The 72,089-nt window shown below is 36.2% G+C and overlaps 1 protein-coding gene across 1 annotated transcript; it reads left to right on the forward strand.

Moving 5' to 3' along the window:
- Nucleotides 1–7,927: 7,927 nt before the first annotated feature.
- Nucleotides 7,928–57,577, forward strand: LOC121868796 (ankyrin repeat domain-containing protein 13C-like). The gene is made up of 11 exons (XM_042369733.1): nt 7,928–8,055; nt 10,823–10,864; nt 14,233–14,337; nt 16,619–16,750; nt 17,300–17,511; nt 18,339–18,470; nt 34,125–34,283; nt 35,682–35,831; nt 36,037–36,166; nt 46,360–46,477; nt 55,190–57,577. Exons 1-11 carry the CDS (start codon nt 7,944–7,946, stop codon nt 55,203–55,205), a joined length of 1,308 nt encoding a protein of 435 aa, XP_042225667.1. The 5' UTR covers nt 7,928–7,943; the 3' UTR covers nt 55,206–57,577.
- Nucleotides 57,578–72,089: the final 14,512 nt, after the last annotated feature.

Below are 72,089 nucleotides of genomic sequence, written 5' to 3' on the forward strand. Positions count from 1 at the left end.
CCCTACTCTCTCTCCTCTGGCCCTTATCCTCAATCTTCACGCCAATAACCCCCCCCCCCTTTATGCCCATACCCCCATTTTCGCTCCTACCCTCACCCTTTACACGCTTTCGTCTTCAACGTCTCACTTCCCTCTTGTTTGTTGAACCTCCTTCCCCCTTCCTCCCTCATTCATTTTGTCTAAGTTCTCCTTATCTATCTTCTTTCAACTCTCTCTATCTCCCCTTTCACTCTTCCCTTTAATATTCAGAGAAGATTATTTTTCATCTTTATTTTTTCTGTTTGTTCAACGTATGTTATGTACCGGTATCTTTTCACTGTCTCTGTCTCTCTCTTTCCAGTGTCTCTGTATCTCTCTCAGGATCTCTGTCTCTCTCTCCAGTGGCTCTATCTCTCTTCCAAGTGTCTCTGTCTCTCTCCAATGTCTGTCTCTCCTATTGTCTCCATCACAGTCATAGTCTCTTTTTTCTGTCACTAATGTGTTCAATATTCCTTAGTACCCCTCTCATCTTCATGGTTCTCTCTCAGCCGTATCTCTGTCTCCCTCCCAGTGTGTCTATCTCTCCCCCAGTGCCTCTGTAATTATCCCAGTGTCTTTGTCTCTCCCCAAAATTCTCTTTGTCTCTATCCTAGTGTCTTTATCTGTCTCCCCAGTGACTTTTTCTCTCTCCACAGTGTTTATGTATTTATCCATTTGTTTTGTCTCTCCCCAGTGTATTTGTCTCCACTCAGAGCCTGTCTATCTCCCAGTGTCTCTACTTCACTCCTCTGGGCCTCTGTCTCCCCAGTGCCTGTCTCTCCCTGTGTCTCTGTCTTTCCGGAGGTGCCTCTGCCCAGGGCCGGCGCTACCCACTAGGCGAACTAGGCGATCGCCTAGGGCGCCAACATCTGGGGGCGCCACAAATTCAGGGCAAACTTGGATAAAATTAAAAGTGAAGGGAAAACTGTGGTGGACACTGTGGTGGAGCCGTGGAGGGTCGGAGCAGGATGTTAGAAGGGGGGGGGGTCGGAGGGAGGCGAGGGTAGTTAGACGGTAGCCGACTGTGTTTTCTTTTTTAATATTATTCGTTAACCCCACGGAGGGACTAACCCGGGTCATTATCTTTCGCGGCCTGGAGAACTGTCGAGCAGTGACCTGAAGGCTGACATCTGAGGAACCCTTCTCCCAACCCCACCATCCCCTCCCCTCCTTTACTACCAGGGCGGCTGAGTCGCCCCTTCCCTGTCTTTGTCGGGATGAGGCAAGGTTACCTGACCTCTAAAGTTTACGTCAAGGATTTATTGACTTAATGTAATAACAATAATTGGTTATTTGCATGGGTGAAGTAATAAAGCCACAAGATGAAAACAATGTAGTAATGGGCTACTGTACCTACATTAGCTTATCAAAACTTTCAAGGGGGCGCACATCTAAAGCCTTGCCTTGGGCGCTAAATCATCTTGCACCGGCCCTGTGCTTACCCCCAACAAATCGTGGATCCTCCCAAAAATTTATTCCTCTTCCTCTTACTGTTTCACCAATGTTTGTATAATTGAACTGTCTATGTACACTGTTTATAAACACCTACAGTATCTGTATGTTTTTTTTTGTTTTTTTACCTAAATTGACAAAACACATTTTTTTTATACATGTGCTGTCTATTGACATTCTTGTACACTCGCCACAAGAAGTTCTCGAGCGCTCACGGCTAACACACTAAGACAAGACGAACGAGAAATCTCAACATTGCTCTCTGGGGAGAGTTTAGTGCAAATTAAATTACTTTTTTCCACCTGTAAATATTATAAAGACGAGCAACATATAATAGAACGAAATATTGAGAGTACCTTCAGAAGCAGACATACCAACTATAGACAAACAGACAGACACACCGACAGACAGACAGACAGACAGACAGACAGTAGGAAGATCACGAAATACAGACAGACAGACAGGAGTAAGATCACGGAAGCCTGTAGGAAGATCACTATAAAACACTGTACATGAACACTATAATACCCACAGTACACTATATCTTCACTATAAAGCACTGTACATGAACACTATAATACCCACAGTACACTATAGCTTCACTATAAAGCACTGTACATTAACACTATAATACCCACAGTACACTATATCTTCACTATAAAGCACTGTACATGAACACTATAATACCCACAGTACACTATATCTTCACTATAAAACACTGTACATGAACACTATAATACCCACAGTACACTATATCTTCACTATAAAGCACTGTACATGAACACTATAATACCCACAGTACACTATATCTTCACTATAAAACACTGTACATGAACACTATAATACCCACAGTACACTATATCTTCACCATAAAGCACTGTACATTAACACTATAATACCCACAGTACACTATAGCTTCACCATAAAGCACTGTACATTAACACTATAATACCCACAGTACACTATATCTTCACTATAAAACACTGTACATTAACACTATAATACCCACAGTACACTATATCTTCACTATAAAGCACTGTACATTAACACTATAATACCCACAGTACACTATATCACTTCACTATAAAACACTGTACATTAACACTATAATACCACGTACACTATATCTTCACTATAAAACTTTACATTACTTATAACCCACAGTACACTATATCTTCACTATAAAGCACTGTACATTAACACTATAATACCCACAGTACACTATATCTTCACTATAAAGCACTGTACATAACACTATAATACACAGTGCACTATATCTTACTATAAAGCCTGTACATTAACACTATATTACCCACGGTACACTATATCTTCACTATAAAACACTGTACATGACACTATGCCACAAGTACTATATATCTTCACTACCATACTGTACATGAACACTATAATACCCGCGGTACACTATAGCTTCACTATAAACTGCGTATAACACTATAATACCCACAGTACACTATATCTTCACTATAAAGCACTGTACATGAACACTATAATACCCACAGTACACTATATCTTCACTATAAAGCACTGTACATGAACACTATAATACCCACAGTGCACTATATCTTCACTATAAAGCACTGTACATGAACACTATAATACCCACAGTGCACTATATCTTCACTATAAAGCATTGTACATGAACACTATAATACCCACAGTACACTATATCTTCACTATAAAGCATTGTACATGAACACTATAATACCCACGGTACACTATATCTTCACTATAAAGCACTGTACATTAACACTATAATACCCACAGTGCACTATATCTTCACTATAAAACACTGTACATTCACACTATAATACCCACGGTACACTATATCTTCACTATAAAGCACTGTACATTAACACTATAATACCCACAGTACACTATATCTTCACTATAAAGCACTGTACATTAACACTATAATACTCACCGTACACTATAGCACTATCACTATAAAGCACTGTACATTAACACTATAATACCCACAGTACACTATATCTTCACTATAAAGCACTGTACATTAACACTATAATACCCACAGTACACTATATCTTCACTATAAAGCACTGTACATTAACACTATAATACCCACAGTACACTATATCTTCACTATAAAACACTGTACATTAACACTATAATACCCACAGTACACTATATCTTCACTATAAAGCACTGTACATTAACACTATAATACCCACAGTACACTATATCTCCACTATAAAGCACTGTACATTAACACTATAATACCCACAGTACACTATATCTCCACTATAAAGCACTGTACATTAACACTATAATATCCACAGTACACTATATCTTCACTATAAAGCACTGTACATTAACACTATAATACCCACAGTACACTATATCTTCACTATAAAACACTGTACATTAACACTATAATACCCACAGTGCACTATATCTCCACTATAAAGCACTGTACATTAACACTATAATGCCCACAGTACACTATATCTTCACTATAAAGCACTGTACATTAACACTATAATACCCACAGTACACTATATCTTCACTATAAAACACTGTACATTAACACTATAACACCCACAGTACACTATATCTTCACTATAAAGCACTGTACATTAACACTATAATACCCACAGTACACTATATCTCCACTATAAAGCACTGTACATTAACACTATAATACCCACAGTACACTATATCTTCACTATAAAGCACTGTACATTAACACTATAATACCCACAGTGCACTATATCTCCACTATAAAGCACTGTACATTAACACTATAATACCCACAGTGCACTATATCTTCACTATAAAGCACTGTACATTAACACTATAATACCCACAGTACACTATATCTTCACTATAAAACACTGTACATTAACACTATAATACCCACAGTACACTATATCTTCACTATAAAGCACTGTACATTAACACTATAATACCCACAGTACACTATATCTTCACTATAAAGCACTGTACATTAACACTATAATACCCACAGTACACTATATCTTCACTATAAAGCACTGTACATTAACACTATAATATCCACAGTACACTATATCTTCACTATAAAGCACTGTACATTAACACTATAATACCCACAGTACACTATATCTTCACTATAAAGCACTGTACATTAACACTATAATACCCACAGTACACTATAGCTTCACTATAAAGCACTGTACATTAACACTATAATATCCACAGTACACTATATCTTCACTATAAAGCACTGTACATTAACACTATAATACCCACAGTACACTATATCTTCACTATAAAGCACTGTACATTAACACTATAATACCCACAGTACACTATACCTTCACTATAAAACACTGTACATTAACACTATAATACCCACAGTACACTATATCTTCACTATAAAACACTGTACATTAACACTATAATACCCACAGTACACTATAGCTTCACTATAAAGCACTGTACATTAACACTATAATATCCACAGTACACTATATCTTCACGATAAAGCACTGTACATTAACACTATAATACCCACAGTACACTATAGCTTCACTATAAAGCACTGTACATTAACACTATAATATCCACAGTACACTATATCTTCACTATAAAGCACTGTGCATTAACACTATAATACTCACCGTACACTATAGCTTCACTATAAAGCACTGTACATTAACACTATAATACCCACATATACTAATACTTCACTATACTGTACATTAACACTATAACTCCCACCGTACACAACAGCCCTCTGAACTCATTACCTCTTACTACAAAAAGACGTCAAGACATTGGATAGTTTGCACCGCACTGATGTGTAGTATTACCGAAGAGGAAAAAAAACAAAAATGAAAAGTAATCTAGTCGAAAAGTTTAGGAGTTGGGCCTCTGAACATGGGGTAAAACTCCTTAGTTCGCAACAGTTGAAAAAATTGAAAAAAAATAATAAAAGTCGCCGTCTTGGGTCAGGGACCTTCGGGTCCTGCATCCTTCTCTCTCGCCCAGGAAAAAAGTCTAATTTTGTTCTAAAGCAATTCAAGGACACTGAATCCCTCGTACTCGAAGTTAAGGCCTTGAAAACCAACCAGGATTCGGGGATTCAAAAACTAATATCAGTTTGTCTCAGTGAGCGAGCTGTAATCAGTGACTTTGGAGGACAGACTGTTAGAAAATACATGGAGAGTGACCAATTTTCTCTGAAAAACTCCGTTAAAATTAATCTAAATCTACTGAAAATTCTGCGTGGTACGCTTAAACGCAAACAATGTCATAATGACATAAAAAAGGACAACGTTTGCGTCCAAATAAAAGAAGAACAGCCGCGTGTTACATTAATTGACTTCGGTTGGTGCACTCCAGTCAACGAAGTAGTGTACAGTGACGACGGGCCAATGCATAACCACGAACAGTACTGGCTGGCCCCAGAGTTAGTCCGGGCAGGGAAATGCTCAGAGGCATCAGAAGTTTATAGCATGGGATCCCTAGCCAAACAAATCCTCCCTCCCGACTCAAAATACCCTTGGGAACTGCATAACTGGGTTTACGAGAGCCAGCACTATCATCCTTATCACCGACCAACACTACAAGAAGGGATCGAAGCTTGCCGTGACGCTCTTGTGGCCTTACAAGACTGAAAAGTGTAGATAGAGACTTTCCTCCTAACTTGTATATTATTTATGTAAACTAATTAATAAATGTTTTGAATCTTATGTAGTCTTTAGAAATTACCTTAAGAATAGACACACTGTTAACGTCTTCTGTACACACACACACACGCATAGAGGTATTGTAGATGATAGGCTGTGTGCTGTAAGGTAGTTCATATACCTGGATTACTGAACACTAACCTTAGGTAGACAACTTGAAGACTCCACTGCTGCCTTCATCAATCGACAGGAGAGAGTGAGGTTAGCTATCATAACTGCTAATCTATTATGTTGAATAGCAGAACAATAGAGATAATGTAAGAAATTTAGTTAGGGAGTTATATATATGTTGCATTTAATTTAGGTTATACTCAGGGCCGGCGCTACCCACTAGGCGAACTAGGCAATCGCCTAGGGCGCCAACATCTGGGGGCGCCACAAATTCAGGGCAAACTTGGATAAAATTAAAAATGAAGGGAAAACTGTGGTGGACACTGGTGGAGCCGTGGAGGGTCGGAGCAGGATGTTAGAAGGGGGGGGGGGGTCGGAGGGAGGCGAGGGTAGTTAGACGGTAGTCGACTGTGTTTTCTTTTTTAATATTATTCGTTAACCCCCCGGAGGGACTAACCCGGGTCCTTATCTTTGGCGGCCTGGAGAACTGTCGAGCAGTGACCTGAAGGCTGACATCTGAGGAACCCTTCTCCCAACCCCACCATACCCTCCCCTCCGTGAAAAATAAAATGGAGGGACTGCAAGCCTCACACAACAGTAGGATACACAAATTTGACCTACCTCAGGTATGGGTTGTAGTTGATGTCCACGAATTCCCAGGGCATGGTAGTAGTGTTGGTGGTGATGGACCAGTATTAATGGATAAAACTGGTGTAGGTCTTCCTCTTGCTTTGATTTCAGTCTTTTCATTTAATGTCAGCTGGGAAAAGTTGATGTTTTGCAAATACTTCACTCGATTTTCCATCGTCAAAGGGTAATTAAAGAAAGCACGATTTAACCACACCGTCCACACGTTGTACGAGACTGAGCTGCTTCAAGTGCGGAGGCGGCGGCGGCGCCAATTAATAACAGACATGAATCGTACAGCATTGACAGCAACTATGAAAGTAACTTAAATTTTGGTCTGATTTTAATGAAAATTCACTTAGCAACGTATTGAAAATAATTAAATAACATATAAAATGATATATTTGTTGGTAGTGTATTATTCAGCTGTCTCTCTAAAGGAATCATACGCCTGGCAGTGAGTGTCTGGGGGACTGCAGCTCTGCAGCCCTATGCACGAGCCGCCACTGATCACTACATATAACACCACCCATCATCACTACATATAACAACATCCATCATCAGTACATATAACATCATCATCACTACATATAACACCACCCATCATCAGTACATATAACACCATCCATCATCAGTACATATAACACCATCCATCATCACTACAGATCGGTAAAGTAATTTCTGAGATTCTCGTGCGGACACACAAACAAATAAAATAATAAACAAACAGACAGACAGACTTCTTTGTTATATATACAGTATAGAAGACAGCTATTGTTGTTTGCCATAGTTACCCTTCACTAACAGCCAGGGTCGTTCTCTCTTACAAGTGTCAAAAGACGTTGGTAGTATATTTAATAAATTTCCATATTTATTATCTAATGTATTAATTTAATTAACAATAGAATAATTCACTACAAAATTGTGCTATATTATCTTATATAAATTAATCATATTATTTATTTGACCATTAAAACATGTATTTCAGGTTCTCCTTTGACTCCAGTATGTGAATATGTAAACATGGCCGACGACAATAACTCTTACGAACTACATGAAAGTGTCTTTAATGGCGATATCCGAAGAGTATCTGCGCTAATACGAACTTGTGATGTTGGCAAAAAGGATAAGCATGGTAAGATATGTGATAACTCAGCTAGCGAGGAACAGATATATGAAAAGAGAACCATGCTATGAGTGCTACCATCCTCGCCTCTCACAGTTGTCATGGTGTTTATAGTGGACTAACAAGACTCAGTGTTACTTGACGGTTAATTCACGTGTTTCTGGCGTACTCATTAGCTTTTTTCTCATGTGGGATGGATGTGTGTAATAATGGCAAGGTTATGCTTAAGCACCCTCTTCACATGTATCGTTGGAGTTTGATCTTTAGATATTTTTACAGTGAAATTGTCATACAACTTTACAGTAGTTTATCTAGTCCATAACAGTGTTGGCACAAAAAAGACTTAAATCTTATTTCCATTTGTGTCATAATCACAAGGATTTGAAAAATTAGTGGCTATTGATATTTGTCTATCCAAAAAGAGATGGTGTTGGTAGTATATAAAGTAGTTAACACCTGTTGTGTGCCTGTACCAGCATCTTGAGGATATTTTAAACATCAGAAGGAGCCACTGTAGGAAAATTTTGATAATTTCTGAGAACAGCACTACCACCAGAAGAAATTGTTCGATTTCATTCATTTTTTCCACATTTGTTCTTATCACCATAGGAAGTATTTTAAAAGAGACAGCAACTTTTTATTTTAATTATTATTGATTTATTTTTTCTCTACAATCATAAATCACCTGTAGTGGGCAGGGCATGAAAGATGAGGAAAATTGCCTGGTAAAACACAGTGAAAAACTGATCATATGACACTAAAATGATGTCTCTAAACATTAAGAATTTAACTGTTTACAGTAAATGCTTCTCTGAAAAATCAGATGTCACTGCATGTTGAGTTGTTTGTTTACAATCAACCCACTCGGTCCGAGTGTACTCTTAATTCTACAAAAAAGTTAAAATTGCACCATGACACTTCAACAAATTTACTTATATTAGTACTAGATATCAAAATAAGTACAGTACTTTGTTTAATATGGTGGGGATCCGCCCCCTGGCTAGGAAGTTCGGTAAGGTTAGGTAGGTTTCTTTGGTTGACGAGGTTTAGGTTGTACAGTATTAGGTTCTAGTAAATGTCACCTCTTTTAAAATACTATGATAATAACATCTGTGGAAAAAATGTACGAAATCAAACAATTCCTTCTGGTGGTCATGCTGTTCTTAGAAATTAAAAAGAATAATTTATAGAAGAAAATTTGTTTCTAACCTCATGACTAGAAATAAATGGGTGAAGGAGTTACAGCTTTCGTACTTTTAATTTTCCCATGTTTACATCCTCAACACACTTGCCATTAGCTACATGCTAATGTGCACACCAAGAGATTGGTTGAATACAATATTCGATATATAGCAACAGTTGGATTTTTATATTAGAATAGGAGGATCTTTTCGGTTTGATGAACTGCAAATTTTTCGGTAATGTATGAGAACACCGCTACCACTCCTTACTAGTGATGTAAATGTTTTTGTTTTTTTCGGCGGAATAAAACCTTTTTTCTTCGGCAAAAAAAAATCTGAAGAGGGTTGATAAGTTCTGTAACAGTCATTCTCTCTCTCTCTCTCTCTCTCTTGAAATTGTGTAATTAAAGTACAGTACTTTTATAAATGGGTTACTTTATTCTTTTCTTGAATTTTTTTCTTAAATAATAATGATAGATTATTTTACACAAAAAGTATATTTTGAAACTAACAAAATACTTTACTGAAGAGTATATAGGGGTAGTAAATATATTGGAAAATATTGCTAATGATTGTACATGTACAATACCTCTGCAGAGTAGAGTACTTTCCAGTACTACTTTTGACAATAGTTATTGTAAATTAATGAAAATAAATGTGTAAATTATCTAAAAACACTATAATTATATCTTATATTGGAAGCAACTCAAAATGTAAATTTATGAGAGGCTACAAAAATACCGGAAAAAAACGTTTTTTTCCACCCAACATATATATATTTTATTTTTATTTATTGTATTTTTTTTTTTTTTTACATCTCTACAACTGATGTTAGACACCAAGATCATGTTGCCAAAGGATGTAATGCATATTTCAATATATTTACATAGATGTGCTAATACAGTACCTGTATAAGGGAAACAGGAAATGTTTGAGAGGAGCTGTAGGGTTACCTGACTGAATCTGGGCTTGACACCCAGACTTTTTCAAAGTTAATGGCATCTCTAACAAGAAAATAATGGGTAACACCATACATAAACAATGGACATGACACCCCCCTAGTGCCAGGAATATAATTTGAATACTGTACATAAAAAGGAAAGATATAAAAAAAAATTTTTGCATATCATCCTGGGCTTGTGTTAAGACTGTTGCACAAAAATACATGAAGCATGGGAGTTATGTGTTGCTGTTGTCAGCATTAACCATTGCACTGTATCTGTAGTAACCCCACCTGATGTCTCTTAATAAAACTTAAAATATTGTAATCTACCCACTTGTAGGTCCACTTAACCTGACTCATCTCTTGCTGATGTAAACTGATTGAACTTCAATTTTATTACTGACTTCAAGAGTTTGTTGTAAATTGGATAACATATCGTAGAATAATGTTCACTGTAAAGAAGTATACTGTACTGTAGCTACAATATTTTAGATATTACAATACAATATTTTAACTTAAAGTGACAAAAATAGAGTACGTATTATTTTTTATTTCGTTTTTATGGTAAATTAAAAAAAATACCAGTAATGGTACTGTATACCTACAGTCTATCATCATTCAGACCTTCACTTATTATTATCAACATTTCCAGGAAATACACCTCTCCACCTGGCTGTCATGTTGGGGCATAAAGGTAATGTGAAATAGCATCATAATGTATGTTTTATGATTAAGAAGATGACTTTCTCTAAGTAAACCTCCTTGATTCTGTCATCTTATATTACAGGAGCTATAGGGTACAGTATTCTTATTAGCAATGCTTCATAAAATACTGCACAAGAATGCAAAATTTAGCACAAAGGATGCATTCTGAAAGGTCTTTGGAATAAACAAACAGTTTATAATGTACTTAATGGGAATTGTTTTATGCATGTTTTGCTTCCATAGACTGTACATTACTTTTAAATTTAATGGATAAAATATGTATAAATACACCAATACAATATTATATATTGAAAATTATGTTATTCGATTATTATACAATATACAGTACTTAATATTAATTATTAGAACCAGTGTTAATAAAAAGCAACACTTACCACAATTTTTTTTTGAAGAGAGCTGGTTTGTGATGGCATTCTTATCCCAAAAAGTCCAGTTTCGTCAACTTTGAAAACAAGCTCGGTCAGGTATCCTTATTTTCAATAGCTACCGTTAATTGTCATTAGTTTGACATGAATTTTATGGCCACCTCTTCATCAGTGCTTGCTGATTAGTCAGTTATATAAACACTTCTGAACTCTGAGTATTCTTGATGCATTTACAATTTTGAAACCAACCTGAACTGCCATTAAATGCTTCAGAAGAATCACCACCCTCTTCTTGCTTTACACATTCAAATAGATAATGAACTAAATTGCAAAGGACAACTTGGCTAAGAAGCATGCATTCATCAGAACTATTAGAATCTATCCACAACACTAGCAATTTCTCAATTTTTTCTAGTAAATTGCTCCATGATGAATGTAGCAATATGCCCTAAATTTTTATAACAATACACCCTATTACCACCCATACCACAACACCCCTGCTACTCATGGGTGGCCCACAGACCAGATGGCTTCAATCTTGACTTTCTAGTTTTATACAGTAGTACTGTACTGTATTTTCAAGCAATTCCTTGCATATTTTCCTATTACTGTACTATGTTGCCTATTTCTAGAAGTACAGGTGATCCAATTACAGTAAGTAACTTTTTAAAGGATGTAACTTTCTAATATACTGTACTGCACAGTGTTTGGTTAATAGTTAAGAATTATTATTATTTTATATTTATGCATTAGTTATGTACAGTACATAATGCAACTACTATTCTGTACAGGTAGCTGCTTTATTTGAAAACATAGTGAACTTTGATAATAAGATTAAAAACAGTGAGGCCAAATGGTAATTGTTCCTTTTAATGCAGTATACTGTACAGTATAATTTTTTTTATTTAGAAATGAATAGTAAATACGTGAAGTTAATAAGCATTCATAATGTTTTAAGGATTACAACTGAAATCAGCTTTGCATTACTAATGACAGTATTTCATGGTAATGCCTAGTCCCCATTTCAAGTACAGGTTGACAATCCCTTATCCGAAATCCTTGGGGCCAGAGGCATTTCGGATTTCGGAATTTTTCGGTTTTCAGAATACAGCTAGACCCCGACTTATGACGGGGTTAGGGACCCAAATCCAGGTCGTAAGTCCGAATGGTCGTAAGTCCGACATAGATATAATTTTTTTTTTTTTTTTTAATAAAAAATCTACAATGAAATACAGTACAGTAAAAGTAATAAATAATGAGGAATGGATACAGTACAGTAAAAGTAATAAATAATGAGGAATGGATACAGTGTGACTGAGCACTTACCTTTAATGTAGTCAGCTGAATGCACATGGGGCCCCCATAATTTTCTAATTATACATGGAGACTACATTAACTGGAAACGTTTTGGCATAGAAAATGCGTGTGTCATTTGGAGAGAGAGAAAAAAAAAATGGTCACAACTGCGGCAGTCGTAAGTCGGGGTCTAGCTGTAGTTTTTTTTTTTTATGTGTGTATTAGCCCATCCGGGCACAAGTCACTGACCCACATCAGGGCCTGGGGGGCCGAAAATAGAATAAAGATTATAATAATAATAATAATAATAATAATAATTCACAGGTCTAGGTCGTGTTTCTCACTTTTGATCTTTTTTCATTCTTGTATTTCTTTATTATTATTATTTTATTATTAGAGTATTATTGTTATTATTATTTTTTTTTATTATTATTATTATTATTATTATTATTGTTATCATTATTATTTTATTTTGGTGTATTTTTTATTAACAATTTTATTTACTGTGAATAATTATTTTTATAATTATTATTACATTTTCACCCCCCAGGCCCCGATGTGGGTCAGTGATCTATGCCTGGGTGGGCTAATCCCTGGTTAAAAAAAAAAAAAAAATTGCCCCACCAAAAATTTTTATCGGTTTTCAGAGCTTTTCGGTTTTCGGAATTTCGAATAAAGGGTTGTTAACCTGTACTGTACAGTACAGTAACTGTATCATCAGAGAACCTATTAAATTTTGAATTGTTAATGAATGGTAGAGTTGGTCACAGTAGTTCTATCTCACCTTAGTAGTGGCCAAACCTCACTAGGTGAATATGCAAAGTTATTTAATTTTATATGTAGTACATTATCCAGGATATAAGTTGATGTACAGTCTCGTTCAAGATTCTTCGAAAACTGCTGAAGACAGCTGGCAACTCAAGGCCGTTTGTTTACTATAGTACGTCGTAAAAATTATGAATAAATGTAAAAGTGATTGGTGATTGGTTTCTTAGTTCTCCGTTGCTTAATTTACTGGTTGGGCTTTGTTGTTTCGTATTATATCATACTACGTACTATAGTAAACTAGCGGCCTTGAGGTGCCAGCTGCCTTCAGCAGTGTTTGAAGAATCTTGAAAGAGACTGTACATAGCTACAGTATATAAGCTTTGGGTAGAGTTCCCTTAACTTGGCTTATACTGTATATAAATAAGTTAAGGGGTTAAGTTACAAACCCAAAATCATCTTTTCTCCATTTATTGGTAAAACTATATTGGTCACAGTCTATTAGTAGATGCACCGTAATTAACACTGTAAGCTGTGTGTTAGTTAAGGACGGGGGCTCAGCTTGACTGAGTTAGTTCACCCGTCCGATTCTCGTGAAACTCAAGTGAAGACTGGTGCCTGTGAGAGGAGGCTCTGAAGGAGAGACTGGGCTAACCCTACATTCTCAAGGTCGGCTTACTGATAGAGGAATTTCCCCTCACGTGAACAGCACATGGCACCTCACAGCTTATGGAAAATTACAGTAGGGCAATTGGGTTATACTGTATAAACTAAATGTATTAACCCAAATATATATAATTGTTATTGCCATGAGACGGGGGGCTAATACAACAGTATAGTAAGATTTTGTGGCAATTTTTGCTCTTTCAGATTATGTTGGGCAGGATAATTAAAAGTGTTTTTTTAACAGAATGTATACATCTCCTTCTGGCGCATGGAGCACCAGTAAAGGTCAAAAATTGCAATGGCTGGAGTCCCTTAGCAGAAGCCATCAGTTTTGGTGACAGACAAACTAGTAAGTTTCCTCATAATTAGTAATTTAATTAATACATTGCTGCTCATCGTATGGAGGATGGTATTTAACTTTCTCAGATGGTTTTCATATCTCAAGTTTCTATACTCAGTTGATAAATTTGATGCCAATCTCTAAACTCTTGGTTGCTTAGATGTCTTTCATCTTGTGGGGATGCCATACTGCTTTGGTGTACTGTGCTCTTTAAATATGTTTGGACCAGGGCCTTCTACAGCCATCTGAAATTTTCTTTATGTGAGTGAATGGTCACTGGAATAAACCAATTGTCTTGTTCATGGTTTCTGTTGTTCATGTGATATTCAGTTGACACTATTGTCATTCACAACACCCAGGTCCTTTACTCTACTCGGTTTGCTCAATTTTTCTATTATGCATTGTGTTCTCTTTGTTCTGGCAGAAGTTATCACCTGACATTGTAAACATTTCTAGCCAGGCTTAACCCTTATGCCCCGGGTGACATTCCAGAACGCGTGCCATTTCCTGCCACTGTTTAAATGCCCAGCGCGGGTTATCAGGTTCCAGTTTGACTATTTGCCTGTCACACCACACGCTCGGCCACAGGGAAGCTTCCTGTTTGTCCATTTTATCATGTTGTATCAAAGTAATATTGCTAAAAGTAGTGTAGATGTATTGTAGTGTAGTATTACTGGAAAATAATGCTATGATTATGTTATAATTGTATTTATTTGTGGAATTATTATTCTAATAATTATATCTTCGCATTACTTGCTCTACCAAACACAAAGACAGCCGTGTGTGTCGCCGAGCAGTTTTTTTGTAAAATAATGCAATTAAAATAAATTCTAAATTAATTATTTCTAGGAAATAAGTATTATGATCAGTAAATATATGCATTTTTGGCAATCTCGGACACAAAGGCAAGCTAAAAATAGCTGCTAAGTGTGTAGTTGACCATGAGTGCTCGCTGTCAACAAGCTGTCCCTTTATCGCCTCCCTCCTCCCTCAGCACTGCCAGGGAAGTTTCTAGAGCATCAATATATAGTTTTTCTTACTTTTTTATTGTTTTATCATTTAAAAAAGGTCAAAAATTATTTTTGGGAAAGTTGATTTTTCTCGATTTACCCCCGTGTGGGGGGGGTATGCCCAGCGGCACCCTAACCCGGGGCTTAAGGGTTAATATTGTGGAACATCTTAGTGTGAGCCTAAAGATACAAATCACTAAAGTATGGCAAAACATATAATTAGGTGAATCATAATTATACACTGCTGTATATGATGAATACATTCAGGACTATTGCACTCATTTGTAGGTTTTCACTTTGCACTACACTCTAGTCAAACCTGACCATATTTACTTTAACTGTCCTTTGTTAAACAAAGAAAAAAAGAAAAAATCTAGGTGATTACTCAGATAATGCCACTGATATTAATTATATCCAAATCCCATGTTAATTTTCTCTGTGCATGTTTTCAGCACCTTAAATAGTTGAACTTCTGTGGATCTGCCACAATAAAGCTGTACAGTGCACTGCTGACTAGGTGACTCTTTACCATATGACTCATATTATGATTCCTTGCAATGCAGTCCTGAATCTAGCAGGTGAATCTTGTAAAACTCACAGGAATAATTAAATACCTCTTAAAATAAAAAGTTTTACCTGTACATTTGTATAGTAATTTCCATTGTTCTGATAGTTTGCCAATTCTGAGTGATGTGTAAAAGATCATTGCTTCAGGTTTGTTTACAATAATATGCTCTTCTTTCAGTCAGGACTCATAGATTTATCACTCTTGATCTCCATGAACTTCTTTGAACTCGTAGAAGACATTTTATTCATAAAGGACATTTCCCACTTCACCCTCTAAGACCCACATTCTGTAGTGGATACTTAGGATACCAACCTTATCAAGTAAGACTTGCTATCCTTACTGGACACATTGCCATATCACCAAGTAAGAACAAAAAGAGAGGATGTAAATTATACTATTTTCACATTCAGTTTTTAATTCCCTCCCTCTCTTCTACTTGGTCACTGTTGGTAAATTTCCATTAGTGTTTCATTTATTCTCTCACACTCCATTTTTTCTCCTCACACTTCTACAGTAACTAAGTTTACTTTTTTCTAATATTGTATGTGCTCTATTTTTTTCGCCTTCCATTTTATCTCAATTTCTGAATGATTTCACCATTCATATTATTCTCAAGATCTCCAGAAGTCATTGTTCTCGTGCCTTTGTGTCTATATGAATCCATATCATCGTATCTGATAATCAACAAATTAATATCCTTTTTTTTTTTCAGTTTCTGTGTTATTACGAAAATTAAAGCTACAGTCCAGAGAGCACATGGAGACTCGGAGACCAGACTTAGTCCGAGCTTTAGCCCAGATGGGGGATTTTTACATGGAACTCAAATGGGATTTTCAGAGTTGGGGTAGGTGGATGTGTTTAGAATACATGTTATCTTGAATACCGTGCACCTTGTCACTAGTGGGAATTGGGTGTTTGAGTGAGTTCAGGGAAATTCTAAGAATAATATGCAGAATGTGATTAGTATGTAAGTGCCTTTACTGCAGTGCTAAATTGATTTAGAATTTTTTGAAATATATAAAAAATTATAAGCATGTGATACTTCAATTAAGCAGTTAATCTTTGAATACATCAAGGAGTTGCAATTTTGCCTTGCCATATGTTTCCAACCTATGGGTGTGTTTTGGGAGGGGTATCCAGCCATAAAACTTTGCTTCAACATGCCTGATGGCAACTTGGTCACCAGAACTGTGCCCATCCCCTTGTTTCTGATGCATTTTCTGGGCTGGTGCCCTGGATTTGCAGTGGTGGGGGGGGGGGGTGGTGGAGATCCTGTTTTGGATTTACCCAACAGCTGCCAGTACGTAGTTGCCGCTAACCCATGCAAAAATTGAACCAAAAATTTTTAAATCTTGAATCTTGTTTATTTTTTCTTATTCTTGATTCATTGCAGTACCACTTGTGTCCAGAATGCTTCCGTCCGATATATGTAAGATTCACAAAAAGGGAGCGTCTATTCGCTTAGACACAACATTGGTGGATTTTAATGACATGCGCTGGGAGAGAGGGGACATCAGCTTTCTGTTTACTGGAAGTTCAAAACCTTCACATTCCCTGACAGTTCTTGACAACAAACTAAGAGTCTACCAAGGAGTTAGACATGAGGTTGGTGTTCTGTGAATTATTTGGTACTGGAAACTGCTTCCAAAAGAAAACTGAATTACTGTGTTTAAAAATTTTGAACATTTCATTTGTTAACCCTTTCATTATGGCATGCAAAGAAATTAATTAGACCCTGAAAACGGTCATTTGAAAAAGCATATCAACCCGAGTCCAGAAACATCATGGTGAACAGGTGCTAGCAATGCTTCCCACATCGCAACAAGCGTGTACTATGATGTCGCTGCTGCCAGATGCCACATACAGTACAGTACATAGTAAAAAATAAAAAATTTATTTGCTTTTTTAATAATTTTTCTCTTGTCATATGAAAGAACATGCCTCTCTGAGCCCCATAAATATATACAGTGTGTCTATTATCATAAGCTTTTATACTTTCATCTCCCAGAAATTTCTGGAAGTGGGCAGTACATCACCCTTTCCATTGTGATTGTAACTGAGCATTGTTCATGGTGATAAATATGGACTCAGCCGATGGAAACAATAGATAGATTGCCATACAGTACTATCCAATCATGGACCACTTTCAAACTAATGTGTACAAATTTTAAATTATTAGGGACATATCCGTCCCAGCTGTAGTGTACTGCAGGAAGTGTATACAGATGTAAAGTATACATCCCATCTGTAATGAAGGGGTTAATCATCATTCACCATTATATGTAATTTTTCCTTATTGGCCAGTAATAGTACAAACTGAATCTGTGTCTATAATTGGTAATTCATAAGTAGTAAAGTCTTGTTTCTGATATAGAATAAGATTTTTTGATTAATCAATTCAAGTTAGCATTAATAAAAAATAATTTTTGCAGGAAACAGAAGCAGAAATAGAGGATGAGGTGGATATCCTTATGAGCTCAGACATAGTAGCTGCACAGATGTCTACAAAACAAATAACTTTTTCTAGAGCACAGACAGGCTGGATATTCAGAGCAGATAAGAAGGTATGATTAATTATTATATTACATTTCTAATATTGTAGCAGGATGTTAATTATTTCTTTTGAGATGAGTGGATGTACACAAATAAGAAGGTATAAATAAGCCCTTAAAGTTTTAATATCTTTGAGTGTCTACTTATCAGTTATGTTCAAGCTCATTAAGGACTGTGTCAGATGAAATAGGTAATGCACTTAATACTGATGCAGATTATTTTTCACTTTTTCCTTTTGCTCTTTTTTCATGCAACTTTACTGTAATTTTAACTAGTTTGTTAGTAGAAGGTAGCTGCTTCAGTCATGTTAACTAAATACTGTAACAGTGAATATTTTAAGTGTTGCTGTTAGATTTGTGACTCTAACATGCCGGTGTGTTTTCATGGATGAAATTTATGATTTACAACTACTGGTGAATTAGATATTCTCTTGCATGTCCACAGCACACCTAATTATTGTTTTTGAAGCTCTATTCATAATATGTCCCTAAAAACAAAGCTAAAACATGAACATGTGCTTCCTGTAAAAAAAATTCATTTGTGTATTACACTTGATAATGGTGCAATTTGATGGCATTTTACAAAATGTTTTAAATATTTTACTTGAATACTCCTGTTTGGGTTGGATGTGAGAATGGTGTGCAGTGTTGCTTTTATTCGGTATCCTCAACTAACTCAGCTACAAAAATATAATTCTTTAATATCCTATTCTTATCGCTGTAGAAGGTTGAATTCTGTTCTATTTATCTCTCACATAACGTATAGGAAAAGTTACATCAAATTTTGTTTAGGCTTTTTTATTTTGCATAGGAGTAACATTCATGAATTGGAAAGTTTTGTAATTCCTACCAGAATTAAAAATGTAGGCTAAGATAAGATCAAGATAAGTTAAGTACAACTAAGTGACATGGTTCTGTTATCTCCCTTTTGTTGCTGATAAGAATATTACCTTGTGTTTTAGGAATCTCCCTTGTAACATTTGATTTCATTAGTTTGTAATTGGTTATATAAGATGTAACATGCAGATCCAGATTAATGAAAGTTATCAATTGTACAAATAAATGCAAATCATCCTTTGCAATTCCTCGGTTGACTAGTTTTCAGTTCCTTAGTATGTGGTGAATGCCAATATATTATGTATCTAAAATATTTCAAAATGAACTAGACATACACTGGGTAGTAACATGTGTTTGATTCAGTTTATGCTATATGGGTATGAAAGTACAGTTATCAAATACAGTAAGCCCTTGCTATTCGCGAGGGTTAGGTTCCAAGGAATGGTGCGAATTGGCAAAACCGCGAGTAGCAGCTTATACTACCTTACTGCACTACTGTATACCTATACTGTGTATGAGAAACACACTCCACATTTGTATGTGGATGTTTGGAGCTTGATGAAGTGGTGTACTTTACATAAGGAGACATCTGGTTATTGAAGCATAAGGGGATCATCAGGATTACTGTTGGAAGAGGGTGATTCAGTGGTGGTTGGTGGAGAGGCGCATGGCCGGGAGGTGGCACGTGGCTGGGAGGAGGAGGAGGGTGGAGCGGCTACGGTAGCAGCAGCAGCTGACTGAGTGCGGGAGGGAAACGAATCAGTTGGGCAAGTGACTGGTTCTTTCTTGAAAAATATCGTGATTGGTAGTTGTTTCCTCTTGGCCTTGAGGTCTTTAAACATTTCCTATTTTCTGGTAGGGAAACAATACCTGGTGGTTGATTTCTCGGACCATCTTAAGGCTCCGTTCCATGGAAGGGTCATGGTCAACATGGAAATCGGTTACCACCTTCACATGTTGAAATAGTTCACAAAAATTTTTCAAGCCCCAACCTTTTGTTGCAATTCCATAATTTCTTCTGCGTTACCTTCCTCAGTACTTTTTACCAACTCTTCCAAATCCTCTTCTGTCAGTTCCTCTTCATGCCTATCAGTCAGCTCTTCCACGTATACAGCAACCATGTCCACAAACCCCTAACCACCCAATTGTTGTGCAACACTCACAATATCATTCACATCCTGTACTTTGGACAGAAATCCCTGGACGTTATTCACACACTCAGTCCATAAGGTTTGCCAACAAGCAGGCACTGTCTGGTTTGAGTTCATTAAATGCTTCACTGATGTTGGTAATGCAGTGTGCAATTCCGTACTCCTTCCAACACATGCTAACATCAAGGTCAGGGTCTGCGTCCATGGCACCACGGATACGACCAAAAGAGCGTCAGGTGTAATATGCCTTGAAGGTGTTTTATTACACCCTGGTCGAGAAGCTAAATAAGAGCAGTGGTGTTAGGGGGTAGGAACACCATCTCTACACCTAGATGGCTAAACTGCAAACTTTATGGGTGGCCTGGTGCATTATCTACCAATAATAGCACTTTGAATTCCATCTTCTTGGAAGCAAGGTACCTTCCCACTTCTGGGACATTTATGGAACCAATCCAGACATGCTTGCACAGTTACCCATGCCTTTTTGTTGGACTGCCAAAACACTGGCAAAAAGTTCGTTTTTACCCTTTAAAGCCCTAGGGTTTGCTAAATGGTAAAGCAAGCTAGGTTTGATCATGTGACCAGCTGCACTGCCACAGAAGATGAGCATCACTGTGTCCTTGGCTGCCTTAAACCCAGGGGCACTCCTCTCTTGCTAGTTTATGTACGTTCTACCAGGCATCTTTTTCCAATATAGACCAGATTCATCGGCATTAAACACTTACTCTGGTCTATAGCCTTTCTCTTCTATTATTTTCTTTAACTTTGCAGGAAATGCATCTGCGACTGTCTGGTCAGCTGAAGCGGCCCTCCCAGTCAGCTTTGCATTGTGGAGAGAGAATCTTTTCGGAAAATTCTCGAACCACCCTTTACTGGCACTAAAAGTTGGTTCAGTAGCCACACAAGCCCCTTCACCACCCGTTGACTCGTAAAAATGGGCATGAAGACTCTTAGCTTTCTCACGAATCACGTTGCTGTTGATTGGAACATTTTTGTAGTGCTGGTCCTCAATCCAAATGTTCAGTGCTTTATCTGTTTTTACTATGTTCTTGTCACGAACAACCTGCGCCACTTTAGCACTTGCAGGAGCACCCACTTGAACAGAATCACGAATTGCTTGTTCATTCTTTCTTATGTACCGCACTGTTGATTCGTTCACGCCAAACAACCGACCAGCCGCGGCAGCACTCATCTCCTCCTTTAACTTGTCTACTAATTCAACTTTCTTTGTCAGGGTCATCACTGACTTCTGCCTTTTACGTTTCACTCAACTAGCATCACTAGCATTGACACTAGGCAGTCTTTTGGGGCTATTTTCACACAAACACTAAAGTTTTGAGAGTACAACACGGATGCTGCGTCACAGGCAATGGCTGTGCGTAAACAGGGGAGGAGACGCTGCGGGGAGGCTCGCAAGCTGGCCACCATCTGCTTACCGCGAATCGTCGAAATTGCGAATCGCAAACCCAAGAATGGCAAGGGTTTACTGTACAGTAAATTCTATTATGTTTATTTTACACAAACATTTACAGAATGTTAGAAAACACATTCAGATTGTCAGAAAGTCAAAGTACAGTACAGTACTGTTTGTGGACTTTCACAATGAAAAAGTCAATACTGTACTGTGGCTCTGAGAGAGCAGCAAGGATCATGGCTCTGATTTTTGGTATCATTGTTGAATTGTCCATAGATACATTACATATTGGCCACTCCCTGTGTATCTTGGCTTCTCCTTCAGAGCCTTAGTACAGTAAAGTATCTGTCAATTGAAAAGTTTGAGACCCAGAGGCTTCCGTAAAAAGGATGAATACATGAAATGGATAATATCATAAACATCATGTGTCTAAGGAAAGTATGTAATAAACCATAGTACTAGTGTCAGTTTGGCTATATCATTAGTTTATGCAAATACACTACCTCTACACTAATTCACTATTCTCAGACACTCTTAGTGTTATTAAGTCTACAAATAAGCTTTCAGTATGTCATTCATTCTCCCAGAATCACCATAAAACTTCCTCCTCCAACTCAATTTCTACAAATTGACTCTCATGTAAGAACGTATTTGGAAAATTTAGTTTGAGATTTAGAATGCTCAAATCTTTTGTAAAATAGATTCATTTGTAAAGTATATTTTCATATGACAGATACTTTACTAAATTTGTCACCATGGAAGATGCACAAAGAGATACTGTGTAAATTGGGTTTATTGCATTCACTGTTGGTGGCCATAATGCCCTATAACATAACTCACTGATCCACCAGCCAAGAAGGTAGTACGTATATAACCCTGAGTTGATGTTATTGGTACATAAATAGCTTCTTGATTTGGACTGAAAAATGGAAGAGGAATTGGTAAATCCAGTAAGGTTGGAAAGTTTATCTACTGGTAATTTTCAGATTTAGTGGACTTTTTGGCCTCCATAGACCTGCTGGCTTTGCATATCACCCGAGAATAACTTCGGTTAGAAATGGCACCTTCTTACTTCTCCCCTGGTAGTGGTTACATGGGTAATTGAAACTCTCTGACCTACTATCTTGAATATCATACATATGTTAGGGTAAATTTTAAGATCACATCCACTAGTTCTGGGGGTATTCATAAAATTTTTAGTTTTGTGATACAGCAACAGCATTATCAGGTTAGATATCAAGTATATTTTCTAAGCTCTATGTAGTACATTGCTGCAGCCTTTTTTTTTTTTTTTTTTTTTTTTTTTTTTTTTTTTTTTTTTTTTTTTTTTTTTTTTACATAATTCTCAAGGGTACTCTGATTGGTGTGAATAATTTTTTATGGATAATACCTTCATATTTTTGGCTGTCTTTTCTTAAATTTCTGTTGTACTAGTAGAAATGAGCAAGAGGTTTTTTGTCTTCATGTCCTGCCTTGAAAAATGCGATTGGTAAAATTAGCATAATTTGATAGGCTTCTACCATTTGTTTAGCTGATATTTTTTGTAATTTACAGTGTTGGCTTTGTGTTTTATGTTGAATTCAGAGGAATTTAAATTCCTAGTATTCTCATGTTCCTTGCCCAAAACAAGAATGGATATACATACTGGGATTAATGATGGATGTATTACACTCATCAAGTATATTTCACCTCATTCTGGATTTCTTTGGCTTAAGTGTCTCCTTTTGTGGTAGATCCAAGTTGAATCATTGGCTTTTCACTTGAACTAACAGATTGTAGTTTTCTCTATTGTAACTACCTTGGCATTCATATGATCACCAAGGTATTGAAATTTGTGAATGACTCTTCTGTTTTTTTGATGTTGCTGTTTCTATTAAGTAGTGAATCCTCGAAGGAACTAAAAAGTAGTGGTACTTACGTTGACTCTGCTGATGATTTGCCATGTTAGTTAAGATACTTATCCAGGTCCTCGTTAGAATAAGTCCTTGTTTGTACGTGTAAAAGGATACTTTCTTTGTACAGCCAGTAGCAGAAGTTCATCCTGAACTGACCTGCATGATATGAGGCAGGTGGTCTGGTAACACTGTATGGGAAACAGTTGACAGATAGACTTTAAATGCCTAGTTATTTAAGATTTATGATTGGAGATTGCCTAAGAATACATTTTTTGTACTGTATTGTATATGGTATAAGTTAATTCATATCGAGGTGTAAAATGTAGGAAAATAATGTTATTGAGAAATATATGACTGCTGCCGGATGATTCATGACTGGGATCCACATGTGTATAATTATTCATACTGCTGATGCCAATGAGTATTTTTCATGCTTGGTGACATTCATTATGAAGCAATGTCATTTATATCTCAATAATATTATTTTCCCACTGTTTACACATTGATAATAATTAAGGTTTATATGGTATATAAGAAATGCACAGTAGAACCTTGATAAATTGGCCTAAATGGGGCAAACTCCTGTAAAAAAAATATATATACAGTATATATATCTAGGGGGTGGGGGTTGAGATAACAGTGCTTATCTAGACTGTTTAAAGAAAATTAGTTGTTATTATAATGCATAACAAGTTATTAAAACACATTAACATCAACAATAACAAATATGAAACAGAACTCTCTGGGTTGAAAATCAGACCTAGTCTGGTTGCCGACAACTGTTTTCACCAAGATGATTGTTACGCACTGTAAAGTGTTATGTAAGTAACCACAGAATTTGTCTTATTAATAAAGAGAAAACTGTATACTGTACAGTACTATAATGATAAAAACTAGAAAAAGTAATTGTAGGGGTAGATTGTGTGTTGGAGATGAGAGTGATCTGGAAGCAGCAGGTGAGTTGGGTAGCACTGGTGGGTGGCTCCCTCCCCCAAGATCCCTTTAACATGTCTTTATGCAATTTCTTCAAAATTCTCATATCTTTAGGTTCATTTGATGCCAGGTTGATAAAATATTATCATAAAAGAATCAACTTTCCTGAAAAAAGAACCCCACTCTCAACACCATGATTCGTTTGTTCACAAAGGGCAAACAGCTGATTGATGTATCTCCTTCACCACTTATTCTTACCACAACGTCCATCTTTAGCACTTGGTAAATTGATACAGTACTGTAGTTTATTTATCATCACTTCATAAATAATATTGCAGTGTATTTATCAGCACTTAAGTAAGATTGTAGTGTACAGTATTATGCATCTGCATATACCCTGGTTTATTCATTAATCTGTTGTCTAGGTGTACAAGTAGCCAAATTCAGCCATCATGTATCACTCAAAGGTAATAAATAACATTGTTAGAAAGGTATCTTCATGTCAAATACTAATAGTGTGTTATAGTGATCCTGTTGTAAGCTGGTTTGCTGAAAGCTCTCACACAAACGCATCCTGAGTGAATACCTTCCAATACAGGTTGGACCCCGCTTATCCAAGACCCGATAGTCCAGCAGCTTCGATGGTTCGGGACGGTGTCATAGCTCAGTTCTAGTGGCTGTTGCCACTATTTTACCTTTAAATACTTATAATTTACCCATAAATATGCCTCCTAAGAGACCAGCAAGTAGTGAAAGTGGTTGTAATGCGGCAAAACATAAGCATGTGACATTAACTATTTTAGAAAAGATGTCTATATACAGAATAAATTAGACAGTAATACACTAATATCTCCGTTAGTCAGAATCCCTCAAACCCGGAACTCTCCGATAGCAGGAATTGAAAATTTCTTGGAAAATCATTCCCAAAGCTGGAATTTTCTGGAAAAATTTTGAATTGTCAGGAAAATTACAGTTTTGGTTACGATTTTCTGAGGGACACATTTTCTGGAAAATTTTCCCAGTGCCCGGAAAATTCTGGGGATGGGGATTTTTATTCTGGGTTTGAGAGATGAAAATCGGGGTCATTTACCGGAAATTCTAAGAAATATTTTCCACTACCAGGAAAATTCCGGGGATAGGCGATTACTTTCTGGGTTTGAGAGATAATGCACAATTTCTGGAACTTTCGAGATTATTTTTCCGGCACTCGGAAAATTCCGGGGTTGAGGGATTTTTTTTAGCTTTAGAGAGTCGCCTCATTGCCCAGAAATCCCTCATTCCCGGAAGTGCTCTGCACCAATTGTTCCGGTTAATGAAGATATCATTGTAGTAAATTTTATGCACTATTTTGCTTTTTTTAACCTCAGCTTTGATGGTTTGGAATTTTTGCTAATCCGGAACTGGTCTGGTCCCAAGCTTTCCGGATTAGCGAGGTCCAACCTGTACAGCTTATCCTTTATTTTCAAGTCAAATTACAACTTACATACTGCATTGTATTTTTCTCTATTATTGAAGATATTATGGTAATCAGGATGAACCATACACCATAAGAGTCTGATTACGGTATATGAGAATATAATACTGAATCAATGAATATATCTGACAAATACGGCAACCCCGATCAGGCTGCCCCCCTGCTACCCCAGCCTGTTTACATATGCAGTGTTTAGCTCTTGTGAGGCCTACAGCAAATCTGATTTGACCACTGTACAGTATTTAGTGAGCAACTTTGAGCAAGTGTTGTTCTTTTCATAAGATTTGTTTATTTTTTAATTTTATCCATTTCTTAAAATATGTACTTACATAACTTTAACTCATTTCTTTAAACCTTCTAGTATCCCTTTTAAAGATACTATGTATTCTACAAAAAAAGCCCACTTAAATCATTGTAGGTAATGAGGTGCAGCACACTGATACAGTATATAATGAAGACAGGACTGAGACTAAGAGTCTGAGACAATAAGACACATGCTCCGCACGACACCCACACACTGACGTTGAACCGCATTACGAGCACACAAATCATCCTGGCTGATGCTGGATTTTCGAGATTTATTTAATTTTTTTTAATATTTCTGGTGAATACAGGAGCGATCCAGACCACCTCAGAGAGTATGAAAAAGTGAATTCCGATATATTGAAGTCCGATTTATCCAAGTTTTGCAGTATTCTTCGGCAGTCTCCGATCATAAATCTTAAACCTTTTTAAGCCCTGGGTTAGGGTGCTGCTGGCATTACCCTAACCCGGGGTGGATAAATTAAAAAAAAATCAACTTTTCCAAAAATAATAATAATAAAAAAAAAATGGGGAGAAAATAAGCAGACGTTCTGGAGAGTCACCTGGGGTGCACTCGTCGGACGTTTTTGAACGTCACCCGGGGCCTAAGGGTTAAATAATTAGCCTTTTAAAGCATATCAATCAACTGTTCCCTGTACAGTGTTACCATATCACCTGCCTCATGTCATGCAGGTTGGTTCAGGATGAACTTCTACTGTTGACTGTACATTGTAAAGAGATGCACTATGGCATGATAATGTCATCTGAGTGTTTGGCTGAGCATAACACAACTCATGCATCAATATAGATATTTTGATGAAATTTTACTTGAATGTGTGTCATCATTATATGAATTATAGAACAGCAAATTCAAGTCTGTGTCAAAGATAAAGGTCACAGTGGATATTCAAGAGTCAAGTATGTATGGTAATGGACATATGGTGTGCCATGGTACTGCAGTTGGGTTTTGAGGAGAGCCACCTCTCTTGTTATTGTAGGTTTCTAAGTCCCTCCGTTGTTTTTACACTAAGTGTAACCCTAGAGATTATAATGTTTATCCTAGTCTCAGAATATCATAATGGGCTGGGTATTTGTCCTCTCTTCTTTTTTCAATGTTTCAATATTGTTAATTGTATAATCATACTTTTTTATGTAATGGTATGAGTTCATGAGGTATGTTTTGATGAATCATTACTGCCACTTCCACACGAAACCTTTAATCACAGGTCTCATGATAGACATAAGCATTGCTCCTGTATCATCTTCATAGAATTGAATACTTTCCAGTTCATAATTTTCTAAAGAAATAAAGAGTTATGTGAAGTTATCAGATAATGAAGTTCCTCCCATTAAGCATTTACTCCCTGGTAGTTTCACTGCAGCAAGTATGAGGATCCTCCAGGTTTATATTTATCTGTGCCTTAAGTGTGGAGGGAGGCAGAGATGAGACTTTCAACAGCAAGTCTACAAAGGACCTCTGATCTTGCTTCTCAGTTGGGGATCTAGATGCTGAATTTTGCCAGGTGACTGTTCCTGCAGTTTTTGAAAGGCGGATTGCTAGCTTCTTAATTGTTGCTTCTCACAATGCTGCTTGTGCCACTGTTGTTATTCAGAATGTTTATTTTTTTGCCATACATATAGTTGCTGCTTCAATCTTATTATAGCTGTTGTTGCTTCTGAAACTGATGAATTTTCATGAACTTGTCATAACTTATTCAAGACTCTTTGCAGTAAAATCTCTTGTTTCTCTGGTGATCACATTTCCCAGAGTTCATATAAGAGAGGATCCCCTTTTCCACTGTTAAATTCTCAGGTTTTAAGGAGGCTTTTCAAATCTGATATACTTTATCTTCAAACATTTATAAGCGTTGAAAGAAATAGGCCAAGGTGGAGAAGACTGAAGGCATGACAAAAAACCTTCAGGTTGCTTTTAATCAACAGCCATGTAGGGAGACATTTGGATATAGAAATGTATATTACTGGATGGTTTTTAGGAGGAAACAATGGATACAGTTCTAAAATATATTGCAGCTGGTTTCTCCCTATATTTGTCATGTTTCTGGTCTCTCTGGTTGCAAAAAATTATATTGATTAAGATGAAACTGTTGAGAATAGGGAAGACTTATATTTAAAAAATTTATATAAGAAAAATGTCATCTCTAATACTGTAGCCAAGTTTTCACCCACATCTAAATTTAATACATGGAAGTTTGGCTATTAGTTAGACAGTAACCCCCAACTTCAGAGCTAGTTGACTTGGGGACAGCGATGGGAGTAATTATAAGGAAGGCATGATCCAGTTGCAAATACTCACACACACGTCTTGACTGCCTCAGAGGTAAAACATGTTTCTTGGTGCTCTTTAACCTGATGAAGCTCAAATGAGAACCATCAGGAAATATTAGACATGATAAAGTGATAATTGGCACCCTTTGGACAATGGCATGAGGCTACTTCCTGCATCTTCACCTCAGGGATTTAAAAAAAAATTATGCAACCAGAAATAGCTTAAGCAGCCAGTGAACAGATGTGTCCCCCTCTCCTTCATTGCACTGGGATTTATCAGCAAACTTTCGAGTGATTGGTGCAAAAAGTTGATTAGCAAACTGATCCAGATGTGTATTCCAGGGAAAACAATCGCCCATGAGCAGTGTGCCACTGACCAGGGAATAGTTGATGGCCCAGGTCCTATTGCCATGGTATCATTTCCCCTCCATGTTCCAATGTATTCATCCAAGCAGCATCCAGCCTCCTGCCACTGTTCAAGCCACGCTCTCTCAGTGTTGTGATCTCGTACCATGCAGATGTATTTTACTGCTCCGTACACTTGATATTTATTACATATTTTATACCATAATAACATTGATTTTGCCTTTACCTATGGCCCCCTAAGTGTGCATTGAGTGTTAGTGAAAAGGGCAAGGAATGTGATGATTCTAGAAAAGAAATTGAATTGGTCGATAGATTAGTGGGTGGCGAGAGCATAGTGTCAATGGGACCTGCCATGGGGGTGGGTGAATCCTTTATTTGTACGATTAAGAAAAGTGAGGCTACAATAAAGGCTAGTGTCATCCTCAACCACCATTGTCCTCAGTACGGTCAAATTTATATTACTTTTTAATTTATATTAAACTATTTTATATGTATTTGACTCAAATTTAATGGCATAAGTAATGCCATTGACATTCTTTTTTCTATCCAATACATTTCTCAGTGCACCAAATACTTTCTCTCCCTCTGCTACTCTCTTCTTTAATTTGTCTCTCACTTTCATTTACTGACACATCCACTTCCAGATAATTAATACAGTGAAGTTGCGATAATTCATGCTTTAGATACTAGAAGATATCATGAATTATCAAATTGCGAATTGTAACAAAATTTATTTGAATAGAGATACTGTACATAATTCGTTTGGTACCAGAAGTCAAGAAAGACCCATAAACTATTCTAAAACTGTTTTAATAAACATTAAACATCATATAGAATACATAAATAGTTCAGTAACACATAGATATTGTGCAAAAAGTAGTTCTATATTACATAAACAGCTCCTTCCCTTCTCATAATTCTGTGTGGGTTATGCCAATACAACAACATCCAGACAAGGAGGCACTGGGCTGGCTGTGACTGCACTATGTCAACAAGGAACCAGCAATTTAATATCACATTATAACTCATTTTGGGTTTAGTGTAGGATTTTATTTTTTTGGAAGATTTATTACTTTACAATAATGTTTTATTAACCCAGTACCAAATGAACCTAAATGATATGGGAATTATGTTAAAATTGTATAATGTATTATGTTAAAATTGTATAATGTATTATGTTAAAATTGTATAATGTATTATGTTAGAATTGTGTAATGTATTATTGTATTAAGGAGGTCGTAGGGGTGCGCTTGGGGAGGGAGGGGACGATCAGTTTACTGCCCAACTGCCCTACCTACCATGCACAACTCGCATTCCATTTTTTTTATTTTTCTTATACAGTAAAGCCTCGAATAACGACGATAATGTGTCCTCCAATACTGCAGTGTAAGGTGAATCATCGTATCATGAATCATTAATTACCATTAGAATAAAGCAATGATAATGAGATGCATTCCCCAGTGTGGCCTTTTGTGTGGCTTTTTACTCTCTTTTCCCCCCAAAACAATACAATTAATGAAAAGTGCAAACTACTATATTCTTTAAATAATGTTTATGAGTGCATCTTATATACAATATAAATCAATGATAATAAGATCACACAAGAGGAGATGGGACTCTATTGTTGTTGTCATGTTTACGCCCATAATGTCATTTATCCATCTGAAACAAGAAAATAAGACACTGGTTATTGCTAAAGTAAATTAATGTAAAAAAAAATTATGTTTTAATTAATGTTATTTAATGTACAGTAAAAGTAACCATTGATGTTACAGAAAAAAAGAGAGTGATAGTGGAACGGCAACGTGTATGTGCACCCTCAAGGAAACTGCTTCATTTATCTTATTAAGAACATGTACAAAAGATTCATTATTGTTTATTACTAAATATGTATATGATTGAATTAAGGTTTATATTTGTGAAATGAACAATGCAATTCATTAATATTACGTAGAATATTAAAACACACAAGAGGAGACGAGACGGCATTGTTTTCGTTCATGTTTACAACACCAGTGACAAAGGACGATGGTTCTACTTTTACAAAAGAAACTGAAGAAATAAGACCCTGGCTATTGCTGAAGTAAAATTTATGTAAAAAAATAAAATGTATGTATTAAGTAATGTTATTTAATGTATATGAACAATAGAAGTAGTTAACCATTAATGGTAAAGAAAAATACAAAATAGATTGGGAACGCCATCGTATGTAAGTGCGTATATGTGAAAACATCGTCATTTCTCTAGTACATAAGAATATGAAAGCAACACTTATTACTGTTCATATGTTTTAAATAATACTTAATAATGTAAACAAAAATTCTACTCACAAATGGTGGTAATGTGTAAAACATAAGTACAGCCAATGAATATTGTGCTAGTTTTTGCTCAGATGATATCGTCAATCAGGTTCAACTCTGGCTGAAGCTGAAGCTTTCCATAAAGATATCATAGCTGTTGCTGAAACTGTTACTGAACCTGAAGATGGTGGTTTAGGCTTTAGAATAATAAAGCTGTCGAAAGAACATTTCACAGCTGCTTTATTTTCTCATTATACATCTTTATGTAGAGGTCATATGTGTTTTTCACGTCCCTGTTAATTTTAATTCTTCGTTCTGTTAATGGATCCACTTCAGAAAATAATATTATGTTCATTGCTTGCTCCATATAATATCCACAAACCTCTCGCCTTTTTAATATTTTAACACATCTAGTTTCTTGGCTAAGCTTATACACTTTCTTTTAGCTTTTGAACCAGTACTACCATCACTTGCTCTCTTGCTCTTGTTGAATAGGGACTCAAAAACTCTTTAAGAAACCTGAGAAAGTTTATCTCCTGTTCCTGTTCAGATGCATGAAAACAAAGGAACCACCAAGCTCCAACTCTTCTTTACTGGTGATAAGCATTACCACTCATTAGCCCAGCAGCTTCCCTTGCCTGGCAGCTTCTTTGCGCAAGACGCTCTTCTCTTTTTTTTACAGTATTTTTTTTTTTTATATAATACATATCGGGAGGCTTTACTGTATAGGTTTATACCGTATTTTCCTTTTCTAGGGTAAATTAGAGCATTGAAATGAAATTTCCACGACTTCAATGGTTTCTTATGTAAATAAGGTAAATACTGTGGCAGCTGGTGTTCGGCTGCAAATTATGAATACAGTACAGTACGGTATTTGACCACAAAATTAAAAAAAAAAGGTAGCAATATAGGTACCGGCAAATTTAAAAATGCGAATTTGCATTTCTTGAATTCGGGATACCACTGTACATCACTTTATCCATTTAATCTCCATTTTAATTAACATTAATTTTTCTGTGTTGTCTCCTACTTCTATGCAGTCTTATCACTACTTTTATTTTAGTCACATTCACTATTAACTTTCTCTGTAAACACACTCTTCCAAACTCATTCACCAATATTTTGAAGTAGCTTGTGTAAATTTCCGCTAGACATTTTGAAAGACTGCATAACTCAAGAAATCAAAATTGCTGTATTTTAAAAAAAGAGAACTTGATGGGAAAAGTGGGATATCCTGTGCAATATAGAGATACTGTACGGTAGTACTATATATCAACCAAAATATTGAAAAGAAATATTGTTTATGGGAAAGAATAATACTGTACCTGTACTGTAAACTGTACAGTAATTAAATTGGATATTTCCCTATACAGGTTGGGTATCCCTTATCCAAAATTCCCAAGTCTGAATGCTCTGAAATCCAAAAGTCTAATTCATTATATACAGTGTACGGTATATACAGTATACTGTAGTAGAAAATACACTCAATATGGCATATATCATAATTTTTACTTGGGTAAGTATGTATGTGTAATTAATAATGTAAGACACAGGCTGCTTAGCACCTCAGGGTCAGGCGTCATGGCGATGCCAAACATGCGGTAGTGATTACTTACCTTTCTGATTCAATAATGTACATCTTATATATTTTATAGCCAAACTGATTCAATTATATTTTGTGAAACTACTTGCACAATATATGCATCCATATACAGTACTGTAAATTAAATATAAATGAATTTTGTGTATAGACTTGGGTCCCATCCCTGATGGGTGAACTACTGCATTATATAGGTTCTGTATACAGGGTATAGGTATGGGGTACAGTCAACCCTCACTTTACGCGGTTAATGTAACCCACAGGGTACCGCGGAAAGTGAGAAACGCGTAAAGTGAATAACATAACATATGGGATTAATTGAAATAGGGACCGGGCCGACCCCCAAACTCCACTTTTTGACGACACACAACTATGTTGTAGTAAAAATATTATCTTAACTTTATGATGGTATGCACACACAATTAATAATTGAGAGAAATATCAATAATATTAGGTTTTTTAACACTTACATTAGTAGAAAAGATGGCTGGGCACACGGGGATGTGCTGTTGGTTCCGAGGCAGAGGGCAGATTATTGGCCCTCACCTGTATCACTTGTATCACTTGTATCACTATCCACCACAGAGGCTTGCAGGGCCTCTTTGTCAAACCCCCCAAAGTCCATATAAGTCCATATCCTCACCATAATTATCACTATCACTGACTTGGGCCGGCTGTGGTGGGTGGCGGGTGAAGAACTGGTAATGTTTTGATGACTGGGCGACCTTGTGCACGCCGCGTTCGCGCCGCTTACACAACATGGCGGATGGCGGGAGGTTTGGATCCAAAAATGGTGCGGCTTGCCAGCTGCTCTCCGCGTAAAGGGGTACACGCACCGCGGAATGTGAGCATCCTGGGTTCCGGCAGGACACCGCGTAAACGTGGAAACGCGGAATGTGGGACCGCATAAAGTGAGGGTTGACTGTATTCCAAAATCCAAAAATTTCCAAAATCCAAGACCATTAAGGCCCCAAGCATTTCGAATAAGGAATACCCAACCTGTACAGTACATCCTGTACCTGTATTCCATCTGTAGATAAGGTGGTATGTGCACAATGTATACTGTATGTTTATTATATTATGCCAAAAAAAATATTGTTTCCATAGGAAATGGTTGGCAAGTTTAATGCTGATTTCTACTATTTAAATGGATTAACTCTTGAGTCTCGCAAACGAAGAGAACACCTTAGCGAGGAGGATTTACAGAAGAATAAAGCTATTGTGGAAAGCTTCACAAAGGGAGGTGGAGCACATTCTTTTGATGAGGTGAGTATCAAACAATATAAAAATTCCAGAAATCATCAACTTCAATACATCATCAGCATGGCCAGACACTTCTCTGTTATGTTAATATTCCTCAAATATTGCTGTAACATATAAAATTATTGATTTTTTCAATATTTTTCCAAAATACCCATTGATATAACACATTAATTCTTTTACTGTACAACACAATGCAATATATCCACAAAAAGATATTTTTTTTTTTAGATAATTCTTGATGATTTCATTGGGTCCTTTAAGTTTAACTTACAAGGAAAAATTGCTTATTTTGTCTTTGTAATGTATCAGCCAGTTTGCATTGGCAAGGAATGATGCTCTCTACCAGGCATGTCCAACATGCAGTCTGCAGGTAATCATCGATTTCTCGTCAGGACATGGCATAGATATAAATAGCTCCAAACAGTCTTTCACAAATTCCCTATCATGCAGTGGTTCCCTCTCTAAGGTATTGCTTCCACTATTAAAAAATAATTTTGGTTGCTGCCTCTGAACTCTGGTTTCCAACTTTGAAGAAAGATTTCTGCCCTATCACGTTTCAATGAGTCCACTTTGTCTTTTGTCATCTGGCCAATGAGGCTGTCATATTTATGTAAATGTTTTGCCAGGGGAAGACAGAACTAGGATGGATGAATGAAATTAAAAACTGGGTTCTCAGAAGATTGCAAAAATGGCCCGAAAACATTTAGAGTGGATGACTGTGGTCGCCAATCCTCACATATGAGGATGGCAACTTTTGATTGATTGATTGAGTCATATAAATGAACTTGATTCTTACAGTGATGATTTGAATCATCTTAAGATATTAAGTACCGGTAGATCATAATTTTGATCAGACTCCGTTTCTAACCACTGGTTTTCGGAATTTGTTACCTGTGTTAAGAGCTTTTACAGTAGAAGGAAATTTATAAGAGAAAGTATCACAACACCTCCACTGAACCACTGGGGAGCATCACAAGCGACACATGTAGATTGTAGACAACCATTATGCTTTATTTTTGAAGGAAAGGGAGTTGCCATCTTATGTGTGTAGTGAATCCTACATTTGTTCCTCACACTCAGTGTGAATCACGGGAAAACATGTGCAAAAATTTACCATATACTGTAATTAATATTGTATTTGAAAAATATATATATATATATATATATATTAGAGCTCAGCCCCCCTTGCCCTGTATTTTACAGGAGAAATTAAATTTGATCCATTTCACACCAAACTTTCTCAACCCCTTTATAGTATGAGACTTGAGAATCTATAAGAGGACCTTAGTATTTGTTTTTTATCCACTAAGTCACTCAACACTTTGCGTTTACCGGTCTAAGTTACTCACAAAATTTATCATCGTTTCACTAAAATTGTATCGTACTTAATTATCTTTACAGTCAGTACGTAGAGCTTCGTTAGAACCACCAAGCACCGAGCCAGTATCCTGGGAGACCTATATTGAAGCAGAAACCGGGAAGCCTCCTCCACTTGGTCGGACACTCATATGTAAAGAGTCTTCTAAATCATTTAAAGCAACTGTAGCAATGGTAAGCTTTAAAATTTTAATAGACACAGTATTTATGAACCAATTCATCATAATCTTTTAATTCGAGTTTTAAAAGGATTACTTTAAGAAAATTATATCACAGAATAAACAATTTATAGTATGTTTGATAACAAGTTGTTCCCTGTCAGAGGATGTCACCAATTCTTTCTTGCAAAAACTTTATTTTAAAATAATTTTTTTTACAGAGTGAAGAATTTCCATTAACTGTAGAGATGCTGTTAAATGTTCTTGAAGTAATAGCCCCCTTCAAGCACTTTGCAAAGCTACGGGAATTTGTCCAAATGAAACTTCCACCAGGGTTTCCAGTAAAAATTGGTAAGTGGTGAAATTTTTTGTTTGATACTGTGTATTTGGGGACATAGAGTTTGCGTGTATTTCAGAAATTTGCACATTTTGGGAGAAATGAGCAGTGACTAATCCTCTGTTCCTGTAATTTACAGATCGACGTGGTGTGCTTTTTAAATCATTACTGAGTGTTGTGCTTTGTTTGCGCTTGTAACTGTTAATAATTTTTTCAAATAAATATTAAAAAAAGTTTATTTAATCTTTTAGAAATTTTGGAGATTCATTGGATCTTGGCCCTTTACCTCAATACGGGAAATTATACGCTTCATGTACATGTATCCCTCAAGATACAAACGTTTGAGATACAAAAATTTTCTTATATGAATTTCCTAAATTGATACCACTCCTTTTTTTAATAGTTTTCGGTTAAAATACTGTTATATTAGTGATATTCTATTCATACTGTGCTTGATATAATACATTCACGTAAATGTAATATTTTTGCAACTACAATGCTGATGTCAACACAAGCGTGGTTACAGCGAGACTGACTGACTGAGTGAGGGAGTGCGGGGTGGGGTGACGACGCGCTATGCGTGTGTGTGTGAGGTAGCGGGAGCAGGCGGTGTGCAGTGTTCGGTGTCGCGCGCAATTTGAATGGCGCGCGATTTGAATGTACTTTAATTACTTCAATGTACAGAATATTCCTCCGGCGGGGCAATCTGTGTATTTGTGAATCCGTGAATGCTAAACCCGAGTATGTGAAGGGCCGACTATATATATATATATATATATATATATATATATATATATATATATATATATATATATATATATATATATATATATATATATATATATATATATATATATATATATATATATATATATATATATATATATCTATCTATGTATCTATCTATCTACCTATCTATCTCTCTATCCATCCATCCATTCATCTATCTATCTATGTATGTATCTATCTATCTATCTATCTCTCTATCCACCCATCCATTCATCTATCTATCTATCTATCTATCTATCTATCTATCTAGTGACCGGTTAACGGTGAACTCAATCCGTTCCAGAAGGTCGCTCGTTAACCGAAAAGTTCGTTAACCCAAACCATTGTTTCAATGGGTAATTGGTTCCAGCTCACCGAAAATTTCCTAAATTCAACAAAAATGGTAGAAAAGTTCACTTACTTTGAGGTGTGTATGTAGAAGGTTCCTGGATGATGATGATGATGATGATGGGATTTAGAATGGGGGGTGGAGGAGAAGGAAGAAGAGAAGGCATTGGGGTGGAAGAGAAGTCATCCCATGGTGCCATTTCACCCATAAAATTTTAGCTCTCTTGGTGTAATTCAAGATTATTTTCTTTAAATCAACACTGCACTGCATTATATATTGTCAATATGTAAAATATATTTCAAAATGACCAATAATTTGCTTGGAAACACAGAAAAAAAGTGTTTAGTTTAAGAGAGTCTCAAGCAAGATGTTACCTCCAGTGAAAACAGAGAGAGACTAACGCCTGTTTGCTGTGTTAAGAGGCTGGATGCCACGCAGTAAACTAGTCACTTTACCTTCAATAATGTTCAATAATTGTTAAAATGACTAAAAAATTGAATATTAAACTTTTAAAATTATTGAATAGTATAAACTTCTTGATATTTACTAAAATAGTAAGGAATTTAAGCCCTAGAACTGATTAATGTATTGGCGGACTGATACTAAAGCTGGTTGCCCAGTCAGTGCAAGCAAAAACATGTTGAGGTTGTTTTGTAAGAAATTCGTTTAAGTTCATTAACCGAATTGAAGATCCTTATGGAAGGCAGTTCGTTAACCGAAATTTCATTAACCGAGGCGTTCGTTAAACGAGGGGTCACTGTGTATATATATATATATATATATATATATATATATATATATATATATATATATATATATATATATATATATATATATATATATATATATATATATATATATATATATATATATATAAATCATTTTGTATTGGTATTTTTGTACTACCGATGGGTGGAGGTGGTGGGAGAGTGTGTGTGGTGGGGGAGTGAAGCACAGGAGGCGGATGGCAGGAGGGGGAGGAGGTGAGGAGGGGAAGGGAGGAGGAGGAGGAGGGTGGGAGGAAGAGGGTGGTGGAGTAATGAGGCTAGGTGGCTGCCTCCTCCTCCCGAGAGTCCATAGCGCGGCAAGACGAGAGATGGTGATGCACCGTAAAAAGTAGCTAGTGACGACGCGAAAACGACGTTAAATTGAGGAGTCAGGACGTTACACGAATTATTGATATCTAAAGAGTAGCGACGTTGTACTGAAACAACGTTAATCGGGGCGACGTTAGACGAGGACTTACTGTACATATTTTTCTTAAACAAAATTTAGTGTTACATGCACACAATCCTTCATACAAAATGTATCAAAAAATAATTATCATAAAGTAATGGAAGCTGCCAACATCTTTGTACCTGCCTGGAGTCGTCTTATTTTGAAAAGATCCTTCATCCGGTACTCTATGTCCACCCCACTGGCTAAATTGGCACTAGCACGAGTAAGGAAGGCAGCCTAGGAAATGGAAAAGAGAGTTGGCACCAGTACACATCCTTGTTTTGCCCCCGTTTGGATGGGGAAGAACTCAGACTGGGTGCCATTGTGCAAGACACTGCCATTCATTCTGTAGTGGAGTTGTCTCACAATGGTGATGAATTTTGGTGGGCAGCCAAACCGGTTGAGAGTCCGCCAGAGGGCTTCCCTGTTGACCGAGTCAAAGGCCTTGGTTAGGTCAATAAAGATCATGTACAGATCACGCGCTGTATCTGGCGGGCAGCAAAGATCATGTCAGTGGTGCCACGTGATGTCTAAAGCCACATTTAGATTCTGGGAGGAAGTTTTCCTCCTCAGGTAGTAATCTGTTTAGGAGGACTCGGGCGATAATCTGTACGGACAGCAGCGAGATCCCGCGGTAGTTGCCACAGTATGACTGGTCTCTCTTGCTCTTATGAAGATGGTGGCGTCTTTAAGAGCTTGGGGGATTTCCTCCTTTTCCCAAATATACTCCAAGAGAAAGTGGAGACGGCTAATAAGCAGAGGTCCTCCTGCTTTATACACCTCGGCTGGGATTCCATCAGGCCCTAAGGCTTTGTTATTTTTTATCTGTTTGATGGCAGTAGCTACCTCATCCAGGGAAAGAGGATAGCTGAGGTGGGTCAGCTCTAGATGCTGAGGGACCTGCTGGTTAGTCAGGACATCCACATCGGTGTTTCGGTTGAGTAACGAATGGTAGTGCTCTTTCCATTGCTGATGGATGCCTTTTTCGTCTTTAATTAGGGAGTTACCGTCGGATGAGCGGAGGGGGGCTGTGCCATGAGTGATTGGCCCAAAAATGTTTTAGTGGAATTGAAAAATTTGCGTATCTTGTATTGATCTGCAAGTTTTTGCATTTCATATGCTTTATTTTTAAACCAGTCGTTCTTTAGTTTCCGAAGTTCGCGCTGGGCCACCACTTTCTTCTTGCGGAAGGTATCAGCTTTGGTCCTAGACTGAGGGTTGTTCTGCCAGTCAGTAAAAGCAGTACGTTTATCATCGACGAATACATTGATTTCCAGGTCATTTTCATCAAACCAGTCCTGGTGTACTCTTTCGACCTGGCCGAGGGTCTCTCTTTAGGTATTTGTCATGACAGTGTCGAGAATACTCCATTCGGCACTGGGATTTGGGTTGTTTATCAGCCCATGTTCGAGCTGCTCTCTGAAATCATGTGCTACTGCTGGATCCTCCAGAAGCTGAGTATTAAAACCTCTTCTGAAGGCTTGTTGCTTTCACCTTTTTGGGGCGACGTGAAGTGAGAGCTTGGCTCTGACGAGCCGATGATCAGTGTCGTAGTGGTCTGAGCCACGCATTGCTCGGATGATGAGGACATCTTGACGATCTCTTTCTCTGGCAATGATGTAGTCAATGAGATGCCGGTGTTTGGATCGTGGGTGTTGCCACAAACCCTTGAACTAGTCAGCCTGCCTAAACAAGGTATTGGTGATAGTGAGGTAGTGTGCAGCACACTTGCTGATGATGAGTAGGCTGTTGGGATTACATTTGCCAAGTCCATTCCTCCCTATGATTCCCTGCCAAATGTCAGTATGTCTACCAACTCTGGCATTGAAGTCACCAAGGAGCACAACCTTATCTTCTCTGGGGATAGAGGTTAGTACTCTTTCAAGGTTGGCGTAAAAGGCCTCCTTGATGTCATTCTCTGCATCCAGTGTTGGGGCGTATGCACTGATGAAGAAGGCATGACGTGAGTGATTCAGTGGGACTCGGAGAGATCATGAGGCCTTTGTTGATCCCAACAGGCCTTTCGGATCAAGGTAGGTAGATACCAGGTAGCCTCACTCCCATAGGCTCTACGCTAATGAAAATAAAATTGAAATTTTTATTTACGTATTTTTGAAGGCTTATGATGGTATTAAAAGTTCTACAATAAATGTATGGAATGGAGATTTTTTGTTTTATTTTAATTGGAGCCACAGATTAAATATATAAAATAAATATTAATATCTTTCTTGTGACGCTTGCGACCGCTGGATTCAATCCAACGTCGCTGATTGGCTAGCGATGACATCGCTTATTAAGCTCCGCCCACTTGGTTACATCAAACAGTAGAAGTTTGATATTTACAAGTGAAAGTGGAGTGCTTTTCTTTTATAACAATGATTTATTGCGGCAAAGTGGCTAGATGCCTGTAAAAGAAAAGATATAAAAAACACCAAACAAGTGAAGGCGTGGCATACGATATGTTCAATGCATTTTAAATCTGAATGTTTTAATTACCATTTAGCAGTAGACAATGTAAAGCTTTCTTTAAAGCCGCACTCACGTCCAACAATAAATCTACCGGGATTAGGAGGTCAAATCAAGAATGCTACAATGTACGAAGATCATATATTATAAGTACATTAAATGTGCATATGTTTTGTTTCCTGTTTTATATATAATGTATTATGCATTTTCAATTGTCAAAATATACAGTACTGGTATAGTAAAAATCTACAACAATTATATATTTCATGGGAAAAAATTATCTACACCAATATATTTTGCTTCAGAAAACTGCTGGGAATTGCCAGAATGCCAGAATATAATTAAAATGGGAGGAAATGTATTGAATATTTTACAATTCGACCAGAGTTCTCGTTTTATTGTAAATTTCTTCAAACATTTTCTTATTGTATAATTTACATGGCAATATACACTGTATATTACATATTATTAAATATATATCTGATTAATAACATTTTATGCTAGTATATTTTGAATACCGAAAGGATCTATACAGATAATAATACCAGAATATTACAAACGCATGAAGTGACAAAAGGGGCGTGGTTTAGCGATCTCGAGAGTGGAGTTGCCAATTAGTGATTTCCTATGGGCCTGCGTGAGGCTACCTGGTATCTACCTACCTTGTTTCAGATAGCCTGTGTAGGATGTGTTGACGGATGGGAAATCCAACTGCATAAATTCGGTTTCTCTCGCAGCAGGCTTACCCTTCCAGAAGAAGGTATAGCCAGACTCCTATTCTGTTAGTCGACCCTCGTCTGGGAGCCGGAGCTCATTAATGGCTGCTATGTTGATTTTATATCTAGCCAGCTCTTTTGCCACATGGGCGGTGCTTCTTTCAGGATGTGCATTTGTGCCAGTTTCCAGAAGGGTTTTGACATTCCATGCAGCGACCATAAGAGGCTGAATAGTTTGTTTTTGTTTTGATTTGTGATTATAATTGTTTTCGACCGCATAAGGATGACCTTACTGAGTGCAGATGCCCAGTCAGGTTGGTTCTTTAGGGAGGCGATGTTTAGGGCACCTTTTCTAGCCCTCTCCCCATGTGCGGTGAGCAGAGTGGCTCCTCGAAAGGGCTGCTCAGTCGCACAAACAGGACCAGATTGCACTGCTGCCTAGATCCCAGTGTATAAACGACCATCTTATCTGTGCCCCCCATATGCAGAGTTGTGACTAGAGACTCCTGGCAGCCATCTCTGTCTGTCCCCATCGCCACTCGTCCGTCGCCATAGGACTTTTGGAGTATAAGGATTTGATGATGATGGGTATGAAGAGCTGAATGATGGCTGCACGTGAGTTGATTTATGTGGTGAGGCTGGAGTGCAGACTGCAACCACACATCTTGGCTCTCCCTTTTCCTGATCCAGTGGTGCAAGTGTTGCAATGACTGGGGAGAGGGAGAGTCGCAATGGACTGCCGATAACCCAGTCGGTTGGGTTTCGCCTTAGTAGCTTTTTGGGTCCCCATGTTGGTCACCTCTTCCTCCTATACCGCATTTGGGGTCTTGTTGGAGCTCTGTAAACATGTCTGCCTGATACGTGGCTCCACCGCAGATTTTTCGTTCTGGATTTACTACCATAGCCTTATACCTACCAAGATTAATCCGCAAGGCAGCGGGGCAGTGGTTGGTAGGTGCCAGGATGTGTACACATGCCAGTGGGTCTATGCGCTGTCCCTCTGGGGCCCACTGTTACTCCGAAATTCCCTGCTCGTCTAGCCTGGGCCCACGAGGCACCCAGTTACTGTGTGTTGCCACAAGGACACACACACACACACACACACACACACACACACACACACACACACACATGTTGACGACTCCACCATTGGGATCAGCGTCAACAATTCTGCTCCTGACTATACCGCCCTTCAGGATTTATTGAACAGTCTCCAAAACTGGGCCACCAACAACCATGTCACCATCAACCATACCAAGACCATGGTTATGCACATCAACCTCTCCTCCAACATTGTCCCACCTCCTTCCATTACTTTAGGTCCGAACACACTCCAGGTTGTAGATTCCACGAAGCTTCTCGGCATCACCATAGACAACAAACTAAATTGGAAACCACACGTCAGTGAAGTTGTCAAATCCTCCAGTTTCCGTCTCCAACTCCTCCGCCGACTCAAGTCCCTCGGAGTTCCTGCACCCGAGCTCCTCAGTGTTTACACAACATTCATACTTCCCAAGCTCACCTATGCCTCCCCTACCTGGTCTTCCTCCCTAAATGCCACACAACGTAAACACCTCGAAAAAGTGCAAAAGAGGCCAGGCAAGATTATTCTCTTCCCTTCCTACTCCACATATCAAGAAGCGCTCAACACACTGACCCTTTCGACTCTCACTGACCATCACCACGACCTCATCTGCAAATTTGGTAAGAAGCTTCTACACCATCCTCGACACCGGCTCCTACTACCACCTGAGATCCCTAGCCCGAGAATTGCTGTTCGACACCACAACCACATCCAGCCCATACGTGCACGAACTGATCGCTATAAGAACAGTCCAGTCCCAACCATTGTAAAAATTATCAATAACTTGTAATAAACCAGTGTATTCACTCCCAGTAAATACTACTTCTTGCACTGTCACTATGTTGAAATCCACTGTAGTTCGAGCTTTTCCCCATCTAGTTATTATATATCTTATTTGTATCACTTATTTTACTTGTATATTATTTGTAATTCGAAACCCATTCCCCAAATATGTAACTGTATATTTTCAGCCTTCTGGCTGCCAAGCTCTTTCAATAAACCGTTAATTATTATTATTACACACACACACTGACTGCAGCAGTCCATCTCAGTTACTATTATTTTATAGTAAAATTACAAATTATGTCATATTTTTTTCTATTACTGTATTTAATATTATATATTATTAATGATGAAACATACACCATAAGTGGCTGATCATATGAGAATATAATAATGAATAAATAAAACCAATTGCGAACTCAACAACAAATAGTCCCAAGCTCACTCTCAACCTTCTTACTTTCAAGCAGGAGAGGGATGAGTGGTCAGCACCACCAGGGAAGAAATTACCTTCTAATTTGGTGTGTCCTTTTATTTTGATGTAAAATCACAAATTATATACTACTATTGTATTTTTTCTATTATTTAATAGTGTATGTTATTTACAATGAAACATACACCATAAAAGACTGATCATACAAGAATATAATTATCAATAAATAAAAACAAGCTGTCAAATGCGGACCTACTGGTCCCCCCCCACCTCCAGCATGTTTACACATGGTCTCATTTCTCATACCTATTAACTCTCGTTAGACCTATATCAATTCTGATTAGAAAACTGTACAGTACAGCAGGCCCCTCAAATTCACACGGGTTAGGTTCTCAAAATGACCGCGAAATGCCGACTCTGCGAATAACATTTGCTGACCAGGGGGAAGGGGGGGGGTGGTAAATTTTTACTTGTGTACAAAGAAATGTATATTCCCTTTATGTGTTTATCTTCAGGACAATTACTTCTTTTACCTGTATATTTTTGTGTGTGTGTGTGTGTGCGCATGCAAAACACATACAGTGGGGTATGCTATGACGAACGGATTCTACTACGAATATTCCTATAACGAACAGTTTTACCTATAAATTTGAGAATGCTATAACGAACGAAACTCCTACAACAAACAGTATTTTTTTTTTTTTTTTACTAATTTATTGTTTTTTATTACAAGTATTATTGATATTCTTTATTTCAGGAGTTTAGATGCATATTTATGCACTTTTTTACAATTTTTACAATTTTATGTTATATTTTTCAGTGTTAAGTGGTTGTATTTGGGGGCCTGGAACGGATTAATCCTATAATGAACGAATGCTATAACGAACAAGGTTCTAGAACCAATTAGATTCGTTATAGCAAGTCCACTCTGTGCTTTGTTGTTTATAAACCATGGAGTAGACTTGAATGTAGACTCAACATTTTTAATACATTTGTTTCTGATTATTTGCGAGAGGATTTTCCCATTATTATTTATTTGCATGTGTTTTGTGTGTGTGTCTACACACACACACACACACACATACACACACACTCACACATATATACAATACAGGTAAAGGAAATTACTGTCTCTAGAGCGAATGGCTCCCTGTCCCAGCCGCAAAAATGCCAACAACTTTAAAACTACCCACAGACATTCTTGGGTACATCAAGGATGTCATCTGCGAATTAAAGATATGCAAATTTGAAGGGCATGCTGTATTTCCATTAAAGACAATGCAGTTCTGTATCTATTTTAATAATGAATAAGGTAGTATATTTTATAAACTCCTTTTTAATGAACTGTACTACTGTATTACATATATAAAGGAAAAATGTTAAAGGAAACACATATGACATTTATTGCACATTAAAATACAAATTTAAGGGTCATCGGAGGGCTAATGAGGGGCTGCTTAGTGTCAAAGGTCCGGACCCCTTTCCTCCAAATTGTCTGGACTTTTGAAGATTTACTGTACAGACAAAAGTTTTCTTTGAATTGATTTGCCACATACTACACAAGATAAATTGTGAAGAAATTGGACAATCAGGCAACTGGCATGTTGGAGATAAAATCTTTGTACTTATGAGTCTGTGAAGTGAGGGGGAGTGTAACTGGCAACTACTGAGCCTTGGTTGTTGTTGTGATGCAAGAGATGGTTGTAGAGACAAATGATGTGGTGGTGCAGTGGTGGGTTTTTGTGGTGCAAAGTGGGTGGTAAGCCTTTATGTAGGTGGTGAGCCAGGTGTGGCATCATAGGTGTGGGTGAGTGACCACTGAGGATAGGAGGAAGAGGGAGGAGGGAGATGAGGTGAAAATAATTCCAAATTATTTCATTATGATGATGATAGCAGGTTGATATGAGGCTCACCAGCCTTGTGTCTTACTGTAGAGTGTCTGCCAATCATTGACTTTTCATTCTTAGTATGATTTTTGGCACACTGCTTTAAATTCATGGCACCAAATGCTAATCGTCTAAAGGTGATTATAGCGGTTAAAGAGTTAATCCATATTTATGGCTGACCTTAGAACCCTACCTACTCCCATGATATTTTTGTATGGAAGTCTGCAGGAAATGAAAAGGTTGATGCCTGGCCAACATGAGAAGAAAAGAAGGGTGAAATGTTCATTAGTAAATGTGTTGTTGCATGCTCAATGGGCCTCCTTTACTCCTGCTCTCTTCCACTAATGTCAGGTCTTGTGGATGTAGACTAATTGCTTAGTGACCATATAAAATGAGTCATCCAGTTCCTGGCTCAACCATAAAATGGGATTTCAGGATCAATTTTTTACTTTACAACTTAATGCTTCTAGTACATCAGTATCTTCATGATTTTTTTTTTCACAGATATCCCAATCCTGCCAACAGTCTCTGCAAAGATTACATTCCAAGAATTTGCTTTTCGAGATGACATACCTGACTCCTATTTTGAAGTTCCCACAGGATATAGAGAAGATCCTAATAGGTAAACTAGTTTTAGATAAATTAACACCCAAATTTTCAGGACATCTGTTATCCAAAGTACAGTACTGTATATGAAACCTGTACTGATAACAAACTTTATTTTCATATATTGAGATTTATAAAAACAGAATCAACTGATATTTCAATTTACACAGTACAGTATATTGCTTTCATTAATAAATTTATTTGATAAGTAAGTAAATTTGTTCATTAGAATCAGTTTTGTCCTTATATGGTTCAAAGTTTTCTTCAATACACTGCACTGTACAGTATTAAAATACAGTACAGGTAGTTCTGCTATAACGCGATAATTGTGTTCTTGTAAAATATCGTGTTATAGAAAATCGCGTAATAGAAATAACAGGGCTTATGGAGAAAATAGGGTTAGGTGCAGATTACTCGAAATTGAAAAAATTTAGTAGTTAGCCTAACACAAAGGATAGCACAGTCTAAATAAATGTTACATTCATAGCTAATAATTAAATCATACAGTAAATGTAACACTTTACCTTGAAAATATATGAATGTAACTTGATGGGGGAGAAGGGTGATTTTGAGGTGATAAAATCGAGCTTCTCTTCAAGTGTTATATCCTTTCTTTTATGATCATCACCGGGAATTCTATCACCAGAACGCTTCTTGGAGATATTCTTCTTTACCATATTCACAGTTAATACCACAATATTGGAGAAATAGTAAGCAAAAATCGCGTTATAGCAAACAAGTGTTCTCGTTATACAAATATCGTTCCTAATTCATAAATCGCGTTAGAGCAAATTCGCGTTATCAAAACACGCGTTATAGCAGAATTCACTGTATACACTAAAATTTTACACATAATTAAAATCTGAAATGGGGAATTATGGCCAAGACAGAATTGTTCCAGGTAGCTAAAGCCAAGACATTCCTAACCTAATGACTGACCTCACCAGTTTGCCACAGATTACAATAGTTTGAGCACCCCATCAATATACTCTATAGTTATGATCACGAATTAACTTGCAGCAATATACAATTATATTCCCTTCTTAGTTCACTATGCTTTAGTTAATCCTGATACTCAAGATGCAACATAACTGGGGTTCTTTATACAGTATATGATTAAAGTTTTGAAAGGTAACCAACTTCCTTTTTCCCCCCCCCTTTTTATACATTTACAGTCATCCCTTGGTTATCACACCTAATTGGGACCGTGCCGAGTGAGTGATAATGAAAGTACAGAACCTATGGGATTTATTCTAATTAGTTCCAGGCACCCAAGACCCAACCCCAATTTTCCCATTTTACAACCATTTAGACCCACTAAAGATATAGATAATGTTATGGTAAGTATCAGAAACACACATAGGCATGGCTAGGTTTATTACAAAGTGATGAAAAGGGTACGCTCAATACTTTAGTCCACAAAACATGTAGCTATGCTTTCTTTATTTGAGTCCCACATCTGAGAAGTCCGTTTTCTCATCACTTCAGGACGCCTGAGTCCTCCGTTTTCTCTCAATCTTAGAGTGCACCCGAGACTTTGTTATTCCTTAGTAATGACACAGAATTTGAAATTGCAACTGGAGTTGCAATTGTTTAGGCAACTTAGATATGTCTGATTACAGCAAATGTGTTATTGTCAATTTTTAGGAGAAAGATTTTATCCTCAATAGATGTAGGTGAAGCAAATGGGTAAAAACACCTGGAGGCAACTGCGTGATAACGAAATTCTCGGCTTGAAAAATGCACTATAACAGCAGGTGTGCAGATTTTGATGGAGGCGTGATAACGAAAATCGTGATAACCAAGTGCTCTATAACCAAGGGATGACTGTATTTTCACTATGACATGGGGTTAATCTATATATTTCATAACTAAATTTGTATTACTGTTCTCTTTAGATTGGGGATTTGTATTTGTTGTACAGGTATATTATTTACTCTAGTTAAGGTATTTTTAAATCCTTTCTATTTATTTGATCTGTTGCTGCAGCCAGTCAGAATTAAGCATTATTTTAAATAGAATTAGTGAATATCTATTAAAGCTTATATTTAAATGAAAGTTTTCAGTGATGGTTCTTGTAAATATTGCATTATGTATTAATCACATGACTCAGCCAAAAGAAATACTGTATCAGGATTAGTAACTTTTTATGTTTTTGTCTTATGTAATATATCCTTCATTCAGTCACATTTTTTGAAAAAGTAAATTTCTTCTAAGTGGGAGTTGAGTATGATTCATTTGAACAAACGGTTATACAGTAGCAAAGGAAACACATGTACTTTGCTCCCATGTAACCCTAAGTAAGAGTTGATTATTGGATGTAAATTCACAGCCTGATGTATTCACAGTGCTGAATCTGAATCTGACATATTTTAGTTGACTTTTGTTTTCATAGTGTATAGCTTGAATAATGAATTCCTCCCTGTTGTAATGTGATCCCTATCACTCAACATTTCCTGTGATTCAATAATCATTATTTGGAGGATTATGCACTGTTGTAGAAGAATGAAATTTATTGAAATTAGGTTCATTTCAGGTGCTCCTACTGGAGAGAAGTCTTAATTTACTTCTTATGGTAATTATTGCATAACTGTGGCATCCATGCTATGTTATAACTTTCTGATCATCAATATCAGATTTCATGTGTTGTTATAATCCAATTATCTAACCAGATAAAATGTGTAATAACTCCCTGGCTGGGACTAATTTTGTGCTGAGTTATGTTAATGATTGTGAGAGTGGATAACACTTAATTTTCCTAATGTGATCTATCCTATTGTAGGTGTAATAACCCCTAATGTGATTGATTCTGCTATTAACACTCTTGCACATCACTGTATTTGTAGCATCACCCCCTTACACACACAGGGCTAGTTGTGACCTTTAGGCACGGAAGAGCCGTGCTGTATCTTTTTTGGGGGGGGGGATCGATCTTTCTGCGACCAGAAACCAGTTTATTTTGTTCATATGAAACCAACTACTTTCCATGTAAAATTGGTTGCTCTTTCACATAAAACCGTAAAAAAATGAAAAAAAAAAATACTTCTGACGATGTGAATTCATGCATTACAGTTTTCAATACAATCAACTTGTATTTTAGCCAACCAACAACTAATTAAGGACACTAAGTGTTAGAAAAATACAATTGACATTTTTACACTTTACATTGATAAAATAAAATGGTGGTGAGTGATAATAAGGCTTGAAAGTTTAAAATATCAGAATATCTAAATTTTGCCTTAAATTGTTTTCTCATTTTGAGTTTGTGCCCATATTTTATACCTTTTTTATTATTTAATTTGTTAGTATAAGTGTCTTTGCTTGTTCTGGTGGTTTTAGAATTTTTCAAGTACAATATACAGTGGTCCCTCGGTTAACAAACACAATTCTTTCCAATTGTCGTTTGTTAACCAAAAATTTCGTTAACCGAATCCATTGTTTCAATGGGATATTGGGTAATTGTTTCCAGCTCACTAAAAAGTACATACAAAGTAAAAAAAAATGCAGTAACGTACTGTACACTTACTTTGAGGTGTTTATGTAAAAGGTTCCTGGTTGATGACGATGATGGGAATCAGAAGTGGGGGCGGAGGAGACGGGAGAAGAATAGGAAGTGGGGATGGTGGAGAAATCACCTTTCAGGGGACCCATACTTGATGCCGTCATTTCACCAATAAAATTTTAAGTTCACTAGGTGTAATTCATGATTATTTTATTTAAATCAACACTGCACTGTGCTATATATTGTCAATATATGAACTAAATTTCTGAATGACCAATAATTTCAATGAAAAATGCAAAAATATTCAAGACACCAACAAAATAGATGTTAGTCAACAGAGCCCAACTGACGCCTTGTAGCTGAGTCAAGCGTCTGATGGGCACACAAAAAACTAGTTCCCAGTACTGCATATATTATCAATATGTTAAATAAATGTTAAAATTACTAATAATTTTAATATAAAAAATGCAAAAATATTGAAGAGCACAACTTCATTGATATTTACTCCACTGGAAATGAATGTAGCATAGAACAGATTACTGAATTGGCAGACTAGCCCATCAGCTGATGCTCACAGCTAAACGTGATGTTCGTAAGGATTTCTTTAATCAAATTTTTGTTTGTTAACCGAATTGAAGATTCTTATGGAAGGTAATTCGTTAACAGAAATTTCGTTAACCGAACCGTTTGTTAACCGAGGGACCACTGTATACTGTTTGGCTGTAAGCAATTTTAGAAAAGAAATTCCATCCCCACATTGGGTATTGTTCTGTTTTACAGCATACTGGAGTGTAATATAGTACAGTGACCCCTCCGTTAACGAACTCAATCCGTTCCAGAAGGTCGTTCGTTAACCGAAACCATTGTTTCAATGGGTTTTTGGGTAATTGGTTCCAGCTCACCGAAAATTTCCTAAATTTAACAAAATGGTAGAAAAGTTCACTTACTTTGAGGTGTGTATGTAGAAGGCTCCTGGATGATGATGATGATGATGGGATTTAGAATGGGGGTGGAGGAGAAGGAAAAAGAGAAGGCATTGGGGTGGAAGAGAAGTCACCCCATGGTGCCATTTCACCCATAAAATTTTAGCTCTCTTGGTGTAATTCAAGATTATTTTCTTTAAATCAACACTGCACTGCATTATATATTGTCAATATGTAAAATATATTTCAAAATGACCAATAATTTGCTTGGAAACACAGAAAAAAAGCGTTTAGTTGAAGAGAGTCTCAAGCAAGATGTTACCTCCAGTGAAAACAGAGAGAGACTAACTCCTGTTTGCTGTGTTAAGAGGCTGGATGCCGCGCATTAAACTAGTCACTTTACCTTCAGTTATGTTCAATAATTGTTAAAATGACTAAAAAATTGAATATTAAACTTTTAAAATTATTGAATAGTATAAACTTCTTGATATTTACTAAAATAGTAAGGAATTTAAGCCCTAGAACCAATTAATGTATTGGCGGACTGATACTAAAGCTGGTTGCCCGGTCAGTGCAAGCGAAAACATGTTGAGGTCGGTTCGTAAGAACTTTATTAAACGAATTTTTTTTCTTTAACCGAATTGAAGATCCTTATGGAAGGCAGTTTGTTAATCGAAATTACGTTAACCGAGGTGTTCGTTAAACGAGGGGTCACTGTACTATATACAAAAATATAATTTTAGTGTACAGGCATCCCCCGGGTTACGGAAGGTATGTGTTCTTGAAAATTTGTCCGTAATGTGAAATTCCGTAACGCGAAACCAATTTTCCCATTGACATCCATTATATAATTGGAGATGCGCTCCCAAGGAAATATTTTTGGCAAAAAGACGTAATGCAAGCACATTTATGAATGAAAATATTTATTCTTTAACACATTGATTATTTTTTTTATACACTAATATGATAATAAACATACAAAACACTTGAATTTAACTTACCACAAATGATGTTGAGTGCTGCATTAGGTGAGGTAAGGTGGTGTAATTTTAGTTACTGGGAGGGAGACGGAGGAGCACTGCTGGCTCCTGCCTCACCCAGTACAGTATTGTAGCAACCACCAAGAAATCCACATGAAATAAATTTGATAATTTCTGTGAATTTTTTTCTAATAGAATTGAAAAAAAAAATTAACTTAAAAATCTACCCAATTTCCGTAAGAGCGAATTTTTTGTCCGTATCCTGAATTTATTGGTCATAATTTACAAAATCTGCAAGAGCGAATTTCCGTAACCAGAGTTTACGTAACCTGGGGATGCCTGTAATATATCAATACAGTATAATGAAACTTTATTTTAAAACAATCTTACCTTTCTAATAGTAATAATAAACGGTTTATTGAAAAAGTTTGCAGCCCGAAGGCTGAAAATATACATTGGACATAAATGACTTATTACATACATTGGTGGTTTAACAAAAGCCTTCATTAGAGAAAGGTGAAGGAACATACAGTGAACATGCAGATTAATGTTTACGCACGTAGATCATGTGAGCTGAGGTGTTGAACAGCAGACACGTAGTGTAGTAACTCCCTCACAGATGGCGTTATGAGGAGCATCCCGTGCAGGGTTGCCAACTCGGATTTTCAAATGTCGCTAGGCTGGTACCTAAAAGTAGCTAAATGTCGCTAAATCTTCCATGGAAAGTCGCTAGCTATTATTCCCCCCCTCAGTAATTTGATGCAAATAATATTTTCATAATGACGACTATAATGGACGGAGTATAAATAAAATGCATTATGTAAAAATAAAAGTATTATTTTTTTTAAAGTTTAATGTGCACACTTACCTATTATTCAATAGTAATTGCATCCCAGTCTTCTTCGTAGTCGTCGGCAGTGTGAACAACTGTAGAGCTGGAAGCATGTGAAGTGCGTGGTTCAGGTTCTCGTGCAGATATCTTGTAACTGTATGCCTCCACAGTTCCTATCTTTCTTAAAATATCACTAGGAAGTTCTTAACTTGCACAACAGGTGTTCTGTCTTTTTAACCCATACTTCATTGTAAGAATTGCCTTTAATGTCGATAGTTTCATTTTGTTGCGCAATTTTGATTCACAAAGATCATATTACTAAATGTGCGCTCTACATCTGCGTTTGAATGCAGAAGAGATAAGGCAGCGAGTGCAATTTCAGCCATTTCATGGTAAGGGTTTTCACCTGTCGCATCTCTGTAATTTGCCACTTCTGACCACAATTTTAGGGTGTTAGATGCATGGACGGGCTGATATCAAGTGATCAGGAAATAGACGTGTCCCTCCTTCTGTACCACGACCCGTTCAAATGTATTAAACTTTTCTTATTATTTATTGTCCCTGTAACCCCGTTGCTATATATTATGGCTCGAAATTAGGAAAACTGAGTTTTCATGGACAGTCCAAAAGTATCCAGAAAGTCGCTAGATTTCTGTGGATATCTCTAGATTTGCGACAAGTCGCAAATCGCTCTAAAATGTCGCTAGAAAAAAACAAAAAGCTCTAGATCTAGCTACAAAGTCGCTAAGTTGGCAACTCTGATCACGTGTAGCACTAGTTCCCTCACAGGTGGTGTTATGAGGGGCTTGATGTGGTGTAGTAATTCCCTGTGTGATGGTAGATGCTTGAGGGAATTGCAATTGGGTGGGAAAGGTATGATATACTGTATGATGAAGCCATCTCCATACATTTGAACAAGTAAAATATCAATACCGTAATAAACATATAAACACTTCACAACACTTTTCGTTACTGTTACAGATCGCTATGTTCATGGTATCCACAGGGGAATTTATTGTGCAGTTTACACACGTGATTGGTACAAGTTTGAACAAGTGAAATATCATAAAAAAACAAATTACACTTTATAAATACAGTAATTATATAAACACTTCACAACACATTTGATCACTTTTACAAATAGCTGAGAAGTTTATCATATGCACAGAGAGTCATTATTGCACAGTGTATACACAGGACAGTTAAAGTTTGAATACTGTAAGTAAAATAACATAAAAAATAAATACATGAACACTTTATAAACACTTATAAACACGTTACAAGCGAATATTACTACACAATTGAGGGTGGGAGTGTGTGAAGGATAGTGAGATAAAATATTTAAAAGCCTTGCTCACTGTACCTACCAGCTTGCCTCCTGAAGGAACACTAAAGCGTTCATGATGTCAAGCTATTGACAGTTCCCATGTTGTTAATTAGTGATGCATTACCACAAAAGAGGATGCCTACAGGAATGACGCACCAAAATCTCACACGTCAATCGGAATTACAATACTGTACAGTACATGATTTTTTTTTTTTTTTTTTTTAACTAACGAAATTATCACTTCAGTACCAATTGGATGAGATTATGATTGACACGGGCTACGCGTCACAATGCGCGAGTGTTAATTATCACTTTTTTTAAAGTATGAGATGGCACAATAAATGTGAAGTGTGTTAATGCATTTTGATATGGGAGTGCATGATGCACACCCAAAAGAATAAAGTATTGAACTAAATAATGCTCTCAGTTTAGAGATAACTACGTAGTTCATATTGGAAAATTACCTCAGGGTCATTGGTGGAGAACACAGAATATTTTGGTAAATCATTTAGATAATGTTTTCCTGAGAAAGTGCATTTTTGATATGTGAAATGCTAATTGATAACATATAATCAATGCAGAAATTATATCAGTTAATCATTGTTGATTTGGAAATGAAAAGAGCACTGATAATGACAACTATTGTTAGAGGCAGATATTATGTAATCCTGCCCTTCAAAAATATAATATCTTAAATTCTGGTGAGTGTTCCTTTCTTTTCACTGGGTTTTAAGTTTTCTTAACCCTTTGGCTGCTGGAGGTATCTTTAAGCCGAATAAAATTGTCTGGTGTTAGCAAGGATAAAATTATAAAAGCGTTCGGACGGCAGCAGAAGGGTTAAGTTAGCCTAGTTTGATTAGGTGGGTGGTTGCTTTTGGAGCAATTACAGTGATCCAACAGGCCAGTATCACTGCCATCAAGATGCTGATAGCCTTCTGGACAAGGCAGGTTCTTCCAGGAAGTATTCTAGTGATGAAAACTTGAAAAAGATGACTGAAAGACAATGTTTCCAGATCTGAGGTACTGTATTATGATTTTAATATTTTTAAGCACTTTTACAAATGTAAGCAGTGGTAAATTTTTGGGTATTTCTTTCATTTTCTTTCAGCTTTTTTTTTTTAAATTATGTTTCAAAAGATTAAATATTAATTCTTTCTCACCCAGGTTCCCTGAATTATGACGGTATGAGGATCTAAGCCTTTTGAGTGTCTCCAGTGTTGAGGAGCACCAGGATCTACATGGGCAATATTGTACTGGGCCAGAATATAGGGGGCCCTCCTGTTTACTGTCCCTAGTACCTTGCACCACACCTCCACCATTACTCCCTTCTCCACATTGCTCAGCACATCCTGCATCACCTGTTGCATTGCAGGAATGTGCAAGCCAAAGGGTAGGTGGACTTCCTCGGGAACCGTCATTTTACACCATCACCTCAGTTCAGTCTGGTTCTAGTCACAATAAAGCTGAGGTAGCTGGTAATTCAAAGACTTTTTACCTTTGGGGTTCAGATAAGTCTGAATTCACAAAGTCTTGGGAAAACAAGACACGAAAAGATAAACATGACAATCAGTGCAACCCTAATTTTGGAATCCCTCCATATATGTACAGTAAAGGTGATACTGATATATGTGCAACTGATGCAACTGAAGCTTTGGAGGCACTGGAAGAAAGATTTGACTTTGGAAAGTCAGTGGAAGTGCCACAGACAGAATACATTGTAGTGGACATTCCATTACAAATGGGAATGGGAAGTCCCTACTCTTCCTCATGCTTCATTCTTATTGATCGCTGATGCTTGAAAAAAATGTGGTTGTTACTTATTCATTATCAGTTTGCTTTGTAAAATAGGTGAAACTTCATTTGGGAGTTTAAACTTAAAATGACTTTCAGTAAGGTTAAAATTTCAGTATGATTAATATAGAATTGAAATTTACCTTTACTGTAGGCACCGATAAGGCTCAAAGCAACTGATCTTTTTGAAAAACATATTATATTCAACACACATTCTGTGGTATAAGATCACTAGGTGAAGAATTGTTCATACATAGTAATATCTAGATTATTTTTTTCAGCAACCTGGTACAATTGTTAAATTGCACAGAAATATACTGGACTTTTAAACACCATTTGAGTAGTAAAAGCTTCCATAATTCTCTATGACCCCGAAAGATTATAACTCTAATTCGTATACGTATATAACATTATATTTCAAACTAGCATGAAAATTCCTTTGCAGAATACCGCCCTCCAAAAAAGCAGTATAGGGTAATATTTTTCTTGTGGTTTTACATTTACTGTATTTGACAAGAGATATTGAAAGTTGTTATTTTTTCATAATTTTTATAAAGGAGTTTTTTCCTTATCCTGGCCACATTTTCAGTAGAAAAATAATACAAAGCTAAACATTAATTTAGCATCCACATGTCCATTTGGACAAGTGGATACAATACTAACATTTACTTATCCAAATCACATTCATTTGTTAAATTTTCCATTGTATTTACGTATATCGTTTCTATTACCTCAAGGATATAAGATTAGAGCTCAAAGTACATAACTTTTTATACTCCAGCTAGGTGCCTGATGTGAAAATAAGTCCTATACACATCATAATTATGTTAAAAAATGGTCTTCAATCTCTAAGATGAAGAAAGATGTATCTAGATATTACTGGGGATACAATTTACAGCAGAAAAACTATGCTGGCTTTGGGAGAAACTTTAGATAACAGTAATGTAATTATTTTTTTTTACTATCTCCAAAATAGTAGAAAACAAGTTAAGCAGCGTCACCTTAGTTCTTGTCATAGATTTTCTTTTACTATTTTATTTACAGTAAGTTCTCCAAATACATTTGACAATATTAGAATCAGGTAGCACTCACTGTTTACCAAATTCTAGACATATTGTTGCTGACACAAGCTTTTATAATGACAAGGCCATGCAGTACAGATTGACAGATCATGTTTTGGCTTGAATGCCATAAAGAAAGGATAATTCAAAGTTTTAATATGTTTGGAAAATTTTTATGAAAGGTGGAACATTTAAAGAAAAATTCATATTTTTAGAATGCAGTAAGGAAACAGAGTACTTGTATTACATTCTCATGATGATAATATAAACATTAATGAGGTCACAGTCACAAAGATTACATTGGGACAGACATATATAGTTTGAATGCATTAGCTGCAACAGTATTGTGGCACTGCTTTTAACTCTAGACCTGTGGTCCATCAGGCAGACACGGCCATTTTATATACATTCGGGGCAGCAAATCCTGAATATCGGGTTACCCTTAAATAACCTAATAAATGGATTTATCAACCTCAAAAAGCAGCCAGTTCATTCAGGTTACTTTTAGGTACAGTAACTGTAACGCTGCAACACAAGAGGATTGGTAGTTCTGATCCCTTGAAATTGGCGAACATGGGCAAATCAAATGTACAGTATAGTCTGCATTTAAGCAGTCAATTGAACCTGTGGAGGTCCGCGCAAAACAAAACACGTAAACGAAATAACAGAACATATGGGATTAATTGAAATAGAGACTGGGCCGACCCCCAAACTACACTTTTTCCTACACAATACGTACGTTGTAGTAAAAATAACATCTTAATTTTGTGATGGTATGCACACACAATTAATATTTAAGATAAATATCAATAATATTAGGTTTTTTAACACTTACGTTAGTAGAAAAGATGGCTGAGCACACGGGGATGGGGGGTTGGTTCTGAGGCAGAGGGCAGATTATTGGCCCTCACCTGTATCACTTGTATCAATTGTATCACTATCCACCACAGAGGCTTGCAGGGCCTCTTTGTCAAACCCCTCTAAGTCCATATCCTCACTATCACTATCACTGACTTGGGCTGGCTGTGGTGGGTGGCGGGTGAAGAACTCAGTTATGTTTTGATGACTAGGTGACCTTGTGCGCACCCTGCCCGCGCCACTTCCCGCGTAAATGATGAAATTTACCGCATAATTAAAACATTTCATTCTGGCAAGGCACCGCGTGAATGACCAAACGCGTAAACAAAATCCGCGTAAATCCAGAGTATACTGTACTGTAGGACTGGTTACTTTTGAACATTTCATAAAAAATATATTTATTGTAACCTAACCAAACCTAACAACAACAAAAACAGTTAAATATACTAGGGGGAAAAAATTAAGGAAATTCTTGGTGTGGTGATAATTACCCAGATAATTATGACATTCAAAATAGCAAATAGGATACCACATTGGCCTAACATACAGTGGAATCTCAGAGTACAGTGGTCCCTCGGTTAACGAACACAATCCGTTCCAGCAGGTTGTTCATTAACCGAAAAATTCGTTAACCAAAACCATTGTTTCAATGGGTTTTTAGGTAATTGGTTCCAGCTCACCGAAAATTGCCTAAATTCAACAAAAATGGGAGAAAAGTTCACTTACTTTGAGGTGTGTATGTAGAAGGCTCCTGGATGATGATGATGGGAATTAGAATGGGGGTGGAGGAGAAGGAAGAAGAGAAGGAAGAAGAGAAGGCATTGGGGTGGAAGAGAAGTCACCCCATGGCACCATTTCACCCATAAAATTTTAGTTCTCTTGGTGTATTTCAAGATTATTTTCTTTAAATCAACACTGCACAGCATTATATATTGTCAATATGTAAAATATATTTCAAAATGACCAACAATTTGCTTGGAAACACAGAAAAAAGCGTTTAGTTGAAGAGAGTCTCAAGCAAGAAAGTTACCTCCAGTGAAAACAGAGAGAGACTAACGCCTGTTTGCTGTGTTAAGAGGCTGGATGCCGCGCATTAAACTAGTCACTTTACCTTCAATTATGTTCAATAATTGTGAAAATGACTAAAAAATTGAATATTAAACTTAAAATTATTGAATAGTATAAACTTCTTGATATATACTAAAATAATAAGGAATTTAAGCCCTAGAGCCGATTTATGTATTGGCGGACTAATACTACAGCTGGTTGACCGGCCAGTGCAAGCGAAAACATGTTGAGGTCGGCTCGTAAGAAATTCGTTAACCGAATTTTTGTTCGTTAACCGAATTTAAGAATCTTATGGGAGGCAGTTCGATAACCGAAATTTCGTTAACCGAGGGACCACTGTACGCGTATTCTTAGTACATGACCCCACTTATATGCGTGTGACCACCTGAACCGCCCATACTGGTTTATCACTTGTCTGCTCATTTGAGAAAAATTAAATCAATACAATACTGTACTCTAATGTGGCATACAAATAAAAGAAAACTAAAATCAGAAAAATTAAGAGCTTGGGAGTGTATTTATGTGAAGTGATCGTATGTGTGAAGGCAGTGGGCTGTAACTGTGTAGGGAACGCACCATTCTAGCCGAACTCCCTTCCTTCCTCCCCGATGTGAGTCATCTGGCTGAGCGGCTGGACTGTGTCATGTCGCCCAGAGGATGGTTTGAATGTGGAAGGAGCTATTCTTTGTACATAAAATAATATACTATACTGTACCAGTAAATGTGAGGAATAAATAAAAATAATTCTAATAAATAAAATAAAAGAAAAAATACTGCAATGCCATTTGGCAGTCATTTCACTACATAATGAGCAGCTGAGATCCCTAAAGCTGCTCCCCCCTTCCCCTCCCCAGCTGTGCATGCTAATTCCAGTGCATGAAAATATGTTTGTGACCTATTGATAATTATTTCTTGCATAATTTTTTTGCACAATCTGTATGAACGATTGTGTGTGCATGTAACAGTAGAAATTTTTTATATATGTTGTATATTTCTACCTGAAATTACGAGTTAAAAAATAACCATAACATAACTCTGGCATCCTTCTATCTCTCACGTTGGTTCCGTGACCATCTCCCGGATGATCGCTCTGGTAAAGTTTTTTTCAACTGATGAATTTCACCATAATCATGTCCCCTTTGAGAAAAATTAGTGGCAGTGCTTGTGGTGGTGTGTGAGAAAAAGCGAAAACTTTTGAAGACAAAGTCAATATGTTGTACTTATTATGGAGTGGTGTATCGAACTCTGGTGTATTGCATTTCGGTTACCTTGGTATTAAAAAGGGGTTATACGTATATATGCGCGAATTTGCACTTACGCAGGGATCCCAGGAACGTAGCCCTCACATACTCTGAGACTCTACTGTACTTGTTTTTTTACTCCTGTCAATACAAATATCGGTAAATGTTAAGTTTAGGGTCATTACTTTATTAATAAAGATGAAAATATGAGAGTATTGTACTGTAGTATACATAAAATAACACATTCTGAGTGTGTTTTTAAATTCCACCAACTTTAACAACCCCCTACAATCTGATATATTTATATTACATAAAAGCTATTTTTTCAATATAAACTAAATACACCAAACTTTACAATTACCCAAATATTTTGCCACACACCACGTTCATAAGCTACCAAGTACATTTGCCTCTCTTGGATGTTCCATATACAGGTATCCTGCGTTTAACGTTGGGGTTGCATTCCTGAAAGGTCTAACATAACGAAATAATCGCTAACCAGGAAACCACAGAGGGCGAACAACAGGTTCAAATGGCAGGGCGGGAAGCACTGAATATAGTACAGTACTGTACTTCCTAATAATAATAATAATAAACGAGTTTGTTGTAAACTGTTTTGAAGTTACACGAGTGATTTATTATCACCATATTTCTATGTAAACAATGTGGTTCAGAGTTACCGATTTAGTGAGGAAAAGGTTAGGCGAATTCGAACAAATTCCAAATAGCATACATTAAAAATTAACAGAATATTTATTTACTGTATTTTGTCCCCATTCTGTATGTAGTGTTTGTGCATGTAACTGAAAAAAAATTAAGAAAGTTTTATTTATCTACTCAAATTTACGAGTTAAAAAATAACCATATCTCTTACCTCAGCCTGTTAGGGAGAGTGCTAGAGGGAAGTGGCCACCTCAGCTGACTCCTAGGGGCGCACGATTTGAATTTTTGCTGGGGCCCAAATTCGTACAAGCGAGAGAAGCTTTCATAAAAAAATAGAGGTGGTAATTTAGGAAATTCACAAAAGAGAATTTTCTTATCTCGAACATTTGTATAGTGAGGGATATCTGTATAGAAGTTCGGAATAGAGAGGTAATACTGCACGCCAAGGCAACTGCACGACCACTTATTCCTACTCGAATGACAATTTTCTGTTGACTCAATTACATCATATCCAAATCACATCCGCCTTATGGAAAATGTGTTCCCTAATAATATTCATCACTTTAAAACAAAATCACACTTTATGAGATACTAATATGTATCCCGAATGTTTACAAAAATGGCCGTCAATCTCCAGTTCAGTTATCTTTCAATTTCATTGATCTGCTACTACCAAAAGTTTTGTGGCTTTTCCTTTGGTCTTCACTTTTACTTGTTCATTGTACTAATAGCCAAAGAACCCTTGAACATAACTACTGTTTGGGAAAAAGAGTCAAATGTCTATAGAATAATTATTCAGTTTATTCACCTATATTAAGATTGTTAAAACTTTATTGATAACCTATAAACTTTATTGATATCCTATAATCATATTTGAAACTAAGTACAGGGGGTTCCCGACCTACAAATGTCTGACTTAGGAACGCCTGCCGATATAAGCTGGGTTAAACTTGAAATTTACAGTATTTTATTTACCTGGTGACTTATTTTTTACTTTCATGCACGTACTGTATTTTGTCAATTCTTTTTCTTCTTTTGTCTTAAATTAAGTGATTTTAGATGTATATAAGGAATTAGGCTATGATATAGTAGGATTTAAAAAAAGTTCTTTAAGTACGGTATGCACATAGCGTGTGTTCCGACTTCTGTACAAATCCAACTTAAGAACGTCCTCAGGAACAGAACCCATTCGTGACCCGGGGACCCCCTATATTAAAAAATACAGAACAATCATTTTTGCAAATCAGCATTTACTGAATATGTTTCATAACCACATATCTATTGTCCAAGTGGTGCCACCCTGAAATATGAATCTGGAGAAGAGCCTCAGTAAGCAGGACAAATTTTTATTACAAAAATAATATCCCATACAAGCCTCTTCATGTCTGTTTTCATCAGGTCTCTTGGCACAAATATAAACCTTCTTTAATTCACCAATACCATGTAGCTCTCTTAGGACAAAATCTTAACCTCTTGGTGATCTTTTGACTCCCAAAACACTTATCTGTTGCTTCCAAGTTTGACGGTTAAATATAATTCTCAATTCAACAAGGTTTTCACTCGCAATAAACTTTTCATACAAATTAGAAACTCACAGTATACTCCTCAAGAAAGTGGCTCATCTTTAAATCTTTAAAGATTATGATTCCTCTTGTTTCATCTTGATATTCCCTTTATTTTTCCAAGACAGATTAAGTAAAGCAGCAAAGTTCTGTGAATAGTCCTGAAGAAGTCTGAGCTTTTGTACTTCCTGCCATTCTGGCAGTGCCTCTGAAAAGTATTCTCAGGAACATTTTAAGTGTCATGTGCTTCCGATCTGGTCTTGGAGTATGAAAAAATTGAAATCTAACAGCACTCACTTCACAGCTTTCTCACCCATAAATACTTATGAAAAGATACAGTATGTTTTTTCCTGTTATCATAGATATTTGAAGTAAGGCATAACCCATACCCTGCCCTTTCAGAGCAGGTGATTGCATATGATTAACTGAAGACAAAAAGGCATTAACAAAAAGGGTGCAAATCCAGTACAGTATTTAGTGTAGATTGGTACAGAAAATCAGTCTCTTATCCATTCACATCAGTAGGAACTAATCCTGATACAAGGGAGATGAACTCAAAAATATTTCAGGTATACAGGATTGCATGCATACTCCTGGAGTAGCATTATTATCTGAAACAACCAGGTGACAGGATGTGTTGGATATTTCAGGTGCCCATTTGAGTTACCTGCCATAGATTTACACTTAATTTAACCAAATTATTTTTGCTTCTTTGATATGGCAAATGTGTGTGAAAAATAATTTACCTGAATGACTTGTTTTACTTGGCCAGAATGTATGTTTAGTCCTCTACTGTGCTTGTTATATATATATTTATTTATTTAATTGTGGTACAGTATTTGTTTATTTATTTACTTATAAACAAATCATATTTTATATATTTGTTTATATATGTTGAGTAAATATGAAGCCTACCAGTTTTTGCTTGTAGGTACCTATTAGTTTAAGGACAAGAGGGTTTGGAAAGGTGGTGCATTTTCTTTTATAATATTGTACAGTAATTAAAATGTCATATGACTGATAAAATGGTATGGCACACCTGTAAGGTAAAGTTTTAACTTGATTTTAAGCGTATTTAAAAATATTATATATACTGTATATTAAAAAAAATGCAACTTGTGTTCTTGTTAAGCTGGGTTTAATTCTTTATATTATTCCTTTTTCATATCTATCATAAAATATTTCATGTTATACAGCAGGGTGGCTCATGCAGATTATATTTCTTCACAACCCCTCATTATAACACTTTTCACACATAATGCTGCACCCTAGCCCTACCTTTTGTTTGTTTTCCCATTTGTTTCTTTTCTTATTCCATGGTCTCTGAGCAATTTTATTAGGTTTATTTAGACTATTTACTGAGGTAGTATGATTTATATTCTACCAGGTTACAGTAACTGGTCTTCTTTCTTCATCTTCCATATCATAAGTGATCTGTCTTCATCTTTCATGCCATAAAGGATCGATCATTTTCAATTATTCCCTCCTTTCAGTAATGGTCAATGCTACTAATGTTATAGTTATGCATGTAGAATTTGTAGTCTTGCTTTAAAGACAACAAAATATATATGCTTAACCCTTTGGACACGCTGTTTGACTGCAGTTGAACAAAACATAACTACGCCTGTACACTCGAAACTCACTAATTTGGCCTCCACTAATTTGAAGTACAGTACAGTACAGTACTGGTTAATTTGTAAAATTTTGTAAGGAAAAAAAAATAATGAAATATATTAATTCACAGTTTTCATCCAATTATACAATATATTTGAAGTTTGTATGAAATATACCCATGTGGTCCAAGCATTCAGCAGGTTGGAACAGATAATTTCCCTTTGTATGGACCTTCTAGGTTGGTAATTCATATATTTTAATCATACTTTTCATATACTGTACCTATCTGCTACCAATACAGATCTTGGTGTTTCTTTTTGTTAAAGTTGACTCCACTCCATTTCTAGTGAAATTTCTTTACAGCCTAGCCAATAACTACCAAATTTTTAGTAAATCTTGTGATTTTAACAAATATTGACTTGGTAACCATTAGTGTTGGCACAGCACAGTACAATATGGTACTTTTCCATGATGTAACCAGCCTAGCAACAATATGGTAACATTCCTGAATATACAGTACGTACTTAAATATTTTTGGTATTAGCATAACTTATTATACTGTACACAAGTTGTATGTTGTGAAAAAAATCAATTGGGCTTACACAGCACAGACTTTACTTTTCCATGACGTCATGAGCCTACAAAATGACACACACACCTTTCAACATAACATCTGGTTGTTAACATTAATACCATTCGTGTTAACATCGCTCCACATGTACTATTTGTAGGTTAGGTTAAGAAAAATATTGTTTTATTTATATTGACTGTAAGAGATATTTGACTTAATGTTAGCACATAAATTATGCATGGCAAAAAAAGATAATTGGCCACCCTCAGCAATTGTAGTTTTAATGTTACAAAAACACAATGTTTCAGTGTACAGTGTGTACAGTATTTGACAGTTAATTCTCAAGGATGTAACCTTACGATAATGCTATTATTATTATTATTATTATTACAATTATTATTATAATATTATTATTCAATGTAAAAATGACCCCTCTCTTAACTGCTTAAAGTTTATTGCCAACGGAATCTGCGAGCATTGTGTTTAAAACCCATGTCCCATAGAAAGGTTTGCCAAGGTGAATGAATTCCCAACAAAATGTTCTACTTGACATTGTAAGATTAAGAAAAAGATGTGGCAGGTTTATTATGTAATACGTATTAGAAAATCTTATATATTTTTTTTTCCGATTTTTTAGATAACTTGTATATAAAAAATAAGATAGAGAAATATGTTTCCAAGCCTGGCAAGATAATGCCATTTTGACCTAGAGTTACACAGCCCCGCATCTTATTGCTAATCTACGAGCTTCTGCACATATTTTCTAGATTTTCAAATTCTATGTTGGACGTTCCATCGCTGTCTTATGCTTTATAAAAGTGTTTATTTTAACATGCTTGTAGTGAAACAGATTCAAATGAACTAGATGATGAATCATCATCTTGTTCAATTACTACTGGCTTAAAGTACATAATTGCTTATCTTCACTTCTTTGTACAAGGAGGGGAAGACATAATACACACGTTTTTTTATAAGTGTTATCTGTGATATAAACCAATGATATTCTACACAACTATAAACACTGTTAGCTCCAACTTAATCTAGGGTGAGCTGAGCATTTTACCCAGGTCCCACTCTGGTACATACAGTACAAGTATTTTCTATTAATGCCTCAGCTCGGTCCTCCTGCAGTTGCAACATTAAATAAGCTCACGAATGTAGTGTTTTTGTGTGGTATGATACAACAGTGTTTATGTGTCAGAATATTTAGAACAAATTAACTAGAGTAAAACGGCATTAAAAAACATATGTACTGTATTTTGTTCATATTCTCTGCTGGAGTTCTAACTTAAACCTGACTAATGCAAACAAATGTTTGTATTCCTCCAACAAATTTGAACAGTTCGGGTAATTCATATTCTACGTATAATTTGAATGGGATAGAGCCCTAAGGATGTCAAATTAGCAAGGTGAGAGTGTACTAATAAACGTCGTATTTGATTTTTCTCCACGTCTTCAAAAAAACATGCTCTTCAATACTCCTTCTCCTGCCCGGCAGACAACCGAGTATGTAGCTGTTGCCATACAGTGTCAACTACAACTGATCACCACCAATGAGGCATTTATCTCTCTCTCCTCGTTTTTACTTTCTTTAGATACATAATGTATGTTATAATGTCAACTTATACTTTTTAAGTGTGCATTATTTATCAAGATGCATAGATAAAGATATACCTGTATTATGATAATATACAATGTAGTTGACGTTTGTTTACAACTTGTCTGCAGGTAGCTGCATAGCATATACCGGTATTTAAATCAGGACGTTTAATTTTTTTCTCACTATATTATCTTCCAATATCTTCTTACATCATAGTACAAATATAAACTGAGTGATTTTACTGTTTTGTTTGCTTTTCCTGAATTCAAAGGATGGGACAAAATAATTTTGACAAAATTTTAACTGAAGTTGAGTTAAAAAGAATATTATATTTTGGAGTTATGTTAAGGAAAATTTTGCTTCTAATATCAGAATTTTATTTATTTTTTTAAGATTTTTTTACATTTGAAATAGTGCTGGCAAATTCTTATAGCATGAAATGAGGAATCCATAAATTCTTAATTTTTCTTCATAGTTTTCCCCTGCTGTCATATGTTGATTTCAACAAATATCAATGACAGAAATAGAAAATTTAGGGTGTTGCTTTGATAAAAGATATACCTGTAGTAAAAAGGCTCCACTATCATTTTTATATATTATTGGAGAATTGACACAAAATATGCATCCAAAGGGTTATGAAACTATGGTATTATGTGAAGATATTGGAAGCATAATGTACTATTGTCTAATGATAGACCCTGCTGCCATATGGCATCACGAAAATTGCGACCAAGTCCCAGGTTGCTGATCTGACATTCTGCCTCATTAACACACAATTGCAGGGTCTCAATTGTTTCTCTTACTATTGACAACACAACATGCATATATTTTTTCTCACTTTTGATCTTTTTTTCATTTTTGTATTTCTTTATTATTATTATTATTATTATTATTATTATTATTATTATTATTATTATTATTATTACAGTGTTGTTATTGTCGTGGTAATATTATTATCATTATTAATTTATTATTTTATTTCCAATGAACAATTATTATTATTATTATTATTATTATTATTATTATTATTATTATTATTATTATTATTATTATTATTATTATTATTATTATTCCAGGTTGACAATCCCTTATCCGAAATCCTTGGGGCCAGAGGCATTTCGGATTTCGGAATTTTTCAGAATGGTTATTGTTTTTTTTTTTTTTTTTTTTAGCCTACCCGGGTCATCAATTTTGCTTTCTTCAGACAGACTAACTTACTTGCTTGTTGAAGGTATTGGATCATCTTTAGGGAGTGAAGAGGCAGCAGTGGTGGGGCGTGAGGAGACAGTAGTGGAGGACTTTTTAAAATATATGTCCAATTTAGACTGCACAGTTTGCCTTTTCTTTTCATTGTAAATCTCCCTGTAGCAAGCAAGTGCATCTTGGATCAGTCTCAACTTTTGCAAAATGCTCAACATTTTGATCCATTTCTTCAAACATTTGGATCCCCTTATTAATAGTGACAAATGCCTCTACCTTGTCCTTTAAAATTGTTGATATCGTCGAGTGAGAGAAGCCAAGGTCGCCTGAAATGGTTGCTACCGTTTTTCCATTTTCATATTGCATTATTAGTTACATTTTCATCTCAAAAGTAATTGACTGTTTCCTTTTCTTATCAGCACCACGAGAACTCTTACTTTTACGCTTGCCAGCCATTTTAAAGGGAATTAGAAAAAAAAATTTTGTCAGTACACAGCGCGATCACTAACAACAACGACGGCCAAACACCAACTGAGTGGGCTACACCATGGATGCTGTACACCACGAGGCGGCCCAACCCACGCTGTCGTACGGGACGGAAACGTTTCGGTACTAGAAAATACGTAATTTGAAAAATATTTTATACGACTACGGGGGTCGTATGTCCGGGTTGTCGTAAGTCGAGGAGTACCTGAACTCTCAAGGGTTTTTATTTTATTTTTTAATACAAAAATATTCTAAGGTGTTTGTGTATGCCACCCTGCTGTAAATGTAGAAAAATCACAATTCTGTTTAAACTTGAAGGAGTTATACAATACTATATTACTATAGTGCATTTTTTCTCAGCTGAGAAGAGATGCCCCACCCCCTTCTCAAGAATTACAGCTGATTGGTGGTTTCAAATCTGTCTGATTTCGTCATGATTTATGTTTTTTCTTAAATGAGTTTATTCATAATCGTTTGGATAGCCGTTTCTGACGAGAAAGATATTGACTTAAATTATATAAAGATACATACATTCATTATTTCAAACATAAGTACCGTACTTAGGAAGTTTATCAGAAGTATTATACATGAATTAACTGTTAAACTCTAGTAGCAAATTCACGCTTATAAGAGGATGCATTAAATTTATACTTATTTTTACCCACAATAACTAAGACAATATTTACACGGCCGTCAGCAGAGGCAGGAAATATGACTGCGAACAACTTCATATTTCCCGCCTTCGCTGACGTCCGTGTAATATTTCTGTGTGATTCTGATCTTTTAAAATGTAAGTTTTTGCATACAGTAGTACCCCGATTTACGCTGTGAATGGAACCCACAGGGTACCGCGAAAAGTGAAAACCGCGTAAAGTGAACAACAGAACATATGGGATTAATTCCAATAGAGACTGGCCCGACCCCCAAACTCCACTTTTTCCGACACAATGCCTATGTTGTAGTAAAAATTACATCAAAATTTTATGATGGTATGCTCACACAATTAATATTTAAGAGAAATACAATCGCCAGGTTAATGTCCATTCAAATAATGGACTCAAATCCCCCCCCCCCCCTCTTCCCAGTTCACTGGCCCCTACCTCTCTGAGAAATGATTGGGTGAAACACTAGATTTTAACTTTAGTAATAAATAATACCTCAGACTAAAGTTAGGATAATATAATTGACATTTCTGGATTCCTTGCAGGTCAGGGAATATTTTGAATGTAAACTTCATATATTTTGCACAAAAGATAAAATACTTGCTTTGTGTAAACCAAATTATTACATTAGATCTAAAATTTGTATGTCTAATGCAAAATCCATGATGTTTATATTCAAAATGATCATCATATTGTAAGAATTCCAGCAATGTAAATTATATTCTGGTCCAGTAATTTGTATGAATTTTATGAGCTAAAACAAATATCTTCAGTTAATAAAAAAAAAAATATTCTTCACAACACTATCTGTCAATCAAAGTACCCCAACTTGCCTCCCCCCTCTTCCAACCACGCCAGATGGTCGGTCGGTCCCAACCCTCCCCCCACCCCCCACCTTCCCTCCCTACCAGAGAAATGTTGGGTGAAAAAACTAGATTTTAACTTTTAGTAATAAATAATACCTCAGACTAAAGTTAGGATAATATAATTGACATTTCTGGATTCCTTGCAGGTCAGGGAATATTTTGAATGTAAACTTCATATATTTTGCACAAAAGATAAAATATTTGCTTTGTGTAAACCAAATTATTACATTAGATCTAAAATTTGTATGTCTAATGCAAAATCCATGATGTTTATATTCAAAATGATCATCATATTGTAAGAATTCCAGCAATGTAAATTATATTCTGGCCGGGTAATTTGTATGAATTTTATGAGCTAAAACATATATCTTCAGTAAATAAACAAAGAAATATTCTTCAAGGACACTATCTGTCAATCAAAATACTCGCCCTAGCTGGGTCGGTCCCTCCCTCCCTACCAGAGAAGCTTTGGGAGAAAATAGTATATTTACATTTTTAGTAATAAATAATAACTCAGACTAAAGTTAGGATAATATAATTGACATTTCTGGATTCCTTGCAGGTCAGGGAATATTTTGAATGTAAACTTCATATATTTTGCACAAAAGATAAAATATTTGCTTTGTGTAAACCAAATTATTACATAAGATCTAAAATTTGTATGTCTAATGCAAAATCCATGATGTTTATATTCAAAATGATCATCATATTGTAAGAATTCCAGCAATGTAAATTATATTCTGGCCGGGTAATTTGTATGAATTTTATGAGCTAAATAAAAAAAAAATTATACTTCACCGCGTATATGAGTAGATGCACCGCAGAAGTGAAAGTCCGGTTCTGGCAAGGTACCGCGTAAATGAGAAATCGCGGAAAGTGAAACCGTGTAAAGCGGGGTAATACTGTAATGTAATATTACTGATACGTAATTAGTTTTAGTATGCCTTATTGTGGATATTAAATGCATCCTCTGAAAGCATGAATTTGCTACCAGAGTTTCACAGATAATTCATGTATAATACTTCTGATAAACTTCGTACGTACTTATGCTGGAAATAATTAATGTATGTATCTTTTATATAATTTAGCTAAATATCTTTCTTGTCAGAAACGGCCATCCCAACAATTATGAATAAACTCATTTAGGAAAAAATAAAATCATGACGAAATCAAACAGATTTGAAACCACCAATCAGCTGTAATTCTTGAGAAGGGGTAGGGCATCTCTTCTCAGCTGAGAAAAAATGCACTATAGTACTGTATTAGGACTTGTAGACGAGCATAAAGTTATAATTGGCATAATAGTTATGTAATGATAGGGCACCCTAGATTTTTTTTTTTTTTTTTTTTGTGGCCATCCCCTCAGAGGGGAGCATTCCAAGGAATCACGAAAGTGAGGTGGCTGAGGCAAAAGATAGAATATCAATTGGAACAAATTACAGTACTTGGTACATAGCAGGTCACAAACACTAATCCATATCCTTTTAAAATTTATATTGTAATACTAATGATGTATAAATTGGTGAGGTAGACGAAGTACAGTACAGTATCTTAGTACAGGTATTAAATACAGTAATACAAAATATAAATTGTATTTACAATAGATTCAAACAAACATGGCATAGCCATTGTTTAGCTGCAGTATAATGAATACATGGTTGTTGAAATACAGTATGTCAACAACCTTAAATTCATAAACATGCAGGAATGCTGTAAAAGGAGGAATAATAAGAGTACTGTATTCCTTATTTCATATATATTGTATATCAAGTAACATATTTTGCTTAGCATTTATGTAGAGTTTCTCCATAATTACTGAGTGAAGTCTGGCTTTGATGTATCTGCCCATTTCAAATTGTGTGAATACTGTACAGTATAATGATAGGGGAGCCTACAGATAAGTTTTTATAAGGTGCTCAATTGTATCCGTCAATAATAGTACTAGATTTAATTTAATACCCCAAGATGTTCTATGCCTTTTCATCTTTTCATTTACAAGTACAGTATATTATTTTTTTCTAATAGATGACTTAAGTTTTAATGAACTTTTAGGAAACAGAATTGCAACTGAAAAAGAATTGAAATTGGACCCTGTGAAAAAAAATAAAAGTGGATCCCATAGACCAGGTGTTCCATTTAAGGGCAATGTGAATACCCTGTATAGCATGCTGAAGACTAAGCGTTTGGTACAAAAGGAGTCAGTGTAGCTAGCACTGCACTCTTACTCCTCTCACTTCTGTATTTGTAGGGTTAGGTACCTATTTTGTAGATGGGTTTACCGGGAGCATCCCATTCTGGCCAGTTGCAGAACTTGGGTCAGGAGGCAAGTGTCAGATCCAATCATAATATGCATATAAATTCCAGTATTTGTCAGGTTATGTACTGTACTGTATAGTGAAAACTGCTATTTATATGATACTCAATATTTCTTTGGGTAGAATTCATCCTTGATTATTGTTTTTCAAACTGTCTATCTGAAATCTTTGCAATTGGATATACAGTATAACTAGTTGCAATAATATTAGAGTACCTATATATTTTTTATTTAATGAATCTGAGAATGTTGTTTGTAATTTGAGGATTTCAGATTTCCCTTCTTGTAAATTTACAAGGAATTGATATTTTCATCTAAAGAAAGAATTGTACTTAAAGAGTGTAACGAAAACCAACTTAATTTCTGTTGTTTGTGTGCTATCAACTGCAACATGAAATAAGTTTTTGTGAATTTTGTATGTGTTTTTACAGTATGCATGCATGTGTGTGCCTGTGCACATATCTAGCTAATGTAATTACAGTACAGTAATACCCCGCTTTACGCGTT

Source organism: Homarus americanus, unplaced genomic scaffold (genome assembly GCF_018991925.1).
Source record: "Homarus americanus isolate GMGI-L3 unplaced genomic scaffold, GMGI_Hamer_2.0 scaffold30535, whole genome shotgun sequence".
NCBI lineage: Eukaryota > Metazoa > Arthropoda > Malacostraca > Decapoda > Nephropidae > Homarus > Homarus americanus.

Excerpts from the sequence above, each read along its gene's own strand:
- LOC121868796 (XM_042369733.1), top strand. The coding sequence starts at position 7,944 with ATGGCCGACGACAATAACTCTTACGAACTACATGAAAGTGTCTTTAAT. Across the intron at positions 10,865-14,232 it reads TGTCATGTTGGGGCATAAAG|AATGTATACATCTCCTTCTG; the intron begins GTAATGTGAAAT and ends TTTTTTTAACAG. Across the intron at positions 14,338-16,618 it reads TTTTGGTGACAGACAAACTA|TTTCTGTGTTATTACGAAAA; the intron begins GTAAGTTTCCTC and ends TTTTTTTTTCAG.